General features: G+C 35.8%; 2 protein-coding genes and 1 long non-coding RNA gene across 10 annotated transcripts in view; 1 reads left to right on the top strand and 2 right to left on the bottom strand.

Annotated features, from left to right (window-relative positions):
* Positions 1–6,458: 6,458 nt before the first annotated feature.
* Positions 6,459–34,336, bottom strand: LOC114714730 (protein transport protein SEC23). The gene is made up of 12 exons (XM_028899502.1): positions 33,614–34,336; positions 33,289–33,462; positions 32,131–32,292; positions 19,246–19,388; positions 17,368–17,443; positions 17,107–17,282; positions 16,926–17,007; positions 15,958–16,035; positions 14,266–14,427; positions 13,906–14,169; positions 7,936–8,040; positions 6,459–6,830 (listed from the first exon to the last, which is right to left on the bottom strand). The coding sequence occupies exons 1-12, from the start codon at positions 34,334–34,336 to the stop codon at positions 6,690–6,692; spliced, it is 2,286 nt and encodes a 761-aa protein (XP_028755335.1). The 3' UTR covers positions 6,459–6,689.
* LOC114714731 (uncharacterized) lies at positions 34,335–49,330 on the top strand. Its single transcript, XR_003737476.1, has 4 exons — positions 34,335–34,434; positions 37,507–37,511; positions 48,959–48,962; positions 49,321–49,330. It is a non-coding gene; the product is annotated as an uncharacterized LOC114714731 (long non-coding RNA).
* A 20,691-nt stretch (positions 49,331–70,021) lies between these two features.
* LOC114714728 (succinate dehydrogenase subunit 6, mitochondrial) overlaps positions 70,022–72,089 on the bottom strand; it is a 13,544-nt gene continuing 11,476 nt past the window's right edge. For 7 of the 8 annotated variants that reach the window (XM_028899496.1, XM_028899495.1, XM_028899498.1 and 4 more), the window contains one exon: positions 70,294–70,674. In XM_028899496.1, the coding sequence (XP_028755329.1) occupies positions 70,520–70,674 (155 nt within the window). In that variant the 3' untranslated portion in view covers positions 70,294–70,519. Of the gene's footprint in view, positions 70,213–70,293; positions 70,675–72,089 lie in introns of those variants that run through there. The other variant, XM_028899494.1, reaches the window with a different exon arrangement.

The following is a 72,089-nucleotide window of genomic DNA, read 5'->3' on the forward strand; positions in this document are numbered from 1 at the left end:
TCAAAAACAAATAATAATTAAACAATTAAGTAATTTAAATGAAAAAATATTTTTACTCAAGTAAATTTAAAATTATTATAAGTAATAAATTAATGAAATCAATAACAAATTATTTTCATTTAACTACTTTTAAATAATTTAAATAAAAAAAATATATATTCATTTAACTACTTTTAAAAATATTATAAATAACAAACAAATTAAATAAATAAAAAACTATAATCAAACAATTAAATTATTTGAAAACAAAATATATAATCATTTATTTAAATTAAAAAAATCATAAATAACAATTTTATATTACTTTCATCATTTCCCAACCTTGCTGCTTCTTCTCTGAGGTGATCTTCTTCTAGTCCTGCGCGTAGATGGGGAACAGCGTCCACTACTGACCAAGGAGGCGCACGTACTTGTTGTACAACTGGCCACCTTTCTTCGTCGGTTGGCCCAACTCATTGAGCGGCACAACCACTCGTCCGCTCGTCATCATCGACAGCTCTTTGGCTATCAGCCTCCTATAGGACCTGTTCCTCTCAATGTCTGCAAAATTTAATTAAGAAATAAATTATATATCAATGAATTAATACAATTTCTATATAAATTAAATACTTATCAAAATTTAAAAAAGTTAAATAAATACTTACCGACAAATTCCACCTCAAAACCAGCCTGACGTCTGGGAGCAGGACGCTGCGTAGCCTGGGGATTCTCATTCCCCTGATCCTGTTCCTCCTCCTCCTCTTCGTCAGCAGCATCAGCATCAGCATGAGGTTGCTCATCCCCAGTAAAATGAGCCTCCTTAGTCCGCTCAATATCATCCTGCTCCATAAAACTGAGGATATCCTCCTCACTGAGATCGTAATCATGAATGCTGGGGAATGGCTCACCAGTATCATGATGATCCTCACTGGGTCCAGCTCTCTCAGGATCAACTGGCTCCTTCCCTGGCCGACGACTCATCCTAATAATAACAAATAGTAATTATTTATAAATAAAATAAAAAGAAAAATTATTTATAAGCCACAACATAATAAATTAAATAAAATAAAACATAAAAATAAAAATTATCTATCTATAAATTACTACTTCTACCTGAAAATAAGGATCTGCAACTGAACCAGAACTCGGATATATTTTGTGGAGAAAATTCAGCAGAGCTTCACTTCCTGAACGATTGAAGAAGTGAAAGTGAAGGGGGGTATATATAGGCCGAGCATTTCTAGCGGTTTTTGTAAAAACCGCTAGAAATTTCTAGCGGTTCTGGGAAAAACCGCTACAAAAGCCTAACGGTCACCACCCCATTTACAACGCCTCGAGAATTTACAGGAATTTTTAGCGGTTCATGTAAAAACCGCTAGAAATTTCTAGCGGTTCTAGAAACCGCTAGAAATTTCTAGCGGTTCTAAGAAACCGTTAGAAATTTCTAGCAGTTTTTACATGAACCGCTAGAAATTTCTCTCGGTTTCTCTACATTGCAACGGTCACATAAAAACTCCTCGGGAAATTAAAATGTTTCTAGCGGTTCATGTGTTAACCGCTAGAAATGTTCTGAATCTAGTGGTTTATTGGCCTGAACCACTAGAAAATAAACGCTACAATTTTGGCGCCAAGTTCCCGTCAAAACCCGGGAAATTTTCTAGCTCTGAGTTTCTAGCGGTTAGGTTATAACTGCTAGAAATATGCGGGCAATGGTCAAAGCATCGCTAATTTGCAGCGGTTTTTCTTAAAACCGTTAGAAATGTTGGAATTTCTAGCAGTTTTGGTTGAACCGTTAGAAATGTTCCGCTGCTAACTCAACATTTTCTTGTAGTGGTAGTCCCAAAGAAACATTATTATTATATTCAATAGATACTTTTGACATTTCCAAGATCACTAACAAAGTGTTTAGGATGCTTGATGAAGATGTAGATAAAGTGGGAGAGAAAAATGTGGTGCAAATAATAATTGAAAATGGTACAAATTATAATGTAGCTGGGCAAAAATTAATAGAGAAAAGGAAGCATTTGTATTGAACACCATGTGTAACCCATTGTATTGACTTAATGTTGGAGGGTTTTTGGAGGGGGGAATTATGTTGTATAAAGAAACCATTAGCAGGGGTAGAAGAATCACAACATACATTTATACAAGATCAATGCTCATTAGCCTTTTGAGAAAATACATAAATGGAAAGGACTTGGTTAGGCTTGCTAAAACTTGATTTGCCACTGCATATTTGACTTTGACATGTATTAATGAGCATAGAGTTACACTAATAAATTTGTTTAATTCTCAAGAGTAGAAGGATAGCAAATTTTCATCTACCGAGACTTCAAGATTAAGATTTACCACAGAGTAAATCACAATCTTCATTTATGACCCAATGCATGTTCACAATATCGCAATTATATCAAAGCAAGAATCATTATGACAAAGAACATATTTCTCACAATTCACAACATATGCATCAACTTCACTTCATAACATAAAACAAATATTATACTCATACTAGCCCACACATTCAATTCAACATACTTCCCCACTTCAATGAAGTTCATTTTATAAGGAAAAAATGCGTACCTTATTCAAAAGCATATCTATTACAATTTAGTTAAGTAGAAAAAGTTAAGAAAGCTTTTCAATCCACATTAGGCATATAAAATAAATTAACACTAGTTATCTCAACTCCAAATTTGAAGAGAAGTGTGGTCCATTTCATAAGCTTCAATTAGGGGTTTCTCTAAAAATTTTAATTCATTTTTTTTATTTTTGCCCTTAATTATTTATTCTCTCTCATTTATCATACCCTCTTGTCACATTTCCTCATTTTTCTTTTTTATCATTTTTCTCATTTATTATAAGGGTATATTTGAAAACAAAATTATATTTCTAACTTATTTATTGTTTTTAACTAATTTTAACTGCTTGTTCATTATCTGTGAATTAATTGTTTAAAATTTACAATAAGGATTGGAGGGAGTAGATGACAATCAAACTCAATTCAAACAATTCATCATAAGGTAATAAACAAAGCTCAAATCCTCACATCTCTCATCCTACAAAAACTCCCATAATCAAACCCTCAATCCCATGCCAAATTCCTCAATCTAAAGTTATAATCATTGTTTCCTCAACTCAAATAGGCCATTGAACCCATCAATCAACATCGATAACAACCATCCATAACAATCTCCAATTTTACACTTAGAATTTTCAACCTCCAACATACCCACTATTGAAGTCCAATCAATATCAACAACTTAAACTAATTAAAACCTCTATCTAACTCAAATAAACATAATCGATTCCTTAAACCACGTTTCAAATAATCATATTGCTAATTTTCACCAAAACCACTCTTCTAAGAACAAACCCTAACCCCAAATCACACAAATTTCAATGACAAAAAAACTAAACCAATTAAACATCTTATCTAAGTCAAATAGCTCATTTAAACCCAAAACATTCGGTCAAAACAATAACCATCTTGAAATCCGTCATGGACCCAAGAAACACTTACTTTGATGTCTAGAATCTCAAAAACACTCCAAGAGGTCAAAAATGTTGAGCTTTGGTAGAGCGAAGACCACCCACCATGAACCCCTCTTCAAAACTTATGTCTTACAGCTAAAAATTGTGATTGATATACCGGTTCTACAATGTTCGCCGCAACCAACAACACAACAGCATGGACTAAATTCAAAGATTCAGAATTAATTTCACAGATCTTCAAAAATTACAAACTAGAGCTCTTATGATAGCTTGAAATGTCCAGGTTTCATTGCAAAAAGAATCATTTGAAAGTGATATCATTTGCCCTTTGAAAATGATAATTTACTAAGAATGATTAAAACATTTATCGGTAACAAGGGGGCTAAGTTCAAAAATTCCTAATTAATTCCATACATTTCCAAATTTTGCAAATTAGGAGTGGTTGGAAAGATTGAAGAGTATGCTTTCAAATACGAAAAATAATCATTTTAAAATCCTAAAATCCCAAGACTGTTCTAAAAAGAAATGACTTCAAATTGTCATCCTTAGTACTTATAATCCTCGATTAACCTCAATCAATAATAGTAACCTTTAATTTCCACAACTTTAAAGCTTAAACACTTTAATCCTCAAAATTAAAAATCACAATGTTATATAATACACTTAACCTCCAAATGTTATGTATTCTACAATTTATGTGGATATAATCCCTTTTATAACTCTTGAAATAGAGTTTAATAGCTTGTGACATATAAATAGTGGATGAAAGATTCATCTCTCTCATTGCATCTTGTTGATTTTAATAGTTTTATGACATTGTTGATTTTTGTTCGTCACATGAAGATATTTTGATCCAAATGGCTTGGTAAGATTTTTTCTAATTTTTTTAGAGGGAATGATGGCCTTCCAATTTCTAAGACAGTATCTATTTTATGGATTCATGGGCAATTAAAGATTAATATTCATCATATTGAGCTATTAGAATTTACCTGTTGTTATTACTTTATGCTATTTTATCATTTAAAGTTCAAGCTTTATTCTTATATATGTTTTTACCAATCAATTGGATGTCTACTGAAAAAATAATTTCATTGGGAGGCCAACAGCCATAAATACTATCAATTTTTTTATTAGATTGCCAGAAGTGCTTGGTATGCTTTGGAAGATTTAAAGAAATTGATGATGTGCTATATTGAACATGATCACATCACATCAATGGAAATGATAATTGAAGGGCAATAATCTTTGGTCCTGGTTATACCTCTATGATCAGTAAAATTATGATCAAATGTTATAATATGATTTAAAATCATGTGAAAATTTTATGTACCAATCTATTAAGAGTAAATGTCAAAATTGATTATGAAGCCAAAAAGTCAATGAGATATTATGAAAAATACCAAAAATAATTATAATGCCCAAGGCAATAATTTATGAAGAACAATGCCCAAAGTAATTATTATAGTATGGTTAAACATCCCGGGGTGATTTAATATAAATAGAGTAGAGTGAAAAAGATAACACTTATCACTTAAAGGAAGAGTTAGAGAGAGTGCATGAAGTAATTTATCCTATTTCAGTCTACTACTTGATCTATGTCTAGATTCCAAAACACCTTTGAGATTTTCAACTATATTCCCCAAAATTTAGTGGATTCTTGGTGCCACAGTATATCAAACACCTTAACACCTGAGGCAACACCTCTACATCAAAGGCAATCTCTTCTCCTTGCAACTTGTAAGAGAATATCCATCTTATGATCTCATGATTCTAAGCAAAAAATGAAATTTAAAATCTCTCTCTTAAAACTCAACAAATCTTTTAAAGAATGTTTGCAATGAATGAGCACTAGAGAATATTCTTTCTATATCTCTTCTTTTTATTTCTACTCTCTTGTTTATCTCTTTTCTTCTCACTCGATCCATCTTCTTCTATGTGTAGTGCAACTCTCAAGTTATTCATTGGATAGAATTTTCCCGTTGAAGCTTGTGTCTAACATAGGTAAGGTATTAAATGAACTTCTCATTGAAGGTAGAGTCAAAAGTAGTAAGCCGCATTTGGTAAAAAAGTGCTTTTGAGCTTTAATCTTCTAATTGGTTCTCAAATATTTTCTTAATCTCTTATAGAGAGTGCTAAAATATATTCTAAAATATTTTTAAACTTAAGACACTCTTTAAAACATTTTTAAGGCTATTTTCAAATTCTAAAAAAAAATATTGTTTAAGCCTAAAATTTGGATTGCAATCAGGTCAAATTTGATCAAGAATGAACTTGCAACAAACTCAAGTTAAATTAGAAAATTTATATCATGGAAAGCAAAGTATGACTCAAATGGAAATACAGTCATTTTACTCAAAATATAGCAACTCGAGTATGTTTAAATGAACTAGAAACTTATAGTAATCAAATACTTAAAATTAGTGCAAAAATTTAAATATGACTCGAGCTAGTTTTAATTTTTATCACGCTTACATATTAAGAAATGAAGAACCTATGAATTGACTCAAGGCTAAAACGACTTCTAAAAAAATTAAAAAACCATTTTTATATCATATCATGTAATTTTTAATTAATAAATTCTCTGCAAAACAAAGTCTTTAAATTTATTGTGACTGATTGACACAAGCACAAGCAAATTATTATTTTTCATTATGCACAGCTCATTTCACCCATCTATGCCTAACCAATGCAAGAAGAAAAACAAAGCCTTTGAAGAGTTAAGCCATGTTTATGACGCAGTCAGAAAACCGTATTCATTGCAAAAAGCCAAAAAAAAAAAAAGTCTTTTGGTAGCATTAACAAAAAGGGAAGAGGAGGTTGAATCTAATTGAAAACTATAAATATTTTATACAATATTTTATTCAATATATCTTTATTTTCATTAATTTTAATGTAAAACCGTGAAAAACATTTCTAATCATGTTCTCATTCTCCTTCCATTTCCAAACTTCAAATTTCTTTATAGACAATGTCATAAATTAGGAAAGGAAATTAAAAGTACCATGTCATAAAATTATTTCTATAGAGACCAATGGACTACAATTCTAAATCTTTATGTATCGCCTCGCGTAATAATTCATCAACTATGTAGTGCATATAGTTTCAAATAATTAACTACAAGAGTCAGCACTAAAATTGGGGAGAAATCAAGTCAATGTACAAGAAGTCCAAAAGAAATTTTACAAAATTGAGAAAACTCCCTTTATATCTATAGATAATTATTGAACTACTAATCTTTTGAGATGATCCAAGAACACCTCAAAGCTAACATCATCCGTGAAAATAACATCCCCTCCAGGAACAGCAGCATCAGAATTGTAAGTAGCAGAAGGATTTAACTTTGCCAGGAGAAACCGAGCCTAAATAAATAGAATGCACACATCAACAATACACACCGCTTACAAACAAATGGCAACACAAAAAAGTAGAAACGGGAAAAAATGGATCCGAAAATAAAACTTTACTCCAGGTATTATATTCCTTCTACTTAATTGCCATTAATTGCTATATTTTAATATTTTTTATATTATTTAATTTTTTATTTTTTTTTCAAAATCAAGAACACAGATCTGATCGACAAAATTACTCTTCTTGTCCTACTTCTTATTCCGTTATGTAATTCTGCCCTATGGCAGGGTTTACTATTGGGGAAGTTCAAAAACCAGCCAGCACGGTTAAGGATTGGGGGAAGTTCCAAGATGCTGCCTTTAATAGCAAAGTATGTTGTCTAGAGGTCGATTCTTAGACAACCCTTCCCCTGCGGAAAGAACTTAAATCGGTTAAATTGTACAGTAATTTGCACTGAGAGCTTCTCCCTATTTTATAAAATCAAGTCTTCCCTTTCTGTACATGTGATGAGCATAAATGAGCATAAGACCAAGAAGAGAGCCCAATCTCAAAAAACTAGCCTATTGGGAAGGAGAGCCTCTTGAACTTATAAACCCCACAATACTTGTGAGATTTCTCAATGTGGGACTTATAACAGAACACCCCCCTCGAGAGCTGATGTCCCAAGCGGCTCCACTCTATGGCACTTCACTAGGTTTTCTTACCGATCAGAACCCTCCGTAGGTCGAATCTCAATGAAAGCATCAATGTGATGAGCATAAACCCAAGGGGAGAGTCCAAGCCCAAAAGACTAGCCTGTTGGAAGAGAGAATCCCTTGAACTTATAAACCCCACAATACTTGTGAGATTCCTCAATATGGGACTTATAACAGTACACTTTCCACAAGATGGAGTCTAGGAGTCTCAGCATCTCGTCAAGGACCATAGCAAGGTAGTCAATATAGACGCGGACAGGATAAACATGTTCTAGACAGAATGGCAAACAGCAAAAGGTGAAATATACCAAGTCATAACAAGGAGGACCGCTACAGCAAGAAGTAGAAACAACCAAAGCTTTTCCATATATGGAGTTTCAAATATTTCACATTAAACTAAGGGGAAGGAAAAGAAACTAACCTGAGAGCCATACTGATCACAAACAACCAGGCGAGGTACAGGAAATCTTTCCTTTATTATCAAATCTGCATCGTCATGAGGTGTTTGAAGTAACTGAGCAAATGCCTGCAAAATATAAAGACTATGCTTAATTAAATGGATTCAAATATATAGTATATATTACTAATGCATTTTCAGCCCATGAAAAGACCCAGAGCAAGTGTCCAAAAGTCAGTTTCAATTATCAAGCATTGATGGGTGCATGCCATTTGATGGAGTTACTTTTTGAGACATTAATTGGGCTATAAATTGGTAAATGAAGACTCTCTAATCAGTAGTCGCATTACGGCTCGGCCCGCATGTTTTGGCTCATACATGAACTATTAATTTCATGTTGGGATCAGGGCATTAGATTTGTTACATTTTAATCTTAATGCTCAGCGAATAGCACTGTCGCCTAAATCCTATTGGGAATTGCAAAGATGCCTTAATGATCTGCTTTAAAATATCTAGCAATCTACTCATGAATTTTCATGGCAAGAGTGTGCTATTGATTAATACTATATACCAATATACCAACTATCACAAGCCAACAACACATCTGTGACGATCTCAAACTAGACCAAGTTGCCTGTCATGCCAAATAGATTAAAATTAAATTATGAGTATAGCAATTATCAATCCAAAATAATACTTTCAATCTGGGGGAAAAGCTATAATACAGGCCAACAAAACAATCCAAAATAATGCTTTAATGCTTTTTCTTTTTTTTTTTTGGGGGGGGGGGGTTTGGAATTAATACAGGGCAACAAAAAAGGTGAGTTAGAATTCTTCGAAAACACCATTAGAAAAATCCAGAGACTACTTCACACAACATGATATTTTCATTTATTATTACTTATTTTATTTTTATTTAGTTTGATCATACATAGTGTTTCTTGCTGTGTGAAATAGCAGTGATGCATATAGGAAACAATTAAGAAACTGTATCTAGACAAATCATATACTAATCTAGCTTTAAAATAGATAGGATCAGATCCTAATCTCTTAAAACAAATATATATTAAATATAATAGAATCAAAGATTAATTAAATAAAGCACACTCGACTGGTTTATTAGGCTGATGCCCCTCTAAAATATAGTTTGACTATTTATTTTCTGTTATAATAGGATAGTTATATTTATAATCTTTCGAAAGTTCATTCAAACCACTCAAATAGGATTGGCTTGGATTTATCCTCTATGTTTCAGCCGTTTATCTTCCTTGGTTGATATAGAATTTATCACTCAGTAGCTAGAGAATTTGAGTCTCTCTTTTATGTTCTACAAATGTGCTTCTATGCCATTCAATAAAATTAGTTCAGACAAAATTGACCCCTGAATTTCTACATGGTTATTAGAGCCTTGTCGGAAAGGAGTTAAAATATGGGACAACTACGGCCACCTCCATCAAAGGACGAAGCCTCTCAAGAAACAGTAGTGCAAACCAACAAAACAAAAGCCTTGCACGGAGAACGAGACTAAAAATGTTGCATATACAAGAAAAACTGAAATTGCTACACAGATCAGCAGAAATGTCTCTCTAAGGGGTTGTCTGATATGTAGAATGAAATGGAATTAAATGAAAAATAATTTTGCAAATAAAATATGCCCCTCGGGATGTTGAATAAGACAATAGAAAGAAATAATAATAATTAGAGTAGAGTAATGATAACATGGACATAATATGTCCCATATCAGTTTTTGAGCAAGAAAAGGAAATCCCTTTCCCTTATCCACACCAATCACTACATGATCTTTGCTTAGCTTGAAAGGCAGTGCAGAAAAATGCCATCAGAAAATGTTCAACTGTGTTTCACAACATGTGATATTCCCATCCATTATTATATTTATATTCAATATCAACATAAAATTTAAAATCTACAGCAGGCTATAATATTCACAGTGAACAGTATAGCTCATTCATTTAAGTCTGTGAAACACAACGGAGCCACACCTAGTAATTATCATTTCTTTTCATGTGGCTTACCCATTTTTCTTATTTTCCTGTGATGATAGAACGGTATTATATTATGATTTTTCTTCTTTTGAGGAAGTGGAAGACATAGGCAGTGATTGTAACTAGCGGGAAGCCAGACAGTAACATTGTTCAAGTCAAAAAAGGTGGTTGAATGAGGTAGGAACGGATTTGCTGAGCAAGCTGGAAAAGAGTTGAAGAAAGTAGAACCCATTGAAGCAGGAAGATGTGCTTCACAAAAACCAAAGTAGAAGAACGTTTTAAGATTTTCAGAAAGAAAGTCCTCCCGTGGAGGCTAAAATAATGTGCTATTAAAATGCTGCACTATATGTGGTTGAGAAAAGCACAGAAAAATGCAATCAGAAAATGTTCAATTGTTCTTCAGAACATGTGATATTTCCATTTAATAATGTATTAATAATAATCAATATTAATATAAATGCAAAATTCAAAATTTAAAACAAGCCATACCAGTGCTACTCATTCTTCACATTACGCATAATGCAAGAGAGGAGCACCTAGTAATTTATTATTCCTTTCACATAGTTTGATCTAATTCACTTTTCTCACTTATTTTTCTGTTAGGATAGGAAAATGTAATATTTTGAAAGTCTGTGTTGTCTGTTTAGAGAGGATTGGCTTGGATGCATGTCTTAAGCAATTCATTTTCCTTTGTTTAAATAGGGTTTCGGAAGAATGACACATAAGAACCATGGAAGGAAATTAATAATTTAAAGGACTGATATGTAAATATAATAAAAGCAGGTAGTTAGTGTTGGTTAATACTACTTCCGGTCCTTAATATAAGACCCTGTTTGACTTTTATTTTGATCCTAAATATAAGACCCCAATTCACTTTGTCTGTCATATTTATATATTTTTTTCCAAAGTAACCCCTCTAACAATGATAGTTCTAGTCAATACACTTGATTAGCAAAGATATTCTAGGAAAGACAACACCTATTTAGGACAAATAACTAACTCAACTTACTTCCTTAATCTCTTCAAATTAGTCAACTGGCTCTTATAATTAGGACCGGAGGTAGTAAGTCCTTAAGCCTATAAATAAGGGGACTGGTTAAGTTGTAATTAGACTTGTGAATGGCTTAAGTGAATGGAATAAGTCTTCCCTTCCCTCTCTCTCATCTCCCTTTCTGTCTCTCCTAATTCTCTCATTCTCTTTCTACCTCTTGCTCTCTCAAACAGAATAATAATTCTGTAACAGTGGCATCAAAGCCGACCATCCTTGGCCCTCCCACTGCGATTCCCATGTCAATGGTCATTACTCACTTATAGAAATGGCAGTGAGGCGTGGATGAATGAGTTCGGCTGTAGCACCTTCAACTCCAAGGAGCTATAGCAGACTTCAGTAATACATTTGACTCCCTCTCTGCCACACTTGATTTACCAAAATATTATCTTGTTGTTTAGACCAAGAACCATGTGTGAAGCCCAATCATTGGCAAGAATGCAAGAGATATTCTTGCAGGGCAAACCGAACAAAAAAGGGAGGTCTTGAAAAATCAAGAAGACAACCTGGCTACTCAAGAAAAAATTGGGTCTTGTTTGACCACCACCCAAGAGGAATGCGACAGTGATTTCAAGGTTATGTCTAAGGCAGAATGCAAAGAAGTAGGTGCAAGCATGTGCAAGGAAGCTTCCTTTCCCTTTGATTCTTCTGAAGTTGGTAATGGAGGACTCATGAAGGCTACCTAGTGCATCATCAAATAGGGGCAAGAAAATGCTGAGAAGACCCAAGAAGCTACAAGCATCAAAGATGTTCACAAGGCACATAGACCAAAGGTTCCTTTGGCTATACCTCCAGAGTCTCGAATGCGTTAAAGCATAGAAAGGTTGCGAAGATGACTTTGAGCGGAGTTAAGGTCACGATGCGTGGGCTTCGCTCGCGGTTGTTAAGGACTCAAGGCTCGGTTTCTTCAATTGACCCTGTTCTACCTAGGAATAGTACGAAAATTACACTAGGGGTTAGTGACTTTTCAAACTTCGACTTCCTTCAAAATTTTCAAGGTGGGGTCGCGCAGTATATCTTCAAGCTTGGTGCCATCCCCAACTGCTTCTACTTTCTTGACACCAGCAGTAATTGTCCACTCCATGCGGCTAAGTCCTCTTTCTTCATCATTCTCCGTGTTTCAATTCATTAACCAAAGATTTTGCAAGGATACATGCGTGTTTCAAGAAGTGTTGAACTGGTTATGTGGCATGCTAAAATACAATTTGAAAAGTCAAATCTCCCTTCATAGTTGGCAAGAATTTTCTTTTCGCGGCAGAATTCCTTTGGCAAAACCAAATGGGTATATGGGCTTTGGAAGTTGCAGTAAAGACAAGAGCCCAATAACATTGCAATTAGGTCTCGTAAATTCAGTGGTTATTCATTGGGCAAACTGCTGCAAGGATGGGTCCAATTCTTCATTGTTTGCCCGCAAGAATACCAGTTCAAGAATGGTTTAAGGGGGAATTAATCAAAATGCTCCAAGGCTCTGGTCTGGCATGAATTTCTGCACTTGACCATTGAGAGCAAGAGTCTTGTGGGGGAGTGTTAGAAATCTCAGCCCTAATATCTCTCTGCTAACTGTTGCAAAATCTCTCCTATTTATGGTTCCTAATATCACGGACAGATCTTGGAGGATATGATTCCTCCCTGTATTTATTAGCCTTAAATATTTTTTATTACCCCTGATTGTAAACGATAGCACTCAGTAGCCTATTTAACTACTGGGTTTCTTATCAGTAATACAATGAATCATTCAGAATCTTCTCTCCCAACCTTCAATTCTATTATATTCAACAGGAAGGGGTATTGATATGTAAATATAATAAAAAGCAAGGAGTTAGTGTTATTTAATAAGTCCTCAAGCCTATAAATAAGGGGACTGGTTAAGTACTAATCAGACATGCGAATGGCTTAAATGAATGGAATAAGTTTTCCCTTGTCTCTCTCGTCTCCCTCTCTATCTCCCCTAATTCTCCCATTCTCCTTCTTTCTGCCTCTTTCTCTCTCATACAGAATAATAATTCTGTAACAAGGACCAAGAATCTTTAAAATTTCATTGAAAGACGAGTGTTTTTAAGAAAGTAAAGGACCAAAAAAGTCCTTGCGTAGTTGACCCATAGCTCAGCTGCAAATAGTAGAAGATTATTTTCAATTCATGGAAGCTCAGCTGCAAATCTTGGAAGATAAATTGCAAATGAGTTATAAATTATGGAAGCTCAATTGCAAATATCAGAAGCTGGGTTATAAATGAATGGAAGAAGATAGTCGCTAATGAGTTATAAATTGTAAATCAGATCTAAACACTTGAAGAATTTAATCAGTTGATCTTCCAGCTTTCAAAATTGAGTCTTTTGTTTTTATAATAAAGCTTTTGGGATTCAAATGATTTACAAAGCTTTCTTGCAATCAAACTTCTACAGTTTGCAATTGAGCAATGAGTCAATCGCACAAGGGCATTTGTCTATTTACTTCTTTTTTAAGACCAAGGTCCTCTTTGTAATTTTAAAAATTCATGGTCATTTATAATAATTAATCTCCTTCCATGGTCCCTTTGTGTCATTCTCCCTAGGATTCATCACTCGGTTACTTGAGAGTCTCCATCATCTATTAATATATATCAGTTCTATTCAATAAAATAAGTTCAAAGAAAAACTCTAAATCCTGAATTTCAATAAAAACTACACAAATATGTATAGTTTTTATTGAAATTCAGCTTAGGGCTTTTATTAAAAGGATTGGTCTTTCAGCTTATGCTTCCTTGATGTGTAGGGTCTACTTTGGGTGCTTATCATGGTCATGAGATCTGGAATTTAATCTAGATTGTTCAGAATTGTGATGTGTATTGATGAGCATCATGACGTGTAATTTCTGTGTTAGTAGGACTATCTTATTCCAACACAGTAAGCCCAGAATGTAAGAAAATGAAATACACATGATCAAGTTAAACATGTCCAAGAATACCTGATGTTCAGGTTGATGATGATATCCACCTTTTCGCCATTGAGCAATGGTTGAACCATGGAAAATAACAACAGTAAAGAAAGAATCCAAAAGCAGGATCCTGTCTGCTGCAATGGCGGCAACATCAAGAAGAGCAGGTTCTGGACCTGATTGGAATGAATATGAAATCAAAGAAGGCTGAACCATCACAATAGAATTGGCAACATTCTCACGATTCAGTATCATTCGGAAATATGCAGTTTCATCAGGGCTATTGTTGAAAACCTGTAACATATATGAAAAAGGAAAATGAAAATATTAAACACAATTGAAACACAGTATATAATTGAAGCCAACATCAGCAAAAACAAAAATGAATACCTGAACAAACTGAGAGCGCCGCAAGTGAAACAAAAACTGGGGGAATATTGCCAACCTGGGAGACAAACTGAAAGATGATAAAGAGTCTTTCTGGTAATCACCAAACCGGGAACATAAATTTATCAATGCTTTATCCAGCCATCTGATAGGATCAAATTCAGCCTGAATACAAATTACCATAATGTCAAAAGTTGGAAAAAATGCAAAATCTATAGAATTCACATAAAAAGATCATTTTAATGTGCAGGGAAAGAGCCCAAAGAAAATTTGCACAACCGTGGATAAGCAAGAACACTCAGTGTCCTCTGATTGCTGATGTCAAAACTTCAGCCCCAAGAGCTTTCATGAAAAGGAGCATATCAAAGAGCATAATAAAACTATGGATCTTCACTTAAAAGATTAAGCTTTGAGCCAAGCACACAAATGGCCCAAGTTTATAGATCAGAAATAGCTCCTGAAACGGTAATGGTAGATTTGAAGAGCTAAGCAGGTAGTGGATTGTATTTTGCAATTACAAATGACAATGGTAATTGTTGGAGAATCTCGATGCATTAAATGCTATCATAATCTGATTTTGATTCTAAGATTAATGTCTGATCCTATGTCTAATGATTTGATATGTTATGTTTCTGTTTATTTTTATTTAATAACTGGCCATGATTTAAGGGATTGAGCCACAGGCTTGTGGTGTGCCTCACTCTAGACAAGTCAATACAGAGATGACGAATGAGCAAAAAGGAAAGGAATGATATTAAGAATCAATTGAGCTAAATCAATTGAAACTGCTGTATTCCTCTCATGTTTGCAAAACTTGTATCCCATTTGTTAAATGGTCCTAATGAATAATCTGAGTTCATAACTACCTTCGACCTTAATATAAGAGCTTGATAACTAATTTGAAAATATTAAGAAAATTAGTTAAGCTAGTTATTTGTCATAAATGTGTGTTGGACTCCCTAAATAATCTATTTAATCACATGCATTCAAATACCTCTTGATGGAACCCTTACAATCTATAGGGATATTTTGGAAAAAATGGGAGACAAAGTGGATTGAGGTCTTATATTTAGGACCAACCCCCAACTAGCTCTTATATTAAGAACCAAAGGTAGTATTACTTAGTTGTTCACTTTATACATACATAGGGATTTCAATATCTCAAGATAATCTAGGAAAAAACCTAAATGATAAAAAAAAATTGATAAATCTAATCTAATACATTCAAATAATAAATTATTAAACTAAATAACTACTGGGCCCTCTATATGGGCTTTAGATTCCTACTTCTAACAGGTGCCATAAATGTACGTGCTGCAATTGGGGTCTATGCCTGCCCACAAGTTAGGAAATAATTGTTGAAACTTGGAACCAACGTCTAAAGAGCAAAAACTCAATTCTGAATAATGAATGTTAAAAAAGAAAATAAAGATTGTCACAATTGGTCAAGTGAAGCTCAGAACACTATGCCTAATGTTTCATTTACATTTGCGCTTTATAGTCCAATCACACAGTTGGTCCTTATTACTTGGACTTTCAACTCCACTCCACCAATGAAAAAGTGAGTGCATACTCAACGGCAATCAGTTCACTCAGATAGAAATCACGTGCTATACTCACACAGAGATAAATGATCCATAAGAGAAACGTATCAGAAAAACAACCAAAATTCAAGGTGCAAACTTCAGTGCTCACCTCTGTTTCCATTTTGAAAGAGACTTGGCGTGCCATAACAATTACAGCTGCTTCTTGGTCGAACCCAGCAATCAATTCCTAAACATTATAAACAAAGATGTTATGGCAACTTTCAAGAACGTTTTCGTTGCTAACTTCTGTTGTTAAAAATCTTACTACCAATTAGCAACAAATTGTTTCCTTCACTAAGAATTTTGCAACAGAATTTTTCCATCACTAAAATTAGTGACTGAAAGAGAATTATCGATGGAATTGAATTTGGTTGCTAATTCCGTGATCATAACCTGTTCTTTTTTTTTTTTTTTCTTTTGTAATGGTAAAACTGGATTAAAATTTTCTTCTAGATTTGTGTCTAGTCCTATATTGATAAGTTTATGAATACTTCTGTGTGGTTTTGTCTTGTGTTTTTCTACCTAATCATGTGATATGTGGATAACATCTGATAAGATATAACTGTAGTTAAATTATGGCTTATAGTGTTTCATTTAAAAATTACTTATTTGATTGACTACATTAATTTGTCATTTTGTTTTTTGGATGTGGATAACAAGTTTTATGTTTTTTTTTTTTTCAAATGATTTTTTGAAATAATTATCCAAACAACTTTTTTGGTTTTTTTTCCCCAAAACTTGTTCTACAAAGCAATTTTATAAAATTTTTCGAAGAACCAAAAAGAAAAAAAGCCCTAATTTTTTTTTTCTTTTTGCCTTAGTTCCGGTTGTAAAAGACTAAGTTTATCAGAGCTATGAAAAGCCAGAAATTATCAGTATCTAATACATATTAAAATCAGAGTTCAGCAAGTGGGGGAACGGGTTGGGGAGGAAAGGTGAGAAAAAATTACACTGCCTAATTCCTGGGACTAAATGAAAAACTGTTATAACTAAGCATGTTCAACAGAATTTCTGTCATCAATAGAAATCAAAGGAAATAGACATAATAAATCAAAGGATTGCAGCAGTAAATCTTGCCTGTATGCTTCCTGCACCAGCAACCCATCTCCTGGAAAGGGTTGTAACTCGAAATCTCATTTGCCCAGTGGTATTCTGATAACTGAATCAAAATATCTGTATTGAGTGAGAAATATTTCATCTATGCAATCATAACTGAAGATAGATTACACAGAAGGGTTCTCTGGGATGGAGTTCATACTAGGTCATGAATTGGAAGTAAAATTGATTGCTTGTAGACTGAACTGTAGCATCAAGACTTTCCTTCCTCACAATGTTGAAAAACAGACACAACGATGTTGATTTATCAAGGCCACACATCTTCCATGCATTAGTACCACCCTGACCAACAACAACATCTGAGCACAATGGACTTTTCTGCATACACAAACATGTAATTAACTGAATTAACTGATTGATCATGTAAACAATTCGTATCAAGGAATGAAGGTTCAAGATATACCTTTTCAAGAGATGCACAAGGACCGATAAGACCTTCAACTTTAATATCCTTAGAGCAGTTTAGCTCAAATATTCCACTGCAATACAAAGATAAAATAAGGGAGGAACTTCAAAGGGGGAAACAGGATGATCAGCCCCACAAACATTAAGTTAGAATTAGATACTAACATCATTAGATTCAGCTTCAGGGAAAGACATGTTGTCATCGAAAAAGCATTCCCATTTAATAATCAATCATGATTTTTAAGAAGAAACAGATATGAAATCAAAGTTTAACTTCATGATATCAGACATTCAACTGGCAAAAGAATATCCCATCATTTTTCTATGTACAATTAATGGAATTAAAGCAGAGATGTTATAACAAATCATTTCAAAATAAATAGGGCACTTAGTCATGCACATGGATACAAAATCAACCTTTAGTAGTTACTTGTAAATATCTTAACATTATGCTCCTAACTTTCGACAGCTCTCCTATGTTGGTATGAACCCTTACCTTTAGTAATAAGTCGCCGATCTATTCATTTATACTAGGGCACATTTGGTTCACAAAATGGAATTAAGTACAACAGGAAGTAGAGTGAAAAAAGTAATTTTGTAAATGACAGATATCTTTTATATCCTTGAATTATGTTTGAATCAAAAAACTAACAAGAGACAATGACGGTTAAGTAATGAGAAATGCCTTTAGAAGTGATATTATATGAGCCTCCTAGGCATCATAACATTATGCTTCTAACTTCTGACAACTGTCCTATGTTGGCATGAACCCCTACCTTTAGTAATAAGTCATCCATCTATTCATTTATGGAAGGGCCCATTTGGTTCAAAAAATGGAATTAAGTAAAACAGGAAGTAGAATGAAAAAAGTAATTTTGTACATGACAGATATCTTTTATATCCTTGAATTAATTTTGAATAAAACCCAAAAAAAAAAAAAAAAACTAAAAAGAACCGACAATCACTACCAAGTAACAACAAATGCCTTTAGAAGTACCATTATATGAGCCTCCTAGACTAGACAATTGTTAATTTTTAAATGTGTCAAAAGAGTTTAGAAGGGAGTACTAAAAAGCTATATAGGTGGATCTCTCTGAATTGGATTTGAAGTTTAACTTTATTTAGAATTTCAACCTTCTATTTTCTACAGAGTATAAGAGTTCACGAGATTTTGGGAGTGTTAGTCATCCTTTGCCATTACTTTCAAGAATTTCTCTCGCAGCTAATCTCCATGTTCTGAGGATAATAAATAAGAAGACAGAGAGGGACTGCCACACCAAGAAGAATGTGTGTGCCGCCTTTCATATTCACCATATTTCTATTATTAGTATCAAGAAGTTTATGATAATGAATAACTTTAATTATGAGCTAATGCATGAATCAACAAGGATGACTATCTAACAAGAAATTCGATAATATATGGAAGTTACTACAAACATAGAAGAGACATTGTCTGAAACTTATGCTATCTAAAATATAAGCAATACAGTCCAAATGGAAGGTTTTGGAAAAGTTCCCTTTCCTACTATTATTAAAAAATTTACTCACATCCTCCTCAAAACTGGAAGATCCCCAAAGTCAATCATGAGTCATATTGATATCTAATGAGATTTATTAGAAAGCGTTTCCTTAATTTTTCATCATTACATGTCAAATTTCAACACAGCAAAGACACACACACACACATGTATATATGTGTACATATATATATAACAGAGACCTACTTGGAATGTCTGAAAGCATATAAAAAATCATGAAGGTTATACTAAACGAAATTCATCAGTATCTATGCACGAACCAACGAGTCTGAATTTTCCAATTCATAAAAAAACAAAACAAAGTATGTTCATATAAAATGAGAAACATAAGGACATACTTTGATGATAGCCCTAAATCAAAGTCACCAGATTGAAAAACATGTTTAAGTGAGTCCTTGAACACCAAATGGCCAAAACTTTCAGCTAGGACAACAAGACCTCCAGTCCTTTCAACTGCTATTTTGAGTTCAGCAATGCCCACCTGGTTAAGCAAGTAGATGAAAAAAAGAACATTACTTCAAAATAAATAGATTTAAAAGAAAGATTTTTATCCAAAAAGTAAAAGCTGAAACTAAGGGCAATTTGGCTTTGAACATATTTGAAATCAAGCAGGGCCAACACAGTGGATTGGGCCAGTATTGATAGCTATAATAAAAACACCATTCTTCAATAAGAAAATACAATATCCTAAGAAAACCCATTTTACATCTTTTGGGGTCTATTTTCTCACGTATGGTTACTCAGCATAAGCAAAGCATGTGAATCCAAATACTTAGACTGTAACAAAAATATTCCCAAAACATTTACAATGAACCAAACATGGGAATGTCTAGTTACTCCCCCCACCCAAAAAAAACCCCAGGCACCTGGGAGGGAATAAAAGGCTGTGGGAAAACCATATGGGAAGAGACACTTAGATCCTTTTGTTATACAATTGCACCAAAATCCCACAACCTAAAGGAGGATCAGAGAAAAACCTAAAAGTTTAATATCCTACACCAATCTGGCAAGCCAATTGGCATATTCATCGGCTTCCCTATAAACATGATAAAAAACAACATTCTAGTTGCTTGCTGCATAACTCCAAGTATCCTCGATCAGGTACTTCAATAAATGCATTAGTGTCTTGTCTCTACTAATTAGATTGATAGCTTCGACCAAATCACTAGCCACAACCACTTCAACAAATGCATTAGTCTTTTCATAAACCCTTTAATGATATTTCCTTGTGAGTCATGAATTAGGCCACCACAAGAAGCTTATCCTTGTAAATTAACTGACCCATCAACGTCCACACAAAACCAACCAGAGTCTGGAGGAGACCAAACGTCTTTTTGGATGATCTTCATCTCCCTCTTTCCTCTCCAATGCATTCCTCTATCACACTCTGTACACATAATAAAACCAATTATTCTGCTTACATAGTGTAATTTCTATGTGGTAACAGCTCTTACATTTCGTTGGGAATAGAGTGTTACATATATAGGGAAAAAGAGAGAATAAAATCAGATCTCATTCTACTCCTAGAATCTCAGATAATAAGTACAGATTACAAGAGAAAATAAGTCCCATGATTTTAGGAATAGTAATCTCACACACAAAAGGAAAACTAGGTCACATGATAATAGGCCCATGAAATTGACGGAAAGCCCAAATTTCCTCCAACACTCCCCCTCAAGCTGATGAATAGATATTGATCATTCCCAGCTTGTCTACAAAGCCTTCAAATTTCTCTTGAGTGAGACTTAGTCATCATGTCAGCTGTCTGTTGTCCTGAAGGAATATAAGATAAATCAATCACCTTTGATTCCAGTTTCTCTTTGATAAAGTGGCGATCAATCTCCACATGTTTGGTGCGGTCATGATGGATAGGATTATTTGCTATCTTAATGGCTAACATGTTGTCACACCATACTTTGATTGGTTCATTATCATAGATTCTGAGCTCCTTTAATAACCTAAGCAGCCACATTCCCTCACAAATTCCAAGTGCCAATGCTCTATATTCAGATTCAGCTGAACTTCGGGACACCACTGGTTGTTTTTTGCTTCTCCAGGATACTAGATTTCCCCATAAATAAGAGCAATACCTTGTCGTAGATCTTTAGTTTGTCTTAGATCCTCCCCAATCAGCATCAGTAAACATCTCAATACCTCTAGTATTTTTCTTTACAAAGTACAACCCTTGTCCTAGTGTCCTTTTTAAATACCTGAGAATTCTAAAAACAGCAGTCATGTGTTCCTTTTGAGGATTGCTTGAAAATTGGCTAACTACACTAACCGGGTAGCATATATCAGGTCTAGTATGAGACAAATAAATCAATTTTCCTACTAGTTTCTGATATCTTTCTCTGTTAACTGCTGTACCATCAGGTCTTATGGTCAATTTCTGATTAAGTTCCATTAGAGTGTTTGCTGGTTTTACCCCCAACATTCCTGTCTCATTTAGAAGGTCTATAGTGTACTTTCTTTGTGACACACTGATCCCTTAGTGTGTGTGAGCTACTTCCATCCCTAGAAAATACCTTAGAGGTCCAAGATCCTTGATCTCAAATTCAGTGGCTAACTTCCCTTTCAACCTAGCAATCTCACTTGAGTCATTTCCTATTAGCACTATATCATCAACATATATAATAAGATTAGTTATCTTATCACCATAGCGCTTAACAAATAAAGCATGGTCAGCTTGGCTTTGGCTATAACCCCATTTCTTAATAGCTTTAGTGAAACGTTCAAACCAAGCCCTAGGAGATTGTTTTAGGCCATATAAGGATTTGTAGAGCCTGCATACTTTGTGAGAGTTTTCTAATGTTCTCAACCCCAAAGGAACTTCCATGTACACTTCCTCTTCAAGGTCACCATTTAAAAAAGGCATTTTTGACATCTAACTGGTGCAATGGCCAATCTAGATTTGCAGCAAGAGAAAGTAGGACCTTTATAGTGTTGAGTTTTGCTACTGGGGCAAATGTCTCCTAGTAATCAACACTATAAGTTTGAGTAAACCCTCTAACCACTAACCAGGCTTTATACTTGTTCACACTACCATCAGGATTATATTTGATGGTGAAAACCCACTTACTGCTCACCACAGTCTTGCCTTTAGGTAAATCAACAATTTTCCAGGTTTTGTTTTTGTGCAGAGCCCGTAGTTCTTCTTCTACGACTGCTTTCCATTTAGGATGAGAAATAGCTTCTTTAAAATTCTTTGGAATAGATTCTTTTTTCACATTCACCACAAATGTTTTCAACTTGGGAGATAGTTTCTGATAGGAGACATACCTAGCAATTGGGTGCTGAGTGCAACTCCTCATTCCCTTCCTCAAGGCAATAGGCCAATGTAAGTCTTCAAGACTTGCCTCAGGTACAAATTAATGGCTTTGCATTGGTGTTTGAGTGGGCTCTTCACCATTAAGCTGCTGTTTAGATGACACCCTAGACTCTTCCTACCTAGTCTCGAATGGGTCAGGTGTGGCAAGGGATTCAAAGGGATTTGTATGCTAAAAGTCAGATTTGGAAGAGGGACTGGGCAAGGAATTTTGTGAGTTTCCAAGACTATTTTCTGCAGTGTTTCAGGTGGAATACTGAGGAGGGACATTTGGTGTGTGAGGAACAAGGGGTAAGAGTGGAACCGCAGCGGAATTGGGTGATGTGAGGGGTTCATAAGCTTGCTGTCCAGAACCAGAAAAATCAGAAAAATTATATTGATGATCATCTTGGTGTCACAAATAAGCCATTCACTCACACCTCTCTCCCCCTGAATGGTTGATTTGTTGAAAAAAGGTAGTTCTTCAATAAATTTCACATTCATACTGACATAGACTTTGTTATTGTCAGGACAAAAACACTTGTAGCCTTTTTTATGTGAGGGTACCCTAGAAAAATGGTTTTAATAGCTTTATGTTCTAATTTTCCACAATTATCATTTAAAACATAAGCTGTGCACCCAAAGATTTTTTGAGGAATTGTAGTAATAAGAGGTGAATCTAGATAAGTTTCCTGAAGTTTCTGAAGAGGAGTGAGGAATTTTAAAACTTTTGATGGCATTCGATTTATGAGGTATGCAGAAGTTAAAATAGCATCCCCCCAAAATCTGTTTGGCACATTACTTTCAAACATAATTGCTCTTGCGAACTCAAGAAGATGCCTATTTTTTCTTTCAGACACACCATTTTGCTGTGGTGTACGGACACAAGAAGTTTGGTGATGAATTCCATTGTTTTCCAAGTATGTTTGAAATGATATATTTAAATATTCCTTTCCATTGTCACTCTGAAGAACCTTTATTGAACTTTGAAATTGATTTTGAATAAGTTTATGAAATTTTTGAAAAATCCCAAAAACCTTGGATTTTTGCCTCATGAGATAAACCCATGTTAATCAAGTATGATCATCAATAAATGTTACAAACCATTTGGCCTTAGAATTTGTTTAAAACTTTGATGGACCCCAAACATCACTATGTATGAGAGCAAACGATTGAGTGGGTTTATAAGGATGAGGAGAATAGGCATTTCGAACTTGTTTTGCAAATTGGCAAGTTTCACAATGAAAATCAGAGATTGTTTTATTATCAATGCTTGGAAACAAGAATTGCATGTAGCGTAGATTAGGGTGGCCTAACCTAGAGTGCCATAACATAATATCTTTATTCCCAAAAGTAGGAAGAACAGCTTGAGCTTGAGCCTTATTCGGTGGTGATTCGCAAAGGTAGTAGAGCCCATTCCACACCTTTGCATTACCAATCATCTTCCCCAAAGTCAAATCCTGAAAATTACAGCAATGTTTGTCAAAAATAACAAGGCAATTGATCTGAACAGCAACCTTTCTTACAGATAGCAGATTGCACTTAATTTCAGGGACATATAGAACATCTTTTAAAACAATCTCATCAGATATATTAATAGTTCCAGATCCCATTACTGTAGCATATTGTCCATTGGCAACTTCAACAGTATCATGCTCAGAAAATTCAGACAATTGAGAGAATAATTCTTTACAACCTGAGATATGGTCTGTTGTTCGAGAATCCACAACTCAAATATTTTTGGTTTTTACTGTACCACTTAGAGCCTTAGTAAGAGCTATACCTGCTTGTGCTAAAGTGACTAAAGGGGTATTTTTCTCACTTGGTTTAGCCGAGACAGGTGCATGTTTTTCTAAGATTTTTCTCAAAACTTGAAGTTCTTCAGTGCTCAATGACCCCCCCTCAAATTCTCCTGAGCTAGCTAACAGCCCTTTCTTTTTCTACTTCTGATTGGTAGGCTTGCCGTGGAGTTTCCAATAGATCTCCTTAGTGTGACCACCTTTGTTACAATGGTCACACCATCTTTCTAGTTTTTTTCCTTTTGCATCTCCCTGATTCCCTTTGACAGTCATTGCTGACATCTCATTAAGAGACTTCAAACCAATTTGAGTTAGCATCTTTTGACTTTCTTCACAACAGACTAGATTGAATGCCTCCTCCAAGGATGGGAAGGGCTTCATACTCGTAATTTTTCCTCATACCTCTTCAAATCCATCATTCAGGCCAAGGAAAAGTTCATAGCACCTTTCTTTATCAATGAGTTGCTTATAGTATATTCTATCTTTGGTACAAGACCACTCATAGACCTCATAGAGGTCAATTTGCCGCCAAAGCTTGATTAGAGCAGTGAAATATTAAGTGATAGTCTTGTCATCTTGAACTAACCAGGGTAGGGTACGTTTTACTTGGATAATAGCCGCTGTATTTTCCCTAACAGCATAGGTCATTTTGGCTGAATCCTAGAATTCCTTCGCTGTAACTGCAAGCAAATAGCTTTCAGTGATGTCAACTGTCATTGAGTTCACCAACCAAGTCATTACCATGTTGTTTTCAGCATTCCAAATTGCAATTTGAGTCTGATTAGCATCTGAAGGTGGATCTTTAGTTAGATACCTTTCTTTGTTTTTCCCTCGGACAAACATCAAAACACTTCTGGACCATTGGAGGTAGTTATTTCCATTGAGTCGATGTGTGATCAACACTGGGGGAAGAGAATTAGATGTCGCATTCAACATCCCAAGGTGTGACGAGTTGTGTCCACCGTGATCCCCTCCGTGTGATCCTAAACCAGTCTTGGTTGAGCCCTCCTCGCTTAAGGATGAGCATACGCCTTCATCCTCAGTATGGAAGACTCGTGGCTGATTCATTAGAGCTGCCTTAAACGTCATAGGTTGGACGACCAAGGCTCTGATGCCATGTAATTTCTATGTGGTAACAACTCTTATATTTCATTGGGAAATAGAGTGTTACATATATAGGGAAAAAGAGAGAATAAAATCAGATCTGATTGTACTCCTAGAATCTCGGATAATAAATACAGATTAAAAGAGAAAATAAGTCCCATGATTTTAGGGATACTAATCTCACACACAAAAGGAAAACTACGTCACATGATAATAGGCCCATGAAATTGACAGAAAGCCCAAATTTCCTCCAACACATAGTATTTGACAAAAACATGTTGTAACATTCTAGAAATGTCACATTATTTATCATTAGTGATGTAAGATTCAGCAAACCAAACACCACCATATTGCTAGGACCTTTCATAGAATCATTACCACATAACTACAATCTATATACCCAATAAGGGAGAGATAAGCATTGCTATGGAACTTCATATAATTCGAATAAAAGATATTATTGCCATTATTGTGGCCCCGCCACCACTTCTACTGTTTCTTGCAGGTTCCAACAACTAACACTACCACTCAACCATTGCCAATGCCACTACCACCAGCCTGCAGCTGCCCACAATAATCACAGTTGCAAGCTTCACCATTCTCACTACTATTATTACCATCATTGTTACAAACTCCTATCACAAGTATTACTAGACCATGTTAATCCGTGAATTTAATATTATTTTTTGGGGAAACTACATTTAACACCCCCCCAAAAAGCACGTGCACACACCCCCAAAAAAAAAACTATGGCCCATATACAAAATTCGTCTATGAACTTTAAAATGTAAACAAAAATTTACTTTAGTTCTCTATTAAATTTTACAAATTCTGAAATTCAATGGATGTTGCAGGTACCAAAAAAACAGATCGAGCTATTGTGACATTCTAAAGCTTATATGCCAATTAGGGCTAAGCATGTAACCCGAAACCCGGCCACCCACCTGCAACCCGGCGAAATTGGGCCCGTTTGGGCCCGCCCAAAAAAGAAAATAAACGAGCGGCTTAAACAGGCAGGTTTACAAATTAAATGGGCGGGCTACGGGCACAAGCACAAGCTGCCCGTACCCGCCCATTTATTTTTTTTTTTTAAATTGAAGAAAATGACACATTGATAACCCCAAGCCCAGTCCTGCAGTCCAATAATTGAAAGCCCAGTCCGAGTGAGTGTCCGTGTAGGCGTGTACCGTGTCCGTCTCTGGCTCTCTACGTCTCCGAAACCGAAAGAAAGATTGAATGTCTGTGGTCTGAAATTCTGAAATCTAAATGTCTAGTTTGAACCGCTTCACGCCTTATCGCCTTTGCTCTCTCGGACTCTGATCTCTCACTCTCTCCTCTCTAATCTCGTCTTCGTCGGTCTCCCGTCTCCCGGCTTCCGCACTCCCGGTCCCGGACTCCCGCTGAGCTGAGCCTGAGTGAATCACTGAATCCTCAATCTTGATCGGCTGATCCCCTCGAGTCGACCTCGAATCCTCGCCCTGACCCCTGAATCTGATCTCTAATATAAATCTCATCTCAGCTCCAGTCGGTCACCACTCACCGTCACTCGGTCTCTGTCTCCCCTGATCTGGTGATCCCCTCGAGTCCTCACCAGTCGCCTCGTCCTCGCCTCGGTCAGACCGTCACTCACTCGCTCGGTGTCTGTCTCCAACTCCAGACTCCAGTCGACCTCGAGTCCTCGCATCCTCGCCTCCTCGGTGACTATCACTCGGTGTCTCTATGGCCAATTCCATGTCCTGAAGTCACAGACCCAACTCCCAAGTCCCAACTGAATCTACTCGGTCTCCATTCTCCACTGCACAGCCTCGCCTCTCAGGCTCTCCCCACACCCACTTGCTCTGCTGCTGATCTTTCAGTCTCTCTCGCCGATTCCAGGCTCCCAGCTGGCCAGCTCAATCTCCCTGAGTAGTCTCTATCTCTCACGAAGGATCGCAGTCACGGCGTCACCAATCTATAGGTATACTCACAAAGCTGGCAGGTTTCAACTTCCTCTTCCTATATCGAGTTTTCTACTTTTCATGTTGGGTTTTGCATTGTTGTTTCAGCCTGGTTCACGCCCATAAGCTGTTTGATGAAAATACACAACTAAAAAATGTCGAAACTTTACATAGCAAGTCATCGTGCTTTATTGGATTTTGTATATTATATGTAAATGTAGATATTCATCTGGCCTCATCTGCACAATTCCCTGACCTGGGTATTACCATATTCACTATACTGACATGCATGCGGACTACTCTGGCAAAGGATTTGATCAGCTTTTAGATGTTATTAACAAGATAAAGCATAATCCTGATGTTATATATAACTGTTAGTCTGTTATTGAAACAATTTGTGTGCACACCGCATTTGCAATATATAATTGATATTGCAATTTCCTTTTTGGTCTCTGTGTGTGCATTTTGACAAACATCGGTCTTCTTGCAATTTTGTTTGTTGATGATTTTGTGTTCTATATTCATTTCATAATGAGTGAGTTTGATTATGTTTAAGTGAAAAACTGAAAATTGGTTTGGTTTTGGAAAAATTGGGAAAGTATTATTATTTTTATTTCTCCTATTATTATTGTTGCTAAATTTGATTTGGATTGAGAAGGAAATTGAAGAATGGCACAAAGTCAGCAAGACAATATCAAAGCTAAGACTGTTGTAGAGGAAAGTGTGGAAGGTCCAACTGAAAACCCAAGTACTGTTGTTCAACATGCTAAAAATAATAATGAGAGACAAGATGCTGAAGAAGTAGCGCCACCAACGAAGAGGAAAAGACGGCTAACATCTGATATTTGGAATCATTTTACAAGGTTGCCATTAACCCAAACCAAAGGGAAACATAGGGCGAAGTGTAATTATTGTGGCATAGATTATGCAAGTCATCCAACTAAAACTGGGACAAAATAGTTGTGGCGGCATTTTGAGAAGTGTCCCAAGAATCCAAACAAAGCAAGCAAGTCACAAACCATGTTGACTGCTATGTCTTGTCAATCATCTCAATCGTATCGCTTGTTCAACCAAGAAAGATGTAGAAAGGCTCTTGCAAGGTTCATCATAAAGGATGAATTGCCTTTTCGAGTTTTGGAAGGGGAGGGTCTAAAAGAACTTTTGCAAGAGTTTGAACCTAGGTTTCAGATACCTTCACGATGGACAATTGCTAGGGATTGCTACCAATTATTTGGAGGAAGCAAAACGTTTGAAAAGATATTTCAAGCGATCTAAATGCCGTGTGTCCCTTACCACTGATTGTTGGACTTCAATACAAAACTCCAACTATATGTGTTTGACTGCACATTGGATTGATGAGAATTGGACTTTACAAAAAAGGATTTTAAATTTCTGTGTCATTGAAAATCACAAAGGGGATACAATTGGCAAGCAAATTGAGGATTGTTTATTCAGCTGGGGCATTGAAAAAGTCTTCACAATTACAGTTGACAATGCTTCTTCTAATGACACTGCAATTGCCTATTTGAAGAAACAGTTGAAGAGTTGGAATTAGGGGTGGAAACAAACCAGGCCAAGCCAGGCCTGTTTATTTAATAAATTTTAAACACACATAAATCAATTCAAAATTATAATAATTCAACCTAATTGATCTAAAATACAAACAAAAAATATGAAATTATCAAATTAATACAATTTGCAAAACATGTCCCCTTAGGCCCAAAAAAAATCTAATATGAAAAATTATTAGAAAACATAATTTCATTCTGATATAAAAATATCACTTCATCCTATCTCTAGTATAAAAATTAGTTGATGACTAGATCTAGTTTAAAATATGAAACATCCTTAATCCCTTTTATATTTTAAATTTATCATTTATTCAGACTAATTTACTAACAAAATGATATTTGATCTTGTTGTTACACATGGTTGTTTTTTTTAAAAAAAAATTACAGTTATTATAATTTATTTATTTATTTAAATTAATTAAGTAACTATTATAATAAGAATTAGATTGAGCACACATATATACGGTCTAAAACATAATAGGTCAATTCTCTCTCTCTCTCTCTCTATATATATATATATATTCTATAAGCATGGATCAAATAAATGAATGATGCTTTTTTTTTTAAATGCACTTATGTTTTCTTTCTCTGTTTAAATATGTGTCATTATACATATATCAATTATTTTTATTATAGAGAATGGAAATGAAATAACGCATGCAATAGGCTCTAGATAACACGTTTATGTGGATGGAGTTTTCTCAATTAACCAATTAGAATAACAAAATCCCTCCTATCAATTTATAATTTTAACATAAAAAAAAAAAATAACAGGCCCAGGCCGCCTGACAGGCCTCACAGGCTTACTGTCAGGCCTGAGCCTGGCCTGATAAAGCAAACAGGCCTTTTTACAGGCCTGAGCCTGGTCTAATATCTAAATAGGCCAGGCCAGGCCAGACCACAGGCCCCTGACAGGCCGCCTGGCCTATTTCCACCCTTAGTTGGAATGGTCTAATATGTGATGGAGAGTTTTTGCAAATGCGGTGTGCAGCTCATATTTTGAATCTGATTGTTGGTGAAGGTCTAAAAGAAATGAATAAGTCTATTGAACTTATTCGGCATGCAATTAAATTTGTTAGATCTTCTCCAGCTAGGCTACAGAGGTTCAAGGAGCTTGTTGAAAAGGAAAAAATTGATTCGAAGAGTTTGCTGACTTTGGATTGCCCCACGAGGTATTATTTGCACTATAATTGTATTATTTTCATATTATGTCTATTTTCACTTGATAATTCTTAATTGTTTATTTCTTATTTGTCATGTGATTAGGTGGAATTCAACTTATCTGATGTTGGAAAATGCTGTCAAGTTCATCAAAGTCTTTGATAGGATGGAAGAAGAAGATCAAGATTACAAGAATTACTTTAAGAAAAAGGTTAAACTGTTTTCAAACCAACAGGGTGTTGTCTTAAGTTATGATAATGATGATGATGATGCTGATGTCATTGACACAACATTAGGAAGGGCCACAGCTGAACCACCTACTGCATATGATTGGAGTGTGGCTAAAGAGTTTCTTGTGTTTTTGAGGTTGTTCTACACTAAGACCCTCAAATTTTCTGGATCAAATTTTGTAACAACAAGTACATGCTTTCAGCATATAGTTGCAATTCAGACTCACCTTCATCGAAGTGCAGCAAGTGAGTACTCTCTCTTGAGTGACATGGCAAGGAGAATGCAGACAAAGTATGATAAGTACTGGGGAAAAGCAGAAAAAATGAATCCGTTGTTGATCATAGCAGTGATCCTTGATCCTAGATTCAAGATGACATATATCAAGATTGCTTTTGAAGACATTTTTCCTGAACCTACAAAGCGAGAAGCCATGTTGAAAAAGACTATGGATGTCTTGTATCAATTGTATGATCACTATTTTACTAGTGTTGTTGAGCTTGATCATGGTGAAACATCTAAATCTCGATCAACAGCGGATCAACAGCAAGTCCATGATAGTGTTGGAACTGGGGATGATGACATTGACATGTTATTTCATGATGATACTGATTCTACATTTCAAAAGTTCCTGGCCACTGCAGACACCGTTGTTAATGCAAAGAAAATTTCTGAAGTAGATGAATACCTTCAAGCAGATTTAGGTGGTTTTTGTGATCCAAAATTTGATGTCTTGGCATGGTGGAAAGTGAATGCTCCCAAGTATAGAGTTTTGAGTGTAATGGCACGTGACTTGTTGGCTGCACCAGTCTCTACAGTATCTTCTGAATCAGTTTTCAGTACTGGGGGTCGAATACTGGATAATTTCAAGAGCTCTTTATCTGTAAAGATGGTTGAGGCACTCATATGTGCTCAAAATTGGCTATGCAGTAGTACTCCAAGACTCAATGACCTTGAACTAGATAATTTTATTGAGAGTGCAAATGTCGTTACTGGTATTTTAACCTTCAACAATATTTTCAATTTATATTGTTTTATCTTGTTATTAAATATTAATGAATTGATTTTTTTTAATTTGTTTTGTAGAGCAAGAGTCATTGGTTCCAAGTACAGCCACTTCCTCAAGTAACTCTGAAGAAGAAGCTCATGATTATGGTGGTGATGATGATGATGAGTGATTGATGATGATTTGATGATGATTAATCCTTTACAATTTTATATTTGTGGTTGTCCTCTTTTGAAGCTTGAACCCTTGAACATTAGAAATTTGTGATGGTTTCTGATTGTATGGACTATGGAGTTTAGATTTTGATTAATGGTATTATAATTTTCATCTATTTTGATTTTTGAATGCGAACAGCCCCTGAACAGCACCTAATTGTTAAACGGGTTCCCCATAACCCGTTTAAGCCCGCCCACTTAACCCAGCCCGTTTAGGGACGGGCTTAAACGGGTTATGTACGGGTACGGGCCACCCCGTACCCATTAATGCATAAACGGGCGGGCTGCGGGTTTGGGGCCGGGCTGCCCAACCCGCCCGTTGCTCTGGCCATTGCCAATTTTGTAATCAGACCTAAGTTCAAAGGGATAAATACTAGTTTCCCTCAATTTTTAATTCATACAGGGTAAGATATTACTTCCATCTTGTCAGCATTCACATAACAACTATAACACATTACATGTTGATATAACAACCCCTAGACAGCACAAACATTTATACAATTAATAGCTTATTCAATCCATCCAATGCTACCCATAGTATCAGTCTTCATCATATGTGGCTCACCAAGCAAGGCCAAAGCTGAAGTTACCACAACATCATATGATAAATGTGTACTAAATTCTTCTTATACTAGAATAGCTACAGAAAATAAATTTCAACTTTAGCGCACACTGCACTGAAAAGTATATATCAAAACATAAGATAAAGAAGTCAACAATGAATAAAACCAGATGTAGTTAGAGTCACTTAAATTTTGAATATTCTGTATCTGACTAAACAAGAGCAGAGAAGAGTTTTAGGCTGAAGGCAAAGGCAATCATGTGTCATCTATTGACTGAAAACACCAAGAATGCCAAGTACAAGAAGGAAAAATCTTCCATAAAACAAAATCATTACCTGATCAAGAGCACAAGCAAAGAGATCTAGTACATGACCTTGATGTACAAGCTGTTTTGAAAGCCCCTCGTAGAATTTTACACATTTATGGTAATGTGGCACAGAATCTTTATCCAGGTCCTTGTGGGAGCGAAGAGGTTCAGATAAACTTTTTGACACAATCTGTAAATATAGATAGAATCAGATAAGCTTCAGTAATTGGTCAAATGTGATGAAAAATCATACTTATGTAAGTATACTATAGTACAAAAATCCAAACTAAATATACAATCTTAAGAGTTTTTATATTTCAGGGCATCAAATATGAAACCAACAAAGGACGTTTTAATGCTTCAACTTCAATGGGGCCTCATAAGGTTCAAACATTTGTGAAGTTCAACCAGGAAATTGTAAACTGGAGGTACCAAAAATTACTACCACATTCACCGAGCCTTGACTGAATCCAAAATCTTGAGGCAGGGTAATCATCTGACCCTTCTTTAATTGCCCGGTCATTTTGTACAGGAGCTTGTTGGCAGCCCTGAGGTCCAGGCCAACGACTGTGTTTCACTTATCTCATCAGTTATCCTATTTGTCCTACTATGATTACTTATCTTATTTGTTCTGCTATGATTATTATTGCTTTCCTTCTGTTATATTGTTTCAGTATTTACATTTATTTTATGTTAATTAGATTTAACCTAGATTTACCCTAGATTCATCTCTCTCGGTCATACCCACACTCTGGCCAAGTAGTATATGCACTCTTCTCCCGAGTTCAATAAACACAGCAATGTTATCACTGTTTCAATATTTTCATACTAATATGTGGCGTGAAAAACCTGACATTCAAGACCTAAATGTTTGCAAACAACAACAATAGTAATAATAATGTCCATCAAAAAATAACAATAAAAAAACAACAACAAAAGCCGAATGCAGGTACTCCACATTCTCTGGTGCAAGCATGCCAAACACATCGTAAACTCCATGATACCATGCGTAATAAAGTGAAATGCCAGTTTACCAACCAAATGCTACCATATGCTATATATATCTTTATCCTAATACCTACTACTAAAAGATTGTCATTCAATCAATAAAATAGCATCTTAGGCTTGACTACTGACGCAGTAATTTTCCACTCAATCTTAGATGACCATGATCAGTTATCCTTACAGAAGCAGGTCCTTCAGTTGCTGGCCCACCAACAAAAGCCATAATTCTGGCCCCTGAACCAGGTACACATGCCCCCAACAAACTGGCTGCGATGCTGAGTGCTGTGCTTGTGCACCTGGTTGGACGCTGATCAGCAGGTACTGCCCAAGGATCTTTCTGCAACTCCTCCAAAACCTGTTAATTAAAGAAACAAAAATCAAATTATAGAACCAAACACAACAGAAACAACATAAAATTACCGTATTTCACTTTTGCAGGCAAGTAATCCCATCCCAACTAATTCCTCTGAACGTCTCAAACACAGATATTTCGAAATGGTAAGTACCGAATTGAAAGTGAATTCACATTCAGATGCAGGCAACAAGAATCGGGCAATGCTTTCAGAAGACAGCCCATCCCTAGCACCAGCAATAACCCCAGCGCTTGGTTTCGGCTTCCTAGCAAAGAAACTCATCTGCTCAAGAAGCTGGTCTTTAGTCACGTCCTTAGAACCTCTAAAAACATATGTCTTGGGAACTTGACCGAAACCCAACTCATGAACATGAACAAAAGTCCCAAAAGTGATCAAACCAACAAGCGAATTATCAGGTAACAGCTCAATCGCCTGTGACAAAGCCGACTTCAAAAATGCCATTTCCTCCTCAATTATGCATGTATCAACAACAAACATGAAAACGGGTGGAATAGAAGCCACTTCCCCGGGAGTCTCATACTCGATCGTAGTATACTGAGGGAAGAGTTCAGCGGGAAGGTTTTCATCAGAGATAGAAGCATAGTGAGGAGGAAAGTGATTGCGCTGAAAGCAAAACGGGCAAATCCAGATCTTGGCAGCGAAATCGACGATGCAAAAGGGATTGAGGATGGCGCGGCAGGTTCGGCAACGCAAGGGAGAGTAAGGGAGTACGGGCATATTGGGGAAATGCTTGATCGGAGTGTAGATGGCGGAGACAGGGACAACGCAGTTGATGGCTTCTTGCTTAGTGCCTGGGATCACATTCCAGGGCATTCGAACGCCATCCTGTGCTTCTAAATCGAGGAATTCCGCCATGGAATTCAAGAGGCTTCCCTGTGCGTGGGAGGGAGGAATCGATGACAAGGTTTCAGTTCCCTCAGTTGGGACGGGGACGATCGAAGAAGAGAGAAAATGTAGTTCGGTAATCTCTCTCTTCCCCTCTCAACGAAGCAGGGATCATGCAGACCAAGACCATTGGACTAACAAAGTATGCCTATCAAGTATTACTATGATCTAATGAAAAACATATGGGAAAATGACAACAACAAAAAAAAAGACGGTTGAAATTTAAAATAAAAAAATGGGCATGTAAATAATTAAAATGACTAAATAAGCATGAGATATCACTATGGAATTTTGTCAATTCGGTAAAAGACTAAAATGCCCCTGAATCTCTCTGAAGATATAAACTGAAAGAAAACACATAATATACCAAAAAAGAGAAAGTTGAGAAAACGAAACTGGAGCAAGAGTCAAAATCTGGAAAGAAGAAAAAGGTAAGTAATTTTTCCGTTAAAATGCTAGTATCGCCTGATTTCTTGACTTGCTTTGTTGCTGCATGCTCGAATGGGGATGGGCTTGTGAGTGTAGAGGGTTTAAATGAAGAATTTGACCAGGATAAGAGAGTGACACGTCGGAAATGAAAAAATGGTGGCAAACAGTAAGCATGAAGTGGTCAGTATTGTTAAATTCATTAGTGAAATTGTAAAATCCTATATTTAAGTTGCCAATGGAGTAAGTGGGTGTGTGTGTTTTTTGGGTGTTTCGAAAGATAAATGAAATTGATTATTGGGAAACTAAAATATTGATTTATGCTTCTTTGTTGCAAATTAGCAAGCTTTGATAACATCTAACACTGGGTCTAACATTGAGGAGTAATTTTTTTTGCGTGAATAGAATAACTTTTGAACTCTTAATTTTTTTGGGAGAATAGTTGATAGGTAGGTTATCCTTTTTGTAAATGATGTTAACTGGGTAAGATATGTTTTGTAATCTGAATGACAAGGAAACATTAGGTGGTGGTTTAATCTTAATGTTAACTTGTCATTTGAATATAAGTTATATAACTTCTGTCATAGGCGTACTGGTTTTTAGTAAATATTATCACTTCAGTAGTCAATTCCATTATACACGTAGTAAAGTCTGAATGTTAATGTAAACATATTATGATGTTCTTCAGGTGTATTTGTATGCTATTTTGTCAACACATTTTACCATTTGCTTAATTCCTCCAAGGGAGATGGTGGAAGTTGCCAATGGGCATGACCAGAATGGTTAATTTGATTACAAATGCTGTTATTCACATTACAAATGTTGTTATTATCATTATCGTGGTAGTAAAATTGGCTGAAAATAGATGTTACTTGGATTTAAAAGAAATGAGTTACAAATGGCAATAGCGAGATAGTAACTCTTAGTACAAAAGTTGTAATTCACATTACAAATGTTGTCATTATCATTATCAGGGTAGTGAAATTGGCTCCAAATACATGTTAAGTTCATTTCACATTAACCAATTACAAATGGCAATAGCGAAATCATAACTCTCATTACAAAAGTTGTAATTCACATTACAAATGTTGTCATTATCATTATCAGAATAGTGAAATTAGCTCCAAATACATATTACTTGGATTTGAAATAAACGAGTTACAAATGACAATAGCAAGATGATAACTCTCATTACAAAAATTGTAATTTATATTACAAATGTTGTCATTATCATTATCGGAGTAGTGAAATTGGCTCCAAATACATGTTACTTGGGTTTGAAATAAACGAGTTGCAAATGGAAATACGAAAGTGGTCACTTTCATTATGAATGTTGTTAATCCCATTACGTGTGTAGTGAAATTTGGGTCCAAGGAGATGTAATTTAGGGTACAAATAATTGAGTTGCAAATGCCATGACAGAAGTTACAACTTTCATTATGCATGCTGTAATTATAATTACTTGTTTAGTGAAATTATCCCAAAAAATATTTAAATTAAGCCAACAAATATCATAACTTACAATTTACAACCATAAGTCAAGTATTTTGATAATATCTGGACACTACTTTCACAAGTATTATATGTTTAATTTACGTAATCTTTACTACTATCATAGATGCTATCTTTTGGTCAGTGTGATGGCTTCATTTGATGAAAATAAACTCAATGCTTCGTCACGTCTTGAATTAAGGTCATGATTCACTAGCCACCACATGAATGCATAATTCAGTAACTTGAAACTGATTTTTCAGCTTCTACTTTGAGCTCACAGGCTATAAAACAATCTGATTCAAACAACACAATCATAATTCAGCACTTAGAGACATAAATCATTATGTCCAAATCAGTTTTTAATCTCTAGCTCTTCAATCCTCAAACCAGCAGATTTAAAAAAAAAAAGAAAGGAAAATCAGTTTTATGCCTCGATACTTTAATTCCACAAGCATCAATTCACAATCAATAACCCACATACTCATATATATACAAATATTTTACAAGTATTGAATCAGCTTTTAACCTTCAAAACATTTCAACTAGCAGTAATATATAATCTGTAAATTATTTCCACTTTCAGAACATGGTAATATATAATTCAGATTTATTAAATAGTCTCTGAACACCATTATATCAGCTTCTAAATTTCCAAAACTTGAATCCTGCAACCTCAAGCATCAATAGCCCCAGCAACAATGAACACACACACATGCTTGTAAGATGACATGCCATAGCCACTCACTACCCCGATAATGATAATAACAACATTTGTAATGTGAATAACAACATTTGTAATCAAATTAACCACTCCGGTCATGCCCATTGGCAACTTTCACCATTCCCTTGGAGGAATTAAGCAAATGGTAAAATGTGTTGACAAAATAGCATGCAAGTACACCTGAAGAACATCATAATATGTTTACAATAACATTCAAACTTTACTACATGTATAATGGAATTAACTACTGAAGTGATAATACTTACCAAAAACCAATATGCCTATGACAGAAGTTACATAACTTATATTCAAATGACAAGTTAACATTAATATTAAACCACCACCTAATGTTTTTTTATCATTCAGATTACAAAACGTATCCTACCCAGTTAACATTATTTACAAAAAGGATAACTTACCTATCAACTATTCTCCCAAAAAAAATTAAGGGTTCAAAAGTTATTCTATTCACGCAAAAAAAATTACTCCTCAATGTTAGACCCAGTGTTAGATGTCATCAAAGCTTGCTAACCTGCAACAAAGAAGCATAAATCAATATTTTAGTTTCCCAATAATCAATTTCATTTATCTTTCAAAACACCCAAAAAACACACACACCCACTTACTCTATTGACAACTTAAATATTGGATTTTACAATTTCACTAATGAATTTAACAACACTGACCACTTCATGCTTACTGTTTGCCACCATTTTTCCATTTCCGACGCGTCACTCTCTCATCCTGGTCAAATTCTTCATCTAAACCCTCTAAACTCACAAGCCCATCCCCATTCAAGCATGCAGCAACAAAGCGAGTCAAGAAATCAGGCAATACTAGCAATTTAACAGAAAAATTGCTTACCTTTTTCCTCTTTCCAGATTTTGACTCTTGCTCCAGCTTTGTCTTCTCAACTCTCTCTCTCTCTTCTGGTATATTATGTGTTTTCTTTCAATTCATATCTTCAGAGAGGTTCAGGGGCATTTTATTCTTTCTACCGAATTGACAAAATTCCATATTGATACCTCATGCCCATTTGGTCATTTCAGTTATTTGCATGCCTATTTTGTCATTTTAAATTTCAATAGTCCTTTTTTTGTCATTTTCCCAAAACATATTACAGGGATAAAAAGAGTAAAATATTCTGATTATCTTTTTAATTTGTATCAATTATACAAACATCCAATCAATTAACACAGATAGGAATATTTTAAAAAAAATTAAAAATATTATTTTTAATTGAAATTTATAATATAATAAATTTTATTTACTATTTTACTCCTCATTCTAATAAATTCCTAACTTGTATTTTCACAGTTACACGAATTTTATTCAATTAAGGTAAATATAAAAGACTTGATTAAAAATTTAAGTAATATTTCAATAAATATATATACTTGACTGAATATGCTTATGAATTTTCATAACAAAAATGTGTTTAAAAGTTTTAAAATATAAATTTAAATAATTTATAAAATCTTTTTTTTATGGAATTTATAAAATCTTTTGAACTTATATCATTTAAACTTTATGATAAACAAAAACTATGTATTTTGAAATGTGTTTTTACAATTTAAAAAAATCAAAGTAAATAATTTCTAATGAATGTGATAAAAAATTAAAATTATAAAATTTCATGATTTAAATCAAAATTAAAAAATTTTATAGCATATTAGAAATTTTTAAAATATATGTATTAGAAGTATTTTTTGATTTTATAAAAAAATCTTTTGGAAAATATAAATTTCTAAATAATTATTAAGTTAAAGGGACTGTTTTGGTCAAAAATAATTTAAAATCACATTTAACAGCGAACTAACTATTGAAGTGGATAGAAATGGATTCTTAAATACAGGAGAGATGTTTGTGTAATATACATTTTAATTTTGAGAAAGACTTATATAAGTTTTCGAAGGACATAAGAGGTTTGTGTAATTAAAATAAAATAGAAAGGTAGTTAGTATATTTTAATTATAAATAAAAGGAAAAATGTCACATAAAGAAGCCTCAAAATGGGAAATGCCAAAATGGGAAGCTAAGCAAATGTATTACTAGATAGGAAAGTGTTATCTGATTTGGGATTATGCAAATGTTGGACAATTACCAAAAAGCCCTTCATGAGCCAAATACAGAAAATGACCGCAGGAGGTGTGAAAGTTGTGGTGGGAGCTGGAGGAAAAACTTTGGTGGGACCATGAATGTGGGTACATGAACAAGAGAAGCAAGAGCTGAACGAAGTAAGCAAGTGATGTTAGTATTCAGTGACTATATTGTTCGTCTCTCTCTTTTATTGGTCTCCTTTATGCGCTAATTGATTTTCCTCTTTCCCTTGGACGATTTTGAGGTAGAGAAGGTGGCAAAGCAAGAAGATGATGTGGGCATGTAGAAACTATGGGGAAGGACAATGATCAGAGGGTGAATGTATGGGGAAGCAAAAACATTGAGGGAGAGGGGTTTAATGGCATCACAAATGAGTCGGAGTAATTAGTGTTAGATAAAGACACAATGTTGAAGGGGGATTCAAATAATGGAGTGGATTGATTCTGAGAAAATGAAGCATTACTGTGGATAGGAAAGAAATGAGTGTTTTGTTGCAAATTATAAGCATGATTATGTCAAACCCTAATCTGGTCGTGTAAGTTGATGATGATGGTATTAAGTCATATAATAATTCAACTTCTGTTACCAATGCAGGCAATGAAGGAAAATGAATTTCGAAGCTGGGTCACCTTATGAGAAGGAACTGTTCTATTACTTTCATGTGGGAAGGAAATTTGTGACAAATGGTGAAAGTGAAGTGAGATATAATAGAGGTAGCTTGAGGTTAAGAAGCATTAAGGATGGGCTAACACTTGAAGAATTGAGGCTAATGATATCTGAGTGGATTGGTAGTGATGGAAGAAATTATGACATTAAGTACACAGTGACCTTTGATGAGAAGACATTAATTGACCTTCATGACAATGCTGAAATGTATAACCTTTTTGAATACATTGGGAACAACAGTTATGTGTATGTGGCTGAAAAAGGACATAGGGATCCCTAACCAAGGGACAATGCAGAAATGTAAGTAGAGGTTTGTCCTAACTATTTGTTGTCATTTATGATTTCATCTTGTCATTTGTGTTAACGAGTCTTGTCATTGTGAATGCAGAACAAAGAGAGTCATGGGCATGTCACAGCAAAAGGAACTGGATACGTCTCCCATTAGTTTGTGTTATGATTTTGGCTAGTTCAGTGAAGAAAATGCTAGTGAATGTGACAATGATGCAGGAAGTGGGCCCCCTAATGTGGATACATCCATCGGAGTTGAAGACATGGATGGTAGTGGGATGGTTCATGTGAAAGGGAGGGGACTTTTTACAGGGGTGGGTTAATGTTTTCCTAATGCAGAAGTATTTCAGGTGTCTGCATACAAGTTTGCACTTGCACACAAGTTTGCACTTACACACAAGTTTGTGCCCAAGTACGTGAGAATAACAAGGAATTCATGTCAATGAGATGTAAAGTTAAATGTTGTCCACGGAAGCTATGTGCAAATCATGTAGGGAAGAGTTGTGATGTGCTACAAGTGACGATATTTATAAAATGGCATGTTCATTCTGCCCAAGGTAGCTTGGACGTGATGTATAATGGAAGAGCTAGTTTGAACTCATTAATAATAATTGATGAGATGAGGGATCATGCAAACAAGCACACTTATGAGATATGGAAGAAGTTAAAACGAGAGTATGGGATTGATCTAACATATAAACAAGCTTATAGAGCAAAAGAGAAGTCATTGGAAGACATATATGATAGGCCTGAACAATCATACATGCTCATACCATGGGTATAGAAAAGACTAAAGGAAACAGATGAAAAAACTGTGGCTGAATGGACTACTATTGGGAACTGGTTTGAGCGTGTTTTCATTGCCTACGAGTCATGCATTGAGCGTTTCTTGGGTGGCGCAAGACACATTCTATATGTTGATGGAACTCACTTAAGCAGACCATACAAGGAGACAATGTTGTCAGCTTCAGCTTATGATGTAGATAACGAGCTGCTGCTATTTGCAATTGCAATTGTCAAGAGAGAAATACTATATGACTGGATGTGGTTTTTCTATATGATAAAAAAATCCCGGGTTATGTGGAAGTAATGATTGTATCATATCGACACAATGCTATCATCGAAGGAGTGACACCAATCTTTGGGGGTCAACGGCATGCCTTTTGTTATAGACACATCAAGGGGAATTTTAGTTCAAAAGTTATGAAAATGAATAAGGGGCAAACAAGAACAAATGGCCGATCAAAGGAGGATGCACTACATTTATTGGATAAAATTGCATATGTAAGGACGGATGAGAAATTTGAGGCAGCAATGGATGACATGAGAGTCTTTTCTCCAAGGCTATTTGATTGGCTTATTAGTCATGGGGATGTAGATAGGTGGGCTAAAAGCAGGTTCCCATATAAAAGATGGGACAATATTACAAGTAATATAGCAGAATCATTCAATGCATGGATGGTCAATGAGAGAAAGCATACTGTACCCTAATTGATCCATGAGCACCGAGAGAAAGTTGCAACAAAGCTGCATGCCTCCTGTATGGCGATGACCAAATGGAAGAATTGCATTGGTCCAAATATAGACAGTAAGGTGATGGATATGATGGCTGGGTCTGAGCATATGTATGCTGAAAATTATAGTGGGGAAAGAGTAAAGGTGACAACATCACGTGAAGACCATCGGTTGATCTTGGACTACACCAATGTAGTTGCAGATCTTGGCAAATAACGAGGATCCCTTGTTGCCATGCTTGTGCTGCCATCAAGGTTGTGTATGGTAATGCTTATAATTGTGTTGATAATTGCTATAAAAAGTCATCACAAGAAAAGATTTATGCTCGCAGTATGATTCCTATGGTGATAACAGACATGCCTCACCCAAATGATTATTATAGGATAAGAAATGTCAGTGAGCAAATTTTCTTGCTACCTCCCATTATATCTCAACCACCGGGAAGGCCAAAAGTAAACAAGGATGAATTATAGTTCCAGAACAAACGGACATACCTATGTGGAAGATGTCACCAACCTGGACACACAAGAAGGAATTATAGAAATCCTAACCTATCATGAAGCTTTGAGTACAGTAGGGATGTGTCAGTTTTTAGTATACATAGTTGTATGCTCCACCCTTGTCAACTTTTTGGGACTAGGGTTGCAGTTAGGAGCTAGGTGGAGATATTTTTTTGTAAGTAAGGTGATAGAAATGTCAGTGACAAGGAAGCATTAAGTATGGCCAGTATCTTAATGTGCACTTGTCATTGAATACATGAAAGGAAGTTACTATTATAGAGATGTTATCTTTTGTTAATGATGAATTAGTTGTTGTCATTTTCAAATTTGTTCTGGTCATTGGCAAGGATGTAATCAGCATAAGCTAATAGTTTATGTTAAACTGATGTTGTGTATGAATATCAGGTTATGCTTGTCATTTTCGTCGTCATATTTGAATCACCTATTGTCATTTTCAAATTTGTTCTGGTCATTGGCAGTGATGTAATTAGCATAAGCTGATAGTTTATGTTAAACTAATGTTGTTATGAATATCAGGTTATACTTGTTATTTTCATTGTCATATTCAATCATCTGTTGTCATTTTCAAATTTGTTCTAGTCATTGGCAGTGATGTAATCAACATAAGCTGATAGTTTATGTTAAACTAATGTTGTGTATGAATATTAGGTTATACTTGTCATTTTCATTGTCATATTCAGATCACTTGTTGTCATTTTCAAATTTGTTCTGATTATTGGTAGGGATGTAATCAACATAAGCTGAAGTTTATGTTAAACTGATGTTGTGTATGAATATCAAGTTATGCTTATCATTTTCATTGTCATATTCGAATCACCTGTTGTCATTTTCAAATTTGTTCTGGTCATTGGTAGTGATGTAATCAGCATAAGCTGACAGTTTATGTTAAACTGATGTTGTGTATGAATACCAGGTTATGCTTGTCATTTTCATTGTTATATTCAGATCACCTGTTGTCATTTTCGGTTGGATACCAACAAGACATATTCAAGTAAAATTGTGTGACTTGAACCAGAAATGGAAACCAATAACACATATCCAATAAGCCTGATGTCATCATCTGTTTTGGTGTGGTTAAACTCAGATTCATTAATGTCACTAGGGAATAAATTGGCCCCATGCATCTCAACATTCATAAATTTATGGACACCAATCTCTATGAAGCATAAGAATATGTTAATTTTGGGTCAGCCTACATTGCACATTACATACAGTAATCTAACAAAGGACAAGTGAATTATGAGCCTATCATTGAGACACCTAGGACAGACGCCTTCTCTTGGACTTTCTGCTCTTACTTGGTTGTGGTTGTCGAATAAGAGCCAATTCCTCGTCACGTTTTTCATTCATTTCATAATTCACCAACCACCATGTCAGGTCACGATAAAAGCCAGCAATTTCTTCCTCTATGTAGGTAAAGGTCACATCAGCTTCCCATCTTCTCAGCCACATCATGCAATGCACCCCACAATCCCTCCTGTGGACACAACAATATCAACACAATTAGTTAATGCCTCTGACATGTTCATTTACCACACAAAATTCGAGTTTGACAAGATTGACAGGTTATTCTACTAGGGAACTTATGCAAATATCATTGGAGACATTGGTTTTTTCCCAACCAGTCCTGGCTTGACTAGGTCCAACATTGTATTGAACCTCTTCCTCTGTAAAAAGATTTAGGTGTGGTTCACCATGTTTCAGGACCAACATAGAAAGTTGAATGCTTTTACATGTTCAAAAACTAGGGTAAACACAATGAGTTTTTTCTTACACATTCATCCATAGCCATTTCAACTGTGTCCTTGATGACAACCTTCTTCTTCTTCTTTCTCTCCTTAGTTCCGAATTGGTCACTCATGGAGTCTAATATGTGGAAATCTAATACGCTCGGCTGAATGGCAACGCAAAACTACTATTGGCAATAAGAGCAAGACCAATTATGAAATCATATTCAGCCAAGTTGTAGCCAACGAACTCAGGAAGAAAGAGCTTCTTATATTTTTAGGCTTTCCAGGTTAGGTCATGTGTCATCATGTTCTGCATGACATGAAATTGTTAATCCATTAATAGAGAACAAGTCATTTCCAGTCCCATTGCTGTCATTGGTATTTGCATTTGGAATTAAGCAACCTCATCATGAAATCCGCATTAAAGATGTGCCTCTTCCCTAGCCCCAACTTTGCCTTCATGTCCTCCATCATGTCTTACGCACCAAGTTAAGCACCTACAAAGGATAAGTGAAAACGTCATTTTGACACAATATTCTCACCAAACATTATCACACATAAGCATGGGTGTAAAGACAGGGTATTTTAAAATACCCTGTTATTTACTCTGTTCACTCCACTCTAGGAAAACAGCTTTTGTCGATCTATATCTTCATCAAACATTTTGATGACAGTCTTGCAAAAATTGTCAGATGTCAGTGACAAAGTATAGTGTTGGGATATCATCACTTGTTATCCCCATATAGTTTATTGTCATTTTCAATTCCATTACTGTCATTGTTAGTACACATCGTGTCATTTAAAACCAAAGGCTAACCAAGGATATACTTACATCTTCCCCTCTTCCTCTGCCTTGGGTCTATGGGATATGAAAGTGAAAAAAAATATCCCTTTCCTCCTCTGGCTTCTTCGTCCTCGGCGCTGTCTTGAACTCCATCCACAGAGATTTAATTGTAGAACTCTTTGTCCTTGTTGACTTCCTCAGCTCAGTGGATTTTTCAAGTCCTGCTTCCTCCCCATTGTCACTACTCTCCCATTCATGATCCAACAGCAAAGGAACATTAGTAGGGCTTACAGTCTTTGCATGTGTGTCTTCCTTACCCTCATCATCTGAATCCTCAACCTCCTTATCATCATCTTCCACCTCGTCAACCACATAATCATGACTAATTTCCATGTCATCAGGGTCATCTTCTTCCTCCTCAACCACATGACCTCCTTCCCTGTCATCATGGTCATCTTCCTCCTCATCCTTGTCGTCATCATCATCACCTCCACGACCATCACGGTCACCCTCATCTTCCACCTCCTCAATCGTGTAATCATGACCTCCTTCCCTGTCATGAAGGTCATCTTCTTCTTCATCCTTATCCTTCTCATCATCTCCTTTGCTGGTTTCATCCTCATAAAGTTTCTTATCTCTACTTCCCGTTGCAACCTCTCTTACAATCCCCTCCACCACTCAGTCAATGTCTTCAACTGCTTCAGCGAATGTTACCACCTGCATCACTAATTGTTTCACCCCTTCTTTAGCAGTGGCCTTCTCATTCCCCACCCCCTTGACTTTGGCATTCAATCCAATCTGCACTTTCATTAGCTTATCATCAAGAGCCTTCATTAACGTCCTCTGGCTTTCTTCAAGCTTCTTAATGAAATGATCCCTCAACTCCTTCAAAGCCTGCATACATAGTAAATAAAGATATAAAAAAAAATTGATCACTATTATCCAATACCAGTATCTCAATGGTCATTTGCAAATAAAGTCTTGTTATCTCAAGCATCAACCTTGCTAATAGACTTACTTAGGCTCAGGTCAGATAAATTTTCTAAATTCCCACATACCGGATCTAAAGACTACAGAATTGGACTGTTATCATATCTTGCTGAGTAAACCTTCCCGCCACTACTTCCATGTAATATTCCCATGCTGCTACCTCTCTCTTTTTCCACCCTCTCCTTTATCTTCTCCTCGGTCCAATATTCAATGGGGCTTGTTGAACCCCAGTCAACAGACAATCCCAATGGAAAACGCTTAGCAAAATACAGCTGCAAAACCAAATAAATATAGGTCAAACTTCTGCAACAATAACATAAAACAAAATTATAGTGACTGGTAAAAATATTGACTTACCAGCAATAAATAAAGACACCCTCTAACATTGCAGGTTCCTTTCTTCTTCTTCTTCTTTGTCATCTTTACAAAGTCTCCCATATCCTTCCACAGGTTCTTGATTATGTATGTTGACCAATCACATTTCCCAAACCTATCCATTATGCAATGCATCACTTTCGACAAACTTAAATGTACAGTTGTGCTTGACCCAGGACATAAAAAAGCTCTAACTGTATAAAGCATAAATAGGAACTCAAAATTGTCGTTTTCTATCCCAGATAATATCCTCTTTAGTATTTGGGTAAATAGAACCTTCCAATATGTGTCCTTTAACCTCTTATATATCGGGTCATCCTCACCAACATCAGATTTCACTTCCTCCCCACTATCAGGTACACCTAGAAACTTATGAGCATCTTTTGCTTCAATTGCCTGCCCTTGCCCCCTAATGGTAAAAAAATGCGTTGGTGGATCATAGCATCTTAACAATGACACAAGTAGATCACGTGGAAGATGCTTCACATTCACATTAAGCAATTTCCCAAATCCCATCCTCTTAACTTTCTGCCCTAACCGCCTGTTCTTCACGTACTCAGCCAATGATAGAAATCCGGGCAATGAGCATCGGGTGTACAAGGGAACATCATACTTCTTCTTCTCACCTCTCTCTGGCTTTGTTTTCTTTGCCCTCTCATTATACCTATCTTTCTCTTCATTACTCAGCGCCATCCATGCCTTCCCTACTTCAATTTTTTCTTCTCTTGCATTTTTACACTTCTCCCCTCATTTTGCCATATACTCCCTTCTGAACAACACAAGCCCACTGTGTATTCCTTTGCTTGTGGACCCTTCCCCTTCTTCTAACACCATCTCGTATAGTTCTACAAAGTCATCAATGTACCATTATTAAGTCATAATTATTATACATATACTAAATATCTAGTTCTTTCCAGGTTTGTTATGGTCATTTCCAGTTCCTTCATTGTCATTTATAATATGGCCATTACAGACTGACAGTAAGGATGCTACTATGAATATGGTTGTTTCCAATTAATTTATTGTCATTACCAATATGGCTATTACAGACTGACAATAAGGTCATTACTATGAATATGGTCATTTCAAGTTCCTTCATAGTCGTTTACCGGTATGTTATTGTCATTTCCAGTTCGTTCATATAATCTTTCCAGTCAATCAAATAGTAAGGTCATTACTATGAATATGGTCATTTCAGGTTCCTTCATAGTCATTTACCCGTATGTTATTGTCATTTCCAGTTCGTTCATATAATCTTTCTAGTCAATCAGACAGTAAGGTCATTACTGTGAATAAGGTCATTTCAGGTTCCTTCATAGTCATTTACCAATATGTTATTGTCATTTCCAGTTTGTTCATATAATCTTTCCAGTCAATCAGACAGTAAGGTCATTACTGTGAATATGGTCATCTCAGGTTCCTTTATACTCATTTACCAGTATGTTATTGTCATTTCCAGCTTGTTCATATAATCTTTCCAGTCAATTAGACAATTTTCCTACTGATTTGAAAACCCATTTTTCCATAATGTCACACTTCTCAACTTTGTTATAAAAAACAAATAGCTTGCTACAGAGACTCAGCATAAACCCTTAATCACCATTCTTGTCATTCACAAAATTCATCGCGTCATATCTAAATATTGCCTAATCATTGCTTCCCCCACTCACCTAGAAACGTCGACCACAGCATGAAACTTAAATGCCTAAACTTACCTCAGTGAAATGCAGCTGATGCTTGTTAACTACAATAGTGAATCACCACGTGCCAACCTTTGTCTCCACACAATCAAATAGACACGACAACGTTTGCCCTTCAAACAGCACACCCTTCCACTTCGAACTCCTCTGCTCTCTTACGCACACACTATTTCGGGGTCATCAGCTGTCCAACTTGCCAGCATTTTTAGGGCAGCAACGAGGATGGTGGAAGTGAGAAACTAGGAAGCACAAGTGGGCAGTGCACGAGTGGCAGTTCACGCCTCTCTCTCTCCGCTTTCAAACTCTGATTGACAGAAGGGCTTTTTGGTAATTGTCCAATATTTGCATAATCCCAAATCAGGCAACACTTCTCTATCTAGTAATACATTTGCTTAGCTTCCCATTTTGGCATTTCCTATTTTGAGGCTTCTTTATGTGTCATTTTCCCTAAATAAAATAGTAAGAAAGAGTAGGATTTACATCCCTTTTGTCTTAGTTTTTTTTTAGCCCCTCTTTTTTCGTCTCAGTTAAGAACTAGGAAAAATGACCAATAAAAAAACTGAAAAATATGATATTCCAAATCAGGCACCTAATGCCCCATTTGGTAGTAAGGAATTGAAGGCTAGGAAGTGGAAGTGGAACTAGAACCATACTTTTGGCAGTTTGGTATCATGGAACTTAATTGTTGATGGAAGTGAGTTCCTTGCCTATCCCCATGCAACTCAGTTCCAATCTCAGTTCCATGAGGCTTTTTCCTTCCCTACCCTTTGCCCTTTCTCCTTCCCTTCAATACCACCAACAACAATAGTCCTCCATAGCGACGGTGGCAAGGATAACGACTCTGACAAGGATGACAGAAGACGGTAATGACTCCGTCAAGGACGACAGAAGACAGTGATAACTCTGACAAGGACAACAGAAGACGGTGACGACTCTAGTAAAAACAACAAAAGATGACATCGACTTTGGTGATGACAACGGCCTTCATCATCCCTCCACCTTCAGCCTCCTTCTTCCATCATCACCAAAAACATTTCCCCTCTTTCATTGCCTCCTATTCTTTAGTAAAATGAAATAAAGAATTGCAATTAAGGAAACAAAAGGCATAGATCGATAGAGAAAAGGAAAGCTTACTAGGCTTTTTAGGCTTGCCATCGATCCATTTGTAGATGACGACTTCTTCATTGTCTACTCCTTCAAACTCTCACAAACTAGGAATGGTAGGTGTGTAAATAAGATTAGATTTTTGCCTAATTTTTGTACAAATCTGAAATGGATCGAGACTAGTTTTACATTATAATATGTTCTTTTTCAATTTGATTTAGATCGATGCATGGTGCTGTGTCTAATTTGGCTGGCGGTGAATTTTTTTTTTTCAATGATGGATCATGGATAATGGAGGGGTTTAGGTGGTGGAATTTTTTTTTGTGGGGAAGGGTATCTTAGTAATTTCTTGTTTTAATTACATATATGAATTAAAAATAATACATCACTTCTCAGGCCATACCAAACACACTTTAAAACTCATTTTCTATTCAACTTCTGCTTCCATTTCTACTTCTACTTCTAATTCCATAAAAACTCTTCCATCATACCAAACAGGGCGTAAGATGATGGTTGGCTCATTTTGAGGACATGAGGTAGCATTTTCTCATAAAAAATACTACCTCACAATTCTATTTCTTGTTTTAGAAAGTATTTGTAATACAGTAACATTTATGTTACTAAATGCTGCTGCTAGTATTATATCTATTAATTTATTTATAATTACAATTTATAATATAAAGTAGCACTTAGGGAGGCAAGTGCTACCACATAGTTGTAGAATTTTAGTTCAATTAATTTTTTTATAAAAAGAATTTTAACTTTTAATTATCTATTAGGGCTCTTTTTTTTCATTTCAGTCTGGCGCTCTTTTTCGTTTTCATCTGCACCCTTCTTCACTCACACTCACACAATTGAAAGCTAACGCCACCGCAACCTCTTGCTTGCTGCAACCAATAAAGCCATGAGCCCATCATTGCTACCAGCCATGCCATTGTGAAGCCATTTGTTCATCATAAAACCATGCTATTGTCCTCACTGCTGTGAGCAATTTTGTTGGTCTCCCATATTTTTGGCAAAGTCTATGCTCTCTTGTGTTATCATTGGTTGTCTTCTCCTTTGAAACTCCGATTGCTTCCTCTAGGTTCCTCATTCCTATCTCCCACCCAAGCTCTTTTGGTTTTTTATAGTTTCTATCATGATAATGATGATCAAGCATAAAAATTCTATAAGGCATTTAGGTGATTTTTAAAACCTTTGCTGGTTTGGGTTGTTCATTTCTGCCCTACAAATCGTAATTCATTATGGGATTTCTTTCGTTGGTCTCATTTTATTTCCTTTCCTAAACAATGGCTCTTACAATTATTTCATTAATGATCTAATGATCTAATAGTAGTATTTTTTTTTTCTGGGGATGTTTCAATTGTGAATTTCAAATCAATTACTCCTACATTTGGTGACTTGTTGGAACTCAAAAAATTATAAATTTCCTTATCCATAAAAAATTCATTGGCATTATTTATATGTCTACTCATACTCTTTTTTTTCTGATTTATCCTTTTGGCATTAATTATTTATTAGAGATTTGCACAACACATCGCTTGCTGGTGAAATACAAAACTTGGGCAGCTAGCAACATCTTGAGAAACTGTAATGCCTCCCAAGAGTAAGAACTTGATCTTTGGCTTTATGCAAAAGATATTTAATAACTGCTCCAAAGTTTAAGAGCCTGAGTTTCAATTAGCTAAAATCCTTCAAATCTTATAAGTACTAAACTTTGAAATGTTTATAACACTCAGAGCTTAGCTAAGAATATAGAAGTTTGAACTCTAGAATAATCATACTATTATGATTTTAAGCTTAACTTGTTAAGTGAAGTTCTTGGTTATGAAGGTTTAAGAAACAAGGTTAAAGTCCATTAATAGTTCCATGAATAATATACTTTTAACTATAATATTCTCTTGTCAAAATTTTCTATTTGAAAAATGATATTGCAGATGCAAAGTGGTGTACATTCATTTTCTTTTTCACTTTATGATTACAAACTTGCAAAACAATAGGCTCTAAGGATTGTTCCTGATAGCTTGGGAGAGTTAGAATACCTCCACTTTCTACAAGTTTAATTAGCATAAGAAAAGAAACATCTCATAAAATCATATGACAATAATTTTCTTTCTATTTATTTTTCTATGTATCATTTTTTGCTTTGTACAATATGTTGTTTTACATTCTTCAGGGATTTGGAAAACAACAAGCTATAAGGTCAACTACCAGAGTCCTTGAGCAAAGCAACCTCAGAGATCAGGTATGGAGCTATTAAATAGGCAAAATCTCAAAAAAAAACCCTTGGAATATAGAGAATTCCTGATTCGGTCTTGGAATTGTGTAAATGATAGAAAAGGTCAATGACCCAATCTATCATTTGTAAAATCAAGAGGAATTGACAACTTTACCCTCATTTGTATTCATTTACTACAATGATTTAAGGAATCACTATAAAGGTTTAGGTGTTACCTAGATTCTTGTAAAGAATAACTACTCACTTTTTTATAGTCAGGAATGCCCCATGCGAAGTTTTATTGTGAATCAATACAACTAATCATGTAATCACTTTTGCTTAGCTAGGCATGTGAAGGTGCCTTGTTATTAACTACAACTAATCATGTAATTACTAAAACAGTGTAAGCATTACCTAAATTCGTTTAGAGAATAACTACTCACTTTTGCTTACCCAGGCAAAGTTGTCAATTCTTCTTGATTTTACAAATGATAGATTGAGTCATTGACCCTTTCTGTCATTTACACAATTCTAGGATCCAATCAGGAATTTCCTATATTCCAAGGCCTTTTTTGGGATTTTTCCTATTAAATATTTTTTTTAAATATGCAAGTTGATACCTCAAAATTATGAAGGCAGATCAATAATTATATGCTTATTTGTTTCATTAAGATTGGTTTTTTAATTTATGTTTAATTACTTATCCCATTGATAATTTGAAGGTATGAGATGTTAGTCACTTTGTTTGACTTTAGTTTCTATGAGTTTTACATTTGTTTCTATTTTCCTTCTATTTTTTATTAGACCACCATTGATCTTAACGGGTACTATCACACACACACACACATGCATATGTATATGGCTTGTTATTTGCTGATTCTACTAATGAGAATTATGTGATTCTATTAAGTTTCTTATATCCCTCAAGAAAGAGCAGGACATTTGAATTGCTTGTGTTGTCAATTTTAGTTAAATTGAAAGTTACGTTTCTTAATGTTCATTCAACTCCATGCTTGTGTACATTTTATTTGGTATAGTTTTGCCTAATCTTTGCATAATTATTGAGCTATTAGAACTTCAGATCAAGTTGTTGCATGATTGTGAGTCTATTTTTTTTAAAGGCATGTATAAATAGATTATTCTATCATTTACTATTTCTCTTCAAGTATCCCTATTCTTGCCTATATGATGATGAGGTATAAATCCAACATTTTAAAGAGGAAAGAGGAAAAAGGGGTGTTTGAAGTTATTGTACGTACAACATACAGGTTTTAAGAAGGCTCGTGGAGATCACTAAAGATATAGATTTTCCACATTATTGTAATGTAAAAGAAAACTTTAAGCTCTTGTAATTATTCCAACTGGTCATGTTAATTATTCTTAATTACCTTGTGTCTCTCTCTCAACACCCAAGTCACCTTTTTTATTGTAGAACGGACGGCTATTGGACATCTCATGCATGACATGTTAAGAGATTCCCCTCTCTTACTTTCAACAAATGGAAGGAAGGTATATATGTTTCATCAACATACTTCCTCTGCTTTTGCATTGGGCTATTTTACTGTGTTCAAAGCTTTTGAATAATATAATAACTTCTCGTTACCTATTGACACAGGTTTTGGAGGTTCGTCATGTGAGATTGGAACAAAGGAAAATAAGTTCTTCGTAGGCAAATGGGATAGTCCTAATAGGTAATTTTGTCAAATCTGACTGAAAGTTCTTTTGAAAGAGCAAGGCTTTGGGTTCTAAAGAAGGCTCGGAAGGGATAGTAGTCAAAGATATTAGTTGAAGGCCTATAATGTTTAAGATAATTGGACTTGATTTTGACATATTTTGAAGACTGAAAAAATCAAGTATAGCAATCATGTTAAGCAAATTGATCCACCAGTGGAACAAATTATGTGTATTCATGGAAGTTTGATCACTAAAGAAATATATTTCTCTATTGTGAATATCGAATTTGCTAGTTTATGCATGCTTTTAATTTTTAATTAAGGTTGCAATACTTGTACTGCTTCTTTGGGATTCACTCGTTATACTTGAATAGCATAATGATACAAGTATTATGAAAATTATTTTTTTTTGCCAACGTATCATGAAAATTATATAATGATTAGAATTTATAATTTTTTTATTATCAAATATATTAGTATTTATGTGGTGATCAATGGTAAAAAAATAAAAAATGAATTTTCTTAAGAAAATAACATCAGATAGCATTTATGAGACATAAGCGCTGCCTCATGTTAATTTTTTTTAAAAAGACCATCATGTATTAGGTAGCGCTTACAAGACATAAATGCTGCCTAATAGCATACAAGTAGTAGCGTTTCAACGAAATGCTACGGCTGTCTATTTTCTTTAAATTTTTTGTAGCATTTCTCAAAGCGCTACCTGATCATAAGGTAGCACTGGCATACGAAGCATTTGATAAATGTTACCTATTAAAAATTTTAAGCATTACCACTCCACTTTTTTGTAGTAATGCAGCTTCCTTACCTGACATGTGTAAGAGGAAAATCCTAGAGGCTAAGATTTTGTTTACCACTAAGAAGCTTAAGTTCAGAGATAATGACAGTTTTTCTGAGATCTCTAGCCATTTTTCAACGGATGATATCATCTTAAGCTGTAATTTTCCTCTCAACTAGGTTAAATTAGATTTTTCTTAGCTTGACACTTATTAATTTTTTCTCAATCCCTCCATCACCATTCTTGTAGGAAAATGGGCCAGTCCACCCTTGGTAGATTGGGCCCAAGCCCATTAAATTTGGGGCTCTAATGCAAATAACATAACCTGTGGGTCTTAAATAGTTATTTGTAATTTTTTCTTCCAAAATATGGATAAGGACAAAGGGGGCGGAAGTTTTATTTTCAAGAGATAAAATTAGTTTGACAAACTGATTTTTCCAACCGGCTTGTTTTTCCTCCCGCCTGCGTCTCTCTTCTCTTCCTAAAACACAAAGTGCATTTGCTGTGAACGTTGATTCCCACTCCATTACCGTGATCGGAATTCCGCGCGTGGCTATCTGAATTTGAGATTACTCGACACTTCAGGTATGCCCGAAAACCATTATTGGTATCAGAGCCTCCTCTATTTCTTCCGCTACCCTGTTTCACCTTCTGCGTTTTCATTTTTTTTTTTTGTGTGCCTCACGGTTTGGCACTTCATTCCCACTTCAGTGATTTGCTCTCAGATATTAAGCAAATCTTCTCTTTATATTCAGCATGATAGTTGTTTATGACGATTCTGTGTTATTTAATAGTTTTTTTTTTGCTTCCATGAACGTCGGATGTGAGAGTTTTTTTTTGTTTGTTGTCTCCAACAATTATATGATAGTATTCTGCATGGGAGATGACCGAAAACAATTAAAAACATCTGAAAAACGGTAAAAACGTAGGTTTAGAAGCATGAAATTCATTACCGGTACAGTTCGTTCTTGAGCCATTAGAGTTTTCGTTTCTGGGTGTCTAAAAAATGAAGTTTTTAGGCTTCAAAAATTATCCCATTGCGTAGAGCTCGGAAAAACGAACAAAATGACACCAAGAACGCGAAGAACGGACATCGAACGGAGGAGATATAGGGGAGAGAATAATCCGGGTCCAACGGACCCGACCCACGACGGAAACCGGGTCGGTTAGACCCGGCTGGAGGTTGAAGACAACCTCCAGCACCCCCAAACGATGTCGTTTTGACGTCGTACAAAAAAAAAATGAGGCGGGGCGACTGAGTTGGTTGGGCTGGCTTGGTCCGGATCCGGATAGGATCGGACCAAGCCCAACCCGAAAAAACAAAAAAATATATATATAAAAAAAATTTTTTGCCAGAATTGCCACGTGGCGCATGCCACCACGTGGCACACCTCTTCGACACGTGGACACCACCACCTGAAAGGTGGTGGTGCGTGCGGGTCCTCGGCAGCCGGCTCCACGTCACGCGCCGATAGCGAGAGTGGGCGAAGATTTTTTTTTAAATTTTTCGCTAATTCTTCCTTCTAGGGGCACGTGTAGGCGCATGAATGGTCCAATTGGGGTGTGGTTTGTCTCTAAAAATCCCTAAAATTAGGATCTTTATTTTAATATATAATTTGATAATTTTAGAGACAATTTAGGATCCATTTATGAGTATTTTAGTGCATTTTCTGGTGTTTTTATGTGGATAAAAATTCCAGAATATTCAAAATAATTTATATTATTTTGTTCTAGGTGAAAATGGAGCAAGAGGCTTCTAGTAGCACTGAAAATACCGATCATGGTTCATTGGAATATTCATTCTTAGGTGATGGAATTGCAGAACATGAACCTGAGAATGAGGATCCTGAGGAGGACCCTGAAGAGGTTCCTCAAGAAGACCCAGAGGAGTTAGTGGATTCCGGACCTGAGTTAGAAACTATGTTCCCCACTGAACCCCTCCCTATCGCACCTCAATTAGTCTATAAAGATCCACGGGATCTCCCTAATGAAATTGAAGTTGAGGAAGGAGAAGAGGTGAACCAACCTTTGACCCCCGCATTAGCTATGAGTATAGCTGAGACAGATGCTGCAAAATTGACAAATATAAAAGGAATCAATGGCGTGCTCGCGAATTACATCCAATACATGACCGATAAGAAGAATACTGAATTCTACCTTAAAGTTATAATGGAGTACATAAGAGCGATAAGGGTTAGAGGCAGACCTAAAGGCAAACCCATAAGAAAGTCTTACTGGATTTGGGCCATAGAGCTAGTATCCTCCTTTATGAACAAAAAACGCAAACTCAGGAGCCTAAGGAAAGCAATGCTTAATTACCTTTATGTGCATATCAAATAATGTAATATTTACATATGCTTTATTAATATTTGTTGTATTAAGTTTTTTTTATGGTTTCATGCATTGTAAACAGACTAAATATGTTGTTTCATTTAATGAAATTACTTGAATTGTTGTTATATGATTATCTTGTGAATAGTATGTGTATGCTTTTTATAAGTGGGAGCTTTTAGAAGATAAGACTTCTAAGAGTCATAATTTTTTTTGAAGTGCTTATATAAAATCCTTGATAGGAAATAATGTTTGTTGCTTGTATCTGTGTGATGGGAGGTACAAACGTATGCTCTTGATCATGGATCTTGCAGCATCATTACTTTCTGATCAAGGATGATATAAGTACAAGACATTGTATACTTCGCTGTGCTATATATAACTAAGATGTTCTATGGTACGTCTCTTTTAGAGAGAACGTAAAATAATGTGGGATAAATTTGCTTCAGAACTGAAAATGGTAACCAAGAACATAATTGCTGAGCTTAATAAGGGAGAAAAGCTCAACGGGGATAACTGGGACATATGGCACCGAAAGGTTCAATACATCTTGGAGGAACAAGATGCGGTTGAACCTTTAACCACTGCAATGGTCGAGCCTGAAGTTGGGAATACGGCCCAACATAGGAGAGACCAAGAGGCTTACCTGGTGTGGAAGAAGAAAAACAGCATAGCAAGAATTACGCTTCTGAGTGCCATGGCTGATGACATTATGTGCGAGTTTGAGAGGCACAAAACTGCACAGGCTATGTGGATAGCGTTAAAGGACAAGTTTGGTGGTACTTCTACCACTAAACTTAGGAGGTTGACGATTAAGTTCGACACCTATAAGCTCAAGCCAAACAATCCAATGAAAAAACATTTGAGAGAGATGGCCAACATAATCAGAGAACTTAAGGAAGCAGGCCATGTCCTGTCTGATGAACAGTAAGTGCAGGCTGTTATCAGATCGCTTCCTGCTAGCTGGGAACACATGAAAAGTCAACCTGACCCATAATGAAAACATCGTTACTTTTAACGATGTAGCCAAACACTTGGAGCTAGAGGATGAACGTTTAGAGGCTTACAAGACCTCTGGACAAGCTTATTACACCGAGGATGCTGGTACTTCCCAATCAAGGCCCGATTCCAAGAAGGGCAAGAAGTTTTAAAAGAAAGGGAAGAAGGGTGGTCCTCAATCCAAAAAAGGGAAAGAAGCAATTCAAGAAGAAGGGAAAGAAAGGTGGGAAGAAGAAGCTAGACCTGAAGAAGGTCAAATGCTTCGCCTGCCAGAGAATGGGCCATTTCGCACGTGACTGTTCAAAACAGGCTGAGAGCGAAAAGGTATTAGTAGATTATATGAATTCACATGTTTCATATGTTTCTAGTACTGTTTTTCTAACAGAACTTGTTTCTTCTTCTTGGATTATAGACTCAGGCTCCACAGACCACGTAACCAGGGATCGAGGATCCTTTATCGAGTACCATCGGTTGCCGTATCAAAGCAAGTGGCTTTACGTTGGGAACAACGTGAGGATCGAGGTTAAAGGTTTGGGCACCTGCAAATTTACTTTGCGTAGTGGGAAGACCTTGATACTCCATGATGTACTTTATGCTCCTGACATCTGGCGGAACTTGGTTTCTGTATTGTGTCTGTTAGAATTTGGGTTTAATGTAAACTTTCATGGTAAAGTTGCAGACATTTTTAGCAACTCTGTTCTTTATGGTTCAGCTTTCCTGTTTAAGAAGTTCTTTGTTTTAGATATTGTTGGTGATTTCAATAGTAATGAATGCTTTGCTGTTTCTTCGAATAACATTGACATAAACACCTGGCATGCTAGACTAGGACACATTAATCAAAATAGAATGATTAAACTAGCAAAAGAAGGATTGTTGGGTGCCATTCCCAATATGGAAATGTCACTATGTGAGAACTGTCTAGCTGGTAAGGCAACAAGAAAGCCTTTCGGTAAGGGAAAAAGGGCTGAAACTCCATTGCAATTAATCCATTCTGATATTTGCGGTCCAATGAGTGTGAGGGCAAGACACGGAGCTTGGTATTTTATTACCTTTATTGACGATTTTTCATGATATGGTCATGTCTATTTGATCTCGCATAAGTCTGAAGCTCTTGAGTGCTTTAGACGATACATAAATGAGGTAGAGAATCAAATGGACAGTAAAATTAAAGCATTACGAACTGATCGAGGTCGTGAATATTTATCTGATCAATTCAAACAGCTCTGTGAAGAAAAAGGGATAATCAGACAACTGACTATCCCTGGCACTCCACAACAAAATGGGGTTGCTGAAAGAAGAAACAGAACTCTTTTAGACATGGTTAGGTCAATGATGGCTCAAGCAAACCTGCCAATTTCTTATTGCGGTGATGCTTTGTTAACGGCAACCTTCATACTTAACCGTGTACCCTCAAAATCAGTCGCTTCCACACCCTACGAGTTATGGACAAAACGCAAACCAGATCTAAGCATCTTGAGACCCTGGGGGTCAGCTACGTATATCCATGATGCTTCTCATAAGCATGGGAAGTTGGGTCCCTGAGGAAAGAAATGTATCTTCATAAGGTACTCTGAACAATCAAAGGGATACGTTTTCATAGGTGAAAACGAAGATGGAACCGTGACTGAAATAGAATCAAGAGATGTAATATTCATTGAGACTGAATTTCCTAATAGAGGAGATGTTGACCGTACCGTTTCTCTTTATGAAACACAGGAACAAGACAGTACAGAACAAATTGACAAACCAGAATCGTCTAGGTGTGTCAATCTGAGTGGGAGCCAAGAAAGGTCAACACCAAGACCTGAACAAAGAAAGAAAGATAAGCAAAAAGCTCCCGTCAGAAGGAGTAACAGGGAAAGTGTTCCCAAAAGACGCTTTCAAATAGAAGGCGAATCTCTCTTAGTTACTCCAGAAGGGGATGATGAGCCCCGTTCTGTACGAGAAGCCTTGTCAGGTCCTGTGAAAGATGAATGGATGAAAGCTATGGAAGAAGAAATGGACTCAATGAACAAGAACCAAGTTTGGGTGTTAGTTGATCTTCCAAAAGGGCGTAAAGCCATTGGGAACAAGTGGGTTTTCAAAATTAAAAGAAAAGTGGATGGATCAATTGACAAATACAAGGCTCGATTAGTGGCAAAGGGGTACACGCAACAGGAAGGAATAGATTACGAAGATACATTCTTACCTGTTGTGCGTTTCAATTCTATTAGACTTATTTTGGCAATAGTAAACAGTTTAGATCTAGAATTACATCAGATGGATGTAAAAACCGCATTTCTGAATGGTGATCTAGATGAAGAAATCTATATGGAACAACCATTAGGTTTCATTGAAAAAGGAAAAGAAAATAAAGTTTGTAAACTTAAAAGGTCCATTTATGGATTGAAGCAGTCATCCAGATAGTGGTATTTGAGGTTTCACAAAGCGATAACCTCATATAACTTCCAAATGATAGAGGAAGACCACTGTATCTACATTAAGCGGTTTGAGGGTAATTTTGTCATATTATCCTTATATGTAGACGATATACTATTAGCCGGAAATAGTCTAGATTCGGTGGTGGCTATTAAAGAATGGCTTTCGTCGAATTTTGAAATGAAAGACATGGGTGAAGCAGAGTACATACTTGGAGTTAAGATCCAAAGAAATCATTCAAAACAAATCCTCTCTCTTTCACAAGAGAATTATATCAACAAGATTCTTGAGCGATTTAACATGAAAGACTGCAATCCCATGAGTACGCCCGTTGCCACTGGAGTGGCTTTGAGTTCTGACATGTGTCCCAAAACCGAATCTGATAAAAAGAAGATGGAAAGAGTTCCATATGCCAGTGCTGTTGGTAGTCTGATGTACGCAATGATGTGTACAAGACCAGACATCTGTTATGCAGTGGGACTGGTGAGCAGATTCCAATCTAACCCCGGTGAAAAGCATTGGAAAGCAGTGAAGAGGATCTTGAGGTACTTAAAGGGAACTTCCAATTATGCACTGTGCTACGAAGGAGGTGACTTGCGTCTTGTTGGGTACTCCGATGCTGATGTAGGCGGAGATGAAGAAGAACGAAGGTCAACCATGCACTGCAGCAGTGTAAGAGGCTTTATGGCTGAAGAGATTTATAGAACACCTTGGATTTGGAAACGAGAGTACCAGTCGAGTGATGGTATACTGTGACAATACTGCAGCCATAGCCTATACTAAAGATCCTAAGTATCACAGCAAAACCAAGCATATTGACATCAAGTATAATTTTGTTAGAGATTACATAGCACAAAAGATTGTTACTGTACAATATATTTCAACCAAATGTATGGTAGCAGATCCTCTGACAAAGTCAATAGGTGAAAAAGTTTTTAAAGAACATGTACAAGCCCTTGGCATACGTAAAGTGTAATATGAACGCTTCATTAATGAAATTGTATTTCGTTATCACTTTATGTGTTTGTCCGAAAGTATACAATGTCTAGTATGTCGTACAGGTTAAAAAGGTCAACTCTCTCACATGGGCAACCACCTTTGACACTCAGGTGGAGTGAACAAAGATGAGACATTTGTGTTCACCAGTAAAGCAGCAATGAATACTGATATGGTAGAGAAGAAACACAAACTTTATGTCGCCTTGACTAAAGTGTAGTAAGTCAAGATGAGATCCACATTGATAAAGTTGGATCGAAGTTTAGAATCCCACTTCCATAATACCTGTAGCCAGACAACAAACTCTTCAATGTCGACGTCATAACAATGAGCAGAATTGAAGAATTTGGGTTTAGATACTGAGTGTGTCTAGACCTAAGTCTGTACGGTGTTAATAATAAATCTAAATCGACATACGCTCTTATAGTAAAAGAGTAACACCGTAGCATGTGTTTCATACCACACGTGCTGAGAGAACCGCAAAAGGGAAGCAAGTGAAAGATCCCTACTTCATTGCTGTGTGAGTCCCAGGGAGGAATTATCCTCCTATTGGTGTCCTTTGACTTTGACAATATCATGAAGATATGTTTCAGTGACTGCTACTTCGGCATATGTCCTATGGTCATGATTGATGCGATCTAAGGTAGTATGCTAAGAAAGCGACTGATTCATTTCAAAGTGATGTTTGGGCGAAAGGAAGATTGACTGTGATATACACACCTATGCTAGTGTCTGTGACATGTCCCTTATGACATTTTGTGGTCGTAAGTGTGGATACTAGACATAAGAGAAAGGTAATCTGAGTCAACTTTTGACTAGAGAGGGATTAGATTTACCATGAAAAAGTGTATATAAGTAAATCTAGGACATCTGAGGCATAATTTTAAAATTCGCACTACACGAAAGGAGAAGGTAACTTGTGCTGGTCCTATAAAAGGATTTCTAGTACAGGCACCTAAATGAAGACGTCATGCCCACGCGGTCACGGCAAGGCACTAAGTATGAAACTAAGGGGAGGCGAAGAGACAAGACCCTTGACACCTAATCCACCAAGTGTGAGTGGGAGATGTAGGAAAATGGGCCAGTCCACCCTTGGTGGATTGGGCCCAAGCCCATTAAATTTGGGGCTCTAATGCAAATAACATAACCTGTGGGTCTTAAATGGTTATTTGCAATTTTTTCTTCCAAAATATGGATAAGGACAAAGGGGGCGGAAGTTTTATTTTCAAGAGATAAAATCAGTTTGACAAACTGATTTTTCCAACCGGCTTGTTTTTCCTCCCGCCTGCGTCTCTCTTCTCTTCCTAAAACACAAAGTGCATTTGCTGTGAACGTTGATTCCCACTCCATTACCGTGATCGGAATTCCGCGCGTGGCTATCTGAATCTGAGATTACTCGACACTTCAGGTATGCCCGAAAGCCATTAATTCTACCACGACTCCAAGCAATACTCCCATGCATTAACACTTACACATGCCGAGATTAATTATCTAAGTAAAAGAGGAAGATTATTTGGTTTTTTTAAATCCAAATGTTTCAAGTATAAAGGCATGTAGGATCAATTATTTACTTCAGGTGGAAACTTGAGAGGCTTCCCTATCTTGCTATAAAGACTCATAGATTCCACTATTTCTGTAAAATGCAGGTTTTCTAGTAGCTTTACTACTAGTTAGATGATGGTTGGCACACTTTGAGGATTACTATCAGTGACTTACTAGTTATGTTAGAGCATGATAGCGATGGGAAGACTCAGGCCTATTGTTGTTGAATGAACTCGAGTCTGACCTAGTTCTCTTTGTTGATTCCAAGAGAACTTTCTCTAGGCTAGGTATATGTATGGTGTAATGAGGAACTTTGGTTTTGCTGAACATAGGTGGGAAGAACTCAACATTGCATGGCAATAATATCTTCTTTCCTACTTATTACTATATTAAGGAGCTCTGTGAGTTGTACTGTGATATCAGGATCTCTTACCTAGCTGAACTTGATCAACCTTTACTCATTCATAATCATCACTTTGATTCTTATATACGTGTGGTTGCTTTGCCTAGTTTCCCTAGTAATACTGATATGGGAGGCCTTGTTAAATGTTATCTAGCTACTCCGCTTGGTCTCACCTTTCTCTCACCAAGTTCATCGGCATTGCGCAAGGGAAGAACCAGCTGCTTAAAATGGAGATGGTTCACTTGACTCACTGGGCTTCCATATCCCCAAGCATAGAATGGGTGGTGCTATGGTTGTGGGCCCTTTTTTCAAGCTACTCAATAATGTTTTCCATTTATGTTGTTCTTGTTTGTTCTCTGTGGGGTTTAGTTTTTTGTTATTACTACTCGTCATTTTGGGTTCCTCTTGGTTTGATGCTTCGATACTATGTCCTCTTCACTACTTTTAGGTTGAATTTCTGCAATACTCTCAGCGTCTTCTTCACCATGGCACTTATTGCCACCTTGGTCATCTGCAAGATGACTTTCTTTATTTAAATCCTATGAGAGATAGTTTAGAAAGGTTGAATTCGGTTCATTCCTTAAGAGCTAGGAAAAAAGCAACATTTCACCTATGCATCCCAAAGATTGAAGCTTTTATGGCTAAAGCAACAATAGAAGGATGACTAGCTGCATGGAACTCATTGTGCCTGCTTGCTTTTGAGATTTTTTTTTGTTTTATGGTTTTTTAGTTGCTTTGTTGTTGTTTTTACTTTCCTGGGCCAACTATTCTCTCAGGTTGATTTGGGTATTACTCAAATTAATGCTCTTTGATGGGTTGGCCTTTTAGTTGTACTCATTTTATGTTTGAATAAATTGCCTTTTAAATTTAAAAAAAAAGAATGTCATGTCAGCTTCTTCTAACACATATTTGTACCTTTTCTTAGCACTTAGGTTGAGTTTTTTAATGGCAAAAGTGTTTTTGAACTTGAGACTTTCCTATATTACAAGCAAGTGCTTAAACTTACTAATTCCTCTCTCTTGTCACTTCCCTTTGGTCCAATTAATTGATTTGAGCTATGAAAGTTAACTCTATGCGAATCTTAAGTTGTTCCCTTAATCATACCTGAAGAGAACCTCTCGTTTTTTTTTTAATTTTCTTTGCTTTTTACTTAATTTTCTTTTTTTAGGATTTTAATTTTCCTTCTAAAAATCCTCCCAAAATTGCATTTGCATGCATATAGTTTAATTTCACTTTCATATAGATTTTAGTGTTTTTGCATTGCATTTTTCACTACCTGAACTCGTATCTGAAAAAAAAAAAACCCTAAATTGCACATTGGGAGAATGACCTATGTTGCCACTATATTGTATTTGTAGTTGGTCCTAGTTTAATTGAGTGTTTATGGTACAAGTACACTGAAGGAAAAGGACAATGACATTTTTCTTCCTTTGGTTGATTCGTTTGGTACATAGAAAAGCTTTTCTATTGGAAGAGATTCTCATTTATCCATGGAAAGATCCTTCCTCCCACTTTTGGTGGGAAGCAATTCTTCAAGTTAGGAAATTTCTTTTTTAAAAAATTCCTATATCTTTTCTTTTCAAAAAATAAAAAGTTGGATAACATCACTTTAAAACAAAAGATTACATTTGGTCTTTCTCATCACTTTCCACCTTTAGACACAAAAGTGAAAGTTGATCAATGATATAAAAATTACTATTAACAGTGTAAGATAACTTAGCAAGGAAGTCAGCGGCACAATTACCTTCCTTATGAATTGGAGTAGATGCTCTCATTGTCTTTCTTAGCATCTCTCATAATCCTAAAATCCTATCCATCCAAATGATCCAAAGGCTCACAATGTACCATCTTCAACCTTTAGCTTCTCCTCTCTCTCCGACTCCCGATGGCTGTCAGCTGCTGTGGCTTGCCGTTCACACCTCTCCTTGCCATAGCAATCACCTTCTACTACCATGCTTTTCATATCAAATATTTTTTGAAAAAAATTATTATTAATGATGATAGATTAATGGACATCAAAATACCAGCACTTCATTTTGGCCGAGACCTAGACCTTTGGCTCCCAATTTGATTATGAGAATGGTCATGAAAGATGAAGACTAGAATGGAACAACTTCATGCATTTTTGGATTCATAGTCGTTCGGGCAATATTTTACTCTTGCGACATAGGCTAGTTATTAAGCAACCCAAGTGTAAGTCAACAATTTTAAATAAAACTTTCCTCTGTTTGCCATTTGCAACGGAGATTTTACAGTCAAATAAAAATAATAGAAGAGATGCTTATATTTATGGCTGCCACCGGAGCAAAATGTGGCGAGAGACAGCTTATTTCTGCAGGGGTCATACTCCACTCAGTGAGTGAAGTATGTTAACCAGCTGTTGGGAGGTGAAAGGGAGAGAGAAGCCAAAGGTTGAGGATGGTACGTTGTGAGCTTTTGGACCATTTCGACGGGTAGGATCTTAGGATTCCGAGTGACGGTGAGAAAAAAGACAATGAAAGGATCTGGACCTCCCTTATGAACATGGTAAACTTGTATAGCCTATTTGGCTCAATTACATGAACAAAGATTACATGTAATCATAAACGCCTGCCATTATAATTTTTTTAACTCGACTAAAATACCCTTAATAAAATATGTATAAACCCTATTGATTGCCTGCCCGTTCTCTTTGCCATTGCTATCATCTCCGTGACTGTTGCCATTGTCTTCGCCACTACCATGTCACTCGTAAACGAAGGTTGCCCGAGATCGAGAAAGGTAGTCGTGGCCGTAACCGGCTTCTCGCCCTTATCGCTACCCTCTTTTGCCTCAAACTACACCGTTTTGATGTAAAAATAGTGAGGTGGCACTTGTTTTTTTCCCCAAAATAAACATTTAACACATTGAAGTATTTTTCTAGTAGCATTTATTATCTTAAAATATTTTTTCAGTACTATCTACTATTATATTATAATTTTTGGTCCATTTAGAGCCCTAAAATATTTTTCCCATAACACCCAACTCTGGCTTCCAGTACATTGAAGTATTTTTTAGTATCACCCAGTATCCTGAAATAATTTTTGGTCTAGTTAGAGCCCTAAAATATTTTTTTTTTTGGGTAACACCCAATATATGGCTTTTAGCACATTGAAGTATTTTTTTCAGTAGTACTAGAACTGGTAATATGGGCTGGGCCCACTCGCCAAAAATGGCGGGCTCGGGTTGGTAAAATGCCAACCCGCCAAGGTGCGGGCTACTCTAGCCTGCACTGTTTTCAACCAGCTCTGCCACGGGTTAGCCCCCTTTTTTAAAAAAAAAATTATTTTTATTTTTATACAATTCCCAATATATTATACAATATAATTGGAGAATCTTGACCTTCAAATTTCACATTTACATCTCCTCATTCATGTAACTGCATATGTAATAGACACATAAAAGATCTACTTAAATAATTTTTATAAGAAAAATATTCAAATTAATTATTTAGAAAAAATAAGTATTGGTTTTTCTAAAATATCTTCTCAAATTATAAATTAATCCTTACATTATTTTATTATAACTCACTACTCAAGTTTAAAACTCCAAGTCCAATTTCAACATTACAAACTAAACTCAATCTATACAAATAATAATAATTTTTAAAAAAAAAAATTTAGTGGCAGGCTCGGGCTAGCATGCCAAGATGCGGGCTACTTTAGCCCACACCGTCAGCCCGCATTACTAGCTCTAAATAATACCTAGTATTCTAAACTAATTTTTAGAGCATTCAATACCCTAAAATATAATATTGCACCAAGAATTATTACAAGAAATTAAGTGTCACTTGAAAAATATTTTAGCATACTAGATACGCTAAAAATTAATTTAGAATAGTAGATACTACTAAAAAAAATACTTCATTATGCTAGAAGTCATTGGATGTCACAAAAAAAGTATTTTAGGGCTCTAACTATATCAAAAATTCTTTTAGAATATTGGGTGATAGTGAAAAAATATTTTAGGATACTATGTGGTACTAAAAAATACTTAAGTGTGTTGGAAGCAAGATACTGGGTGCTACAGAAAAAATATTTTAAGGCTATGAGTGGGCTAAAAATTATATTAGAATACCAAATGGTACTGAAAAAATATTTCAAAATAATAAGTGGTACTAAGAAAATATTTCAGGGTGCTTGATATTTATTTGATGAAAAAAGGATGCTACCTTTGGTGTTACAAAAAAATTATTTTAGGACTCTGACTAGACCAAAAATTATTTTAGCATACTGGGTGATACTAAAAAATATTTCAATGTACTGGAAGCCAAATATTGGGTATTACAGGAAAAATATTTTAGGACTCTGAATGGATCAAAAATTATAATATAATAGTAGATAGTACTGAAAAAATATTTCAAGATAATAAGTGATGCTAAAAAAGTACTTGAAGGCGTTAAATGCTTATTTGGATTTTAAAAAAAAAAAAAATGCCACCGTGCTATTTCTACACCAAAACTATGTAGTTTGACGCAAAGGAGTGCAGCGGATGGGAAGGGACAAAAGAGGGAAGCCGGGCTCTGCGGTGGCCACCTGCTTATTCCCATCTCAAAGCGGTGCGGCGGTGCCTTTGTTCGTTGTCGACCGACCCTAAGCAGGCCCATTTGAAAGCAATTAAATAGAAGTTCACAGAACAAAAATACCAAAGGTAGAAGATAAACACAGGCTGATGAACTTGGCGGTGATTGCATCCTAACACGCTCAGTCACTGCCAATATCTCCTTTTAATTAATAAAATTTTTATTATATATATATATATATATATCACAAGAGTTAATTTTATTTATTAATTTATTATTATATATGTGGACAGAGTGTTATATGTGTGTGCATATATAGACAGGGATAATTTTACATTGGGTTAAGATGCATTCAACATCCTGAATTATTTTTTTAGGTGCGTCCAGCACTCTAGAGTATTTTGTGGTACGTCCAATAGCTTTAAGTATGTTTTAAGTGCATCCAGCACTGTAAAGTATTTTTGAATGCATCCATCATCTCAAAGTATTTTTGTAGGTGTGTCCAGCATCAAAAAAATATTTTTTGGTGCATCCAATACCAAGGCAAAAACAATACTTCAGCTAAAAAATACTTCATAGTACTGGATGCAGCTAAAAAGCAGGGTGTTAGGGGCCCCTAAAAAATACTTCATAGTACTGGATGCAGCTAAAAATACTTTAGAGTGCTGAATGCACCTGAGAAAATACTTCGTAGTGTTAGATACACCTTAACCTTTTTATATTTTGATATATTATTCTATTTGTTCTCATGTTTTTGTAATTCAACCAGACATTTTTATGTCCATGCATCATTTTTTTTAAATGACGTACCAAACAAATTTATGTAAATATTAGGGTTAATACAAATTTTAGTCCCTCAAATTTGGGCCCAATTTGGTATTGGTCCCTGAAATTTAAAACGTGTGGTATTGGTCCCTGAAATTATGTCCGTTTCAGACCGTTGGTCCCTGGCATCTTCGCACCGTTAAATTTTGCTAACGTGGCATTAACACCGTTAAACTGATGAGTTGGCATATGACCTGGACATGATATTGGTCCCTCAAATTTGGGGTCATTTTGGTGTTGGTCCCTGAAATTTAAAACTAATGGTATTGGTCCCTCAAATTATATCTGTTTCTGACCTTTGGTCCCTGATAGCTTTAGGCCCTTCTCTTTTTATCTGTTCCTGTAGAACCCTCTGCTTTGCTGTTATCTGGTCTCAGCGGCTCTGGCGGCTGCTGGTTGTGCCTGCCTTTTTGTTGGAGTTGCCGGTGAGGTTCTTGTTGCTTCTACTCAAGCTTCTTACTCTGGTAATGTGCTTCTCTTTTTTCTTTGGAGGTTCATCATCGTCTGTACTAGAAGAAGATGGCTTCAATGGGAGTGGTTTTGTATCTGAAGCCGGCTTCTTCTTCTCATGAACTGTTAAGTCACCTTTTTGGCCAAAGGTAGCAGAGGAGGTAGAAGGTTTAGCTGAGAATGCACTGCATTTCCTCCACACTAATATAGGAGCAGAAGCTTTGTGTTTTGACAAAAGTGAATCCTAGATTGCATAGATTCTCTTCGACCATAATCTTTCATTGCTCATGCCACATTATCAAGTTTTAGTTGCCAAGTCAAATGCCGTATCATAGGTTAACAAAGTTAGAGCCAACTCAGACAAATTTGACGGCGTAAAGCTATCAAGAACCAACAGCCAGAAACAGATATAATTTGAGGGACCAATACCATTTATTTTAAATTTCAGGGACTAATACAAAAAGGGCCTCAAATTTGAGGGACCAATACCACGTCTAGGTCATATGCCACCTATATGCTAACTCATCAGTTAACGGTATTAACGCCATGTCAGCAAAATTTAACGGTGCCAAGATGCCAGGGACTAACGGTCTGAAACGGACATAATTTGAGGGACCAATACCACACGTTTTAAATTTTAGGGACCAATACCAAATTGGGTCCAAATTTGAGGGACCAAAATTTGTATTAACCCTAAATATTACTCCTCTGGTCCTAATTATAAGACCCAATTGACTTATTTGAGGAGATTAAGGAAGTAAGTTAAGTTAGTTATTTATAATAAATAAGTGTTGTTATTCCTAAAATATTCTTGCTAATTAAGTATATTGGCTAAAACTATCATTATTAGAAGGATTATCTTGGAAAAAAATGCATAAATATAAGAGAGAAAATGGATTGGGTCTTATAATTAGGACCAAATAAAAAGTCAAATTGGGTCTTATAATAAGGACCGGAGGAGTATTACATTTTCATTGGATTACATTACATTTCTTAGGATTCAGGAAACCAAACGGATTGGCACTAACCAATCCCTATGAAACAAAAGGCTAACATCATTAACAATATCTCTACAAGGGTGATCATGACTGCATCCTATAGTTAGCAACGGCTTCTTTCATCATTGTGTTTGGGTATATCATATTCATCATTTTCATTCTGTTTCATTTACATACCAAACAAGTGAAAAATTTCCGCTTTCCTTCTTCTTTTGTTTTTTTAATCAAAATACAACCCATCCATCAAACAAGCCTTCATTTCTAATTAGGAACCAAAGTGCGCCACATGCATACTTCATCTATAATTTGATTGGTACGAGTCGCTTTCAAATTCGGTTAAGACAGTAAATTGCATTATTGAAAATGTCATCAGTTACAGCCCAAGCCGATAAAGTTAAATTAGCTCAATTATCAACAATTTTATTGAATTATTTTATTTAACATTTTTTTCAGACAAAAACACTAATTGAGTTAGGCTCGCTAACAACATAATCCAACTCTATTTTAAGAACCCAGATTCGTCTCCCTTGTCGTGCTAACAGCTAAATAGGATATTCACCCTTTTTTGGATAAAATTCAACTTTATTTATGTAAATTGACCACTTTGGACTGTAATAAGGAAAAAGTATGATTCATCTTTCTAATATATATATATATATATATATATATAGATATATTTATATTAAAGGAATGCAAAATTATGTTAAAGGAATAAAAATAAAAGTACACTTGGTTCAAAAAAAATGTACGGAGAAAAATTGAAAGGATATGAAATAGTAGCACCAACTCAATAAGTAACATACTACTCATCCAGTTTTTAATATAAGACCTATTTAACTAATTTAATTAGATTAAAGAAGTTAGATAAGTTAGTTAATTATAAAAAATATGATATGCTTTTCTTAAAACACCATAATCATCTTTCTTAATACTCTTCCACCCTCACTTACTTGATTATGATCAAAGAAATATCCATAACGATAATTTAGAAAAAATTGATAAATATTATAAATAAGTTTTATATTTAGGACCAAAATTAACTTACAATTAAATTCTATATTAAGAACTGGAAAAGTACTATTTATATCTCGTAGATAATACAGCTCTCTATAATTTAGATAGTACAAATTCATAATTTTTTTCCTGAAATAAAAAGAAAAATCATTAAAATATGAACCATCTAAATGTGCTTACAACAGATGGATGGTGTCTATGCAATAGAGCAGTTTCAGCGTTCCGTAATCTGTAGCCCAGCTAAGGAACAAATTTAGAACTTAAAAAAGAAAGAAAGAAAGGTCAAAAGAAAAAAAAGACAAACACACAGTTAAATGAGAACAAGATTTATGCACTGAGGAAAAACATTGCAGTAAATAATCCAGCTTATTCCACACTCAAAAGGGCTATAATGCCTGGAATTAATCTAAAAGTATGCTACCATACATCAAGATTCAAGACAAGGTACTGCTTATTCATTGAACCATCACACAAGCAAGTACTGGAGAGTTATATAATTGAAAAGGCTGTAAACGTTCACAGTAGGATAGGGGACTTTAAGATCGTCCTTGACATTTCTTTTCCCACCATTCCATGAACTTAACTTGTGCAGCCGTGGTATCCAACCTGTAAAGTTGAAGTGTGTGATTTGCAATTTCATGGCCAAATGTCCATCCAAACACGCCCCCGGCAACAAAAGACAGCCCGGCACCTGTTAATTAAGATAGAAGAAATAACAGTGGAAGCGTCAGCAACGTGGATGCAAGTATTACACCCAAATGACTGAAATCTATTCAGAAAGCTTCTTCTTTCATTGCAAATCATAGCATGTGTTTAGAGAGGCGAAAAACTCTGCATGCAAAGAAGCAGCCTGAGAGCTCCTTCTCTGAAAGCCACACAGACAGTGATTAATAAGATTTCAAAATTTCAACTGCCAAAATGTGTAATTTAATTAAAGAGGGGGAGGGCGTGGAGGGATTCTTATTATAATTACGGACCTTCAAAATATATCATCATCATCATCATTATTGATGCTTCTTAAATTTATCACCCATACTCCCTAACATTACAGCTTATTTTCTTGATATCACAAGGATCTCTCAAGGACCATAAAAATAATTGACCACTTATACTCCCAAGTTTTCCAATATTATTGAATATGTTCCAAATTTTGGATGAAAATACCATTATAACATCTTGAAGATCAAGTTATAAATTTAGGAAGCTTGAAGGATAATTTAAGAAACCATTAAGGCCCCGCGTGGTACGAAACATTAAAAATAAGAGGTAGGAATTGAGAGTGGGATTGAGAAAATGTATTAAAAAAGTGTTTAGCATCCAAAATTACTTGTTAGATAGGATTGGACAAACCCATATATGTGGAACTGAGAAATACCATGAGGGCAAATGGTATTTCCCAATCCCACTTCCATAAGCTTGTCTAATTCCATATAATAAGCAATTACCCATGCTAAAAACTTTTTTAATGATTTTTCTCTACAATCACAATCCCTATCCCTTATTTTCAATGTTTCATACCAAACGGGACCTAGAGGTGCCTTATTTCTATGGCCTTCAAGAAATTTTAAGTTTTATGACTTTAACTACATCACTATGAAGTTTAAGGTTCCGTACAGCCATTTGGCCATGCAAAATCATCATTCGCTATTAGAAGAAGATATAAAACAGTGAAAATGACATTTAAAAATCTAAACTCGTAATGACAGTTAAAGACTTTAAAAATCAAAATTCTTCCCAAGGATCAATGAAATAAGTTACTGTTGTTGCTTTTTTTTTTTTTTTGGATTACTCCATCCGGTATCCCAGGGTAATAGGCGTCTTTTAGCTGTGACAACAACCCTAGACTAGTCCGGATTCGGGGGCTTGCAAGGATCCTTTCGGACGGCGCCCCTGGCCCCTTGGAGTGCTGCGTTCCCACGTCTCGAACCCGAGATCCGTGGTTAAGCTAGGACAGCCCCAGCCAGCTGACCTAACCCCGCGGGGTTAGTTACTGTTGTTGCTTATTAAAGTTACCACCTATGTTTCCTAAAATTACTGATCTTCCATGTGTTACAGGTGTGTTTCATGCAAAGGTAGTGACAAAAAAAAGCATTCTTACAACATCTA

Source organism: Neltuma alba, unplaced genomic scaffold, assembly GCF_004799145.2.
Source record: "Neltuma alba isolate B1F8T4 unplaced genomic scaffold, ASM479914v2 tig00011538_pilon, whole genome shotgun sequence".
Classification (NCBI taxonomy): domain Eukaryota; kingdom Viridiplantae; phylum Streptophyta; class Magnoliopsida; order Fabales; family Fabaceae; genus Neltuma; species Neltuma alba.

Excerpts from the sequence above, each read along its gene's own strand:
- LOC114714730 (XM_028899502.1), bottom strand. The coding sequence starts at position 34,336 with ATGGCGGAATTCCTCGATTTAGAAGCACAGGATGGCGTTCGAATGCCC. Across the intron at positions 33,463-33,613 it reads GTGAATTCACTTTCAATTCG|GTTTTGGAGGAGTTGCAGAA; the intron begins GTACTTACCATT and ends TTTAATTAACAG. Across the intron at positions 17,444-19,245 it reads GATTTAGGGCTATCATCAAA|TGGAATATTTGAGCTAAACT; the intron begins GTATGTCCTTAT and ends TTTGTATTGCAG.